At 40.3% G+C, this 52,624-nt stretch overlaps 3 protein-coding genes across 3 annotated transcripts; all 3 read left to right on the forward strand.

Annotated features, from left to right (window-relative positions):
* The first annotated feature begins 848 nt into the window (after window positions 1–848).
* On the forward strand, window positions 849–1,444 carry LOC133995886 (1-phosphatidylinositol phosphodiesterase-like). Its single transcript, XM_062435399.1, has 3 exons — window positions 849–1,047; window positions 1,177–1,364; window positions 1,418–1,444. Exons 1-3 carry the CDS (start codon window positions 849–851, stop codon window positions 1,442–1,444), a joined length of 414 nt encoding a protein of 137 aa, XP_062291383.1.
* A 22,368-nt stretch (window positions 1,445–23,812) lies between these two features.
* On the forward strand, window positions 23,813–31,711 carry zc3h12ab (zinc finger CCCH-type containing 12Ab). Its single transcript, XM_062435400.1, has 5 exons — window positions 23,813–24,180; window positions 28,574–28,713; window positions 29,482–29,716; window positions 29,879–29,979; window positions 30,771–31,711. Exons 1-5 carry the CDS (start codon window positions 23,813–23,815, stop codon window positions 31,709–31,711), a joined length of 1,785 nt encoding a protein of 594 aa, XP_062291384.1.
* Window positions 31,712–41,482: 9,771 nt separating this feature from the next.
* smim13 (small integral membrane protein 13) lies at window positions 41,483–45,820 on the forward strand. Its single transcript, XM_062435903.1, has 2 exons — window positions 41,483–41,943; window positions 44,265–45,820. Exons 1-2 carry the CDS (start codon window positions 41,868–41,870, stop codon window positions 44,453–44,455), a joined length of 267 nt encoding a protein of 88 aa, XP_062291887.1. The 5' UTR covers window positions 41,483–41,867; the 3' UTR covers window positions 44,456–45,820.
* The last annotated feature ends 6,804 nt before the right edge of the window (window positions 45,821–52,624 follow it).

Raw genomic sequence — 52,624 nt, forward strand, 5'->3', positions numbered from 1 at the left:
TGCGATATTTTGATGTGCATGCTGGGTTTAAGTTACCCACCGATAAAGATGTTATTATCCGTGACGGTAACTGGAAGCCTTGGAAAAGAATTACAATTGATGATGTCCTCAAAACAATTGTCAAATTCCTAAACGACAATAAAAGTGAGACTGTTCTTTTAAAACTGACACTAAGTGGGTTTTACATGTCTACAGCTGAACAACATGTAAAGGAATTAATTCAGAGTTACAAAAGTAAAATGTGGACTGAGTTGTCTGTACCAAATATGAAACAGGTGAGGGGCAAGATTGTTTTTCTTCAGAGTGACACCTTCCGTGCAGGACCAAAAACTCTTGAATCTACTTTTTTTGAAGGTGGCTCACTGAATAATATTGAAGACAAAGTAAAGAATAAGAAGTCACACTTCTGTAATAATCACATTGTGCTGACTGACAGTGCAGCTTCAACTATGGAGAGTCCTAAAACTTTGGCTCAAACAATTAACAAGAAGTTTAATAACTTTTTGGCACAATATAAGAGAGATCAAGTGAACAAGGGCTGCTTAGGTGTGCTGAGCTTGAATTTCCCTAGTACTGAAATTGTAAAAAACATCATTCAGCTGAATCCGTGCAGCTGTGGTCCTGAATCACCGACATCCGGACCAGAATCACCAACATCTGAAACAGAATCACCGACATCAGAATCAGAATCATCAACATCTGAAACAGAATCACTGACTCCTGAACCAGTTTCACCAACATCTGAAACAGAATCACCTCAGTCTGAACCACATTCACCAGAACTAGGTGCAGGGTCAGGTTTTAATGATCTCTCAGCCGTAGATGTAAGATTTCATAACCTAGACTGGATGAAGTCTATACCTGATGACACCCCTATCTCAGCTATCTCCATCCCTGGAACACACAAGAGCCTATCATTATATGGAGGAGTATTAATTCAATGTCAAGTTTGGACTTTGGATCAGCAACTTAAAGTGGGACTGCGATATTTTGATGTGCATGCTGGGTTTAAGTTACCCACCGATAAAGATGTTATTATCCGTGACGGTAACTGGAAGCCTTGGAAAAGAATTACAATTGATGATGTCCTCAAAACAATTGTCAAATTCCTAAACGACAATAAAAGTGAGACTGTTCTTTTAAAACTGACACTAAGTGGGTTTTACATGTCTACAGCTGAACAACATGTAAAGGAATTAATTCAGAGTTACAAAAGTAAAATGTGGACTGAGTTGTCTGTACCAAATATGAAACAGGTGAGGGGCAAGATTGTTTTTCTTCAGAGTGACACCTTCCGTGCAGGACCAAAAACTCTTGGATCTTCTTTTTTTGAAGGTGGCTCACTGAATAATATTGAAGACAAAGTAAAGAATAAGAAGTCACACTTCTGTAATAATCACATTGTGCTGACTGACAGTGCAGCTTCAACTATGGAGAGTCCTAAATCTTTGGCTCAAACAATTAACAAGAAGTTTAATAACTTTTTGGCACAATATAAGAGAGATCAAGTGAACAAGGGCTGCTTAGGTGTGCTGAGCTTGAATTTCCCTAGTACTGAAATTGTAAAAAACATCATTCAGCTGAATCCGTGCAGCTGTGGTCCTGAATCACCGACATCCGGACCAGAATCACCAACATCTGAATCAGAATCATCAAGATATGGACCAGAATCACCAACATCTGAAACAGAATCACCAAAATCCGGAGCAGAATCACCAACATCTGACTCAGAATCACTGACATCTGAATCAAAATCACCAACATCTGACACAGAATTACCAACATCTGGACCAGAATCACCAACAACTCAGTCACAGTCACCAACATCTGAGTCAGAATCACCCACTCCTGAACCGGAATTGCCAACTTCTGAAACAGAACCACCGACATCCGGACCAGAATCACCAACATCTGAAACAGAACCACCGACATCCGAACCAGAATCACCTACATCTGGACCAGAATCACCGACATCTGGACAAGAATCACCGACATCTGGACCAGAATCACCAACATCTGAAACAGAATCACCGACATCCGGACCAGAATCACCAACATCGGGAACCGAATCACCCACATCTGAATCAGAATCACCAACATCTGACTCAGAATCACCAACAACTGAGTCAGAATCACCCACTCCTGAACCGGAATTACCAACATCTGAAACAGAATCTCCAACATCCGGATCAGAATCACCAACATCTGAAACAGAATCACCGACATCCGAACCAGAATCACCCACATCTGAATCAGAATCACTGACATCTGAATCAGAATCACCAACATCCGGACCAGAATCACCTACATCTGAAACAGAATCACCGACATCCGAACCAGAATCACCAACATCTGAATCAGAATCACTGACATCCGGACCAGAATCAGCAACTTCTGAAACTGAACCACCAACATCCGGGCCGGAATCATCAACATCTGACACAGAATCACAGACTTCTGGACCAGATTCAGCAACATCTGAAACAGAATCACCGACATCCGGACCAGAATCACCAACATCTGAGTCAGAATCACCAACATCCGGACCAGAATCACCAACATCTGAAACAGAATCACCAACATCCGGACCAGAATCACCAACATCTGAAACAGAATCACTGACATCCGGACCAGAATCACCAACATCAGAGTCAGAATCTCCAACATCCGGATCAGAATCACCAACATCTGAGTCAGAATCACTGACTCCTGAACCGGAAATACCAACATCTGAAAAAGAACCACCGACATCCGGACCAGAATCACCAACAACTGAGTCAGAATCACCCACTCCTGAACCGGAAATACCAACATCTGAAACAGAACCACCAACATCCGGACCAGAATCACCTACATCTGAAACAGAATCAGCGACATCCGGACCAAAATCAGCAACTTCTGAAACTGAACCACCAACATCCGGGCCGGAATCCTCAACATCTGACACAGAATCACAGACTTCTGAACCAGAATCACCAATATCTGAAACAGAATCACTGACATCCGGATCAGAATCACTAACATCAGAGTCAGAATCTCCAACATCCGGATCAGAATCACCAACATCCGGATCAGAATCACCAACATCTGAGTCAGAATCACTGACTCCTGAACCGGAAATACCAACATCTGAAACAGAACCACCGACATCCGGACCAGAATTACCAACATCTGAAACAGAATCACTGACATCCGGACCAGAATCACCAACATCAGAGTCAGAATCTCCAACATCCGGATCAGAATCACCAACATCTGAGTCAGAATCACTGACTCCTGAACCGGAAAAACCAACATCTGAAACAGAACCACCAACATCCGGACCAGAATCACCAACATCGGGAACCGAATCACCCACATCTGAATCAGAATCACCAACATCTGACTCAGAATCACCAACAACTGAGTCAGAATCACCCAGTCCTGAACCGGAATTACCAACATCTGAGACAGAATCTCCAACATCCGGACCAGAATCACCAATATCAGAGTCAGAATCTCCAACATCCGGATCAGAATCACCAACATCCGGATCAGAATCACCAACATCTGAGTCAGAATCACTGACTCCTGAACCGGAAATACCAACATCTGAAACAGAACCACCAACATCCGGACCAGAATTACCAACATCTGAAACAGAATCACCAACATCCGGACCAGAATCACCAACATCAGAGTCAGAATCTCCAACATCCGGATCAGAATCACCAACATCTGAGTCAGAATCATCTACATCTGAAACAGTATCACAGACATCCGGACCAGAATCACCAACATCAGAGTCAGAATCTCCAACATCCGGATCAGAATCACCAACATCTGAGTCAGAATCACTGACTCCTGAACCGGAAATACCAACATCTGAAACAGATCCACCAACATCCGGACCAGAATCACCTACATCTAAAAAAGATTCACCGACATCTGAATCAGAATCACCAACATCCGGACCAGAATCACCAACATCTGAAACAGAATCACCGACATCCGGACCAGAATCACCAATATCTGAAACAGAATCACTGACATCCGGACCAGAATCAGCAACTTCTGAAACTGAACAACCAAAATCCAGACCAGAATCACCAACATCTGAATCAGAATCACTGACATCGGAATCAGAATCACCAACATCTGACACAGAACCACCAACATCTGGACCAGAATCACCAACAACTCAGTCACAGTCACCAACATCTGAGTCAGAATCACCCACTCCTGAACCGGAATTGCCAACATCTGAAACAGAACCACCGACATCCGGACCAGAATCACCAACATCTGAAACAGAACCACCGACATCCGAACCAGAATCACAAACATCTGGACCAGAATCACCGACATCTGGACCAGAATCACCAACATCTGAAACAGAATCACCAACATCTGACTCAGAATCACCAACAACTGAGTCAGAATCACCCACTCCTGAACCGGAATTGCCAACATCTGAAACAGAATCACCGACATCTGGACCAGAATCACCAACATCTGAAACAGAATCTCCAACATCCGGATCAGAATCACCAACATCTGAGTCAGAATCACTGACTCCTGAATCGGAAATACCAACATCTGAAACAGAACCACCAACATCCAGACCAGAATCACCTACATCTGAAACAGAATCACCGACATCCGGACCAGAATCACCAACATCTGAATCAGAATCACTGACATCTGAATCAGAATCACCAACATCCGGACCAGAATCAACAACATCTGAAACAGAATCACTGACATCCGGACCAGAATCACCAATATCTGAAACAAAATCACTGACATCCGGACCAGAATCAGCAACTTCTGAAACTGAACCACCAACATCCGGGCCGGAATCATCAACATCTGACACAGAATCACAGACTTCTGGACCAGATTCAGCAACATCTGAATCAGAATCACTGACATCTGAATCAGAATCACCAACATCCGGACCAGAATCACCAACCTCTGAAACAGAATCACCGACATCCGGACCAGAATCACCTACATCTGAAACAGAATCACTGACATCCGGACCAGAATCAGCAACTTCTGAAACTGAACCACCAACATCCGGGCCGGAATCCTCAACATCTGACACAGAATCACAGACTTCTGAACCAGAATCACCAATATCTGAAACAGAATCACTGACATCCGGACCAGAATCACCAACATCAGAGTCAGAATCTCCAACATCCGGATCAGAATCACCAACATCCGGATCACAATCACCAACATCTGAGTCAGAATCACTGACTCCTGAACCGGAAATACCAACATCTGAAACAGAACCACCGACATCCGGACCAGAATTACCAACATCTGAAACAGAATCACCGACATCCGGACCAGAATCACCAACATCAGAGTCAGAATCTCCAACATCCGGATCAGAATCACCAACATCTGAGTCAGAATCACTGACTCCTGAACCGGAAATACCAACATCTGAAACAGAACCACCAACATCCGGACCAGAATCACCAACATCGGGAACCGAATCACCCACATCTGAATCAGAATCACCAACATTTGACTCAGAATCACCAATAACTGAGTCAGAATCACCCACTCCTGAACCGGAATTACCAACATCTGAAAAAGAATCTCCAACATCCGGACCAGAATCACCAATATCAGAGTCAGAATCTCCAACATCCGGATCAGAATCACCAACATCCGGATCAGAATCACCAACATCTGAGTCAGAATCACTGACTCCTGAACCGGAAATACCAACATCTGAAACAGAACCACCAACATCTGAATCAGAATCACTGACATCTGAATCAGAATCACCAACATCCGGACCAGAATCAACAACATCTGAAACAGAATCACTGACATCCGGACCAGAATCCCCAATATCTGAAACAGAATCACTGACATCCGGAACAGAATCAGCAACTTCTGAAACTGAACCACCAACATCCGGGCCGGAATCATTAACATCTGACACAGAATCACAGACTTCTGGACCAGATTCAGCAACATCTGAAACAGAATCACCGACATCCGGACCAGAATCACCAACATCAGAGTCAGAATCTCCAACATCCGGATCAGAATCACCAACATCTGAGTCAGAATCACTGACTCCTGAACCGGAAATACCAACATCTGAAACAGAACCACCGACATCCGGACCAGAATCACCAACATCTGAAACAGAATCACAGACATCCGGACCAGAATCACCAACATCAGAGTCAGAATCTCCAACATCCGGATCAGAATCACCAACATCTGAGACAGAATCACTGACTCCTGAACCGGAAATACCAACATCTGAAACAAAACCACCAACATCCGGACCAGAATCACCTACATCTGAAACAGAATCACTGACATCCGGACCAGAATCAGCAACTTCTGAAACTGAACCACCAACATCCGAGCCGGAATCATCAACATCTGACACAGAATCACCGACTTCTGGACCAGATTCAGCAACATCTGAAACAGAATCACCGACATCCGGACCAGAATCACCAACATCTGAGTCAGAATCACCAACATCCGGACCAGAATCACCAACATCTGAAACAGAATCACCGACATCCAGACCAGAATCACCGACATCAGAGTCAGAATCTCCAACATCCGGATCAGAATCACCAACATCTGAGTCAGAATCACTGAATCCTGAACCGGAAATACCAACATCTGAAACAGAACCCCCGACATCTGGACCAGAATCACCAACAACTGAGTCAGAATCACCCACTCCTGAACCGGAATTACCAACATCTGAAACAGAATCTCCAACATCCGGATCAGAATCACCAACATCTGAGTCAGAATCACTGACTCCTGAACCGGAAATACCAACATCTGAAACAGAATCACCGACATCCGGACCAGAATCACCAACATCTGAGTCAGAATCACCAACATCCGGACCAGAATCACCAACATCTGAAACAGAATCACCGACATCCGGACCAGAATCACCAACATCAGAGTCAGAATCTCCAACATCCGGATCAGAATCACAAACATCTGAATCAGAATCACTGACTCCTGAACCGGAAATACCAACATCTGAAACAGAACCACCGACATCCGGACCAGAATCACCAACATCTGAAACAGAATCACAGACATCCGGACCACAATCACCAACATCTGAGTCAGAATCTCCAACATCCGGATCAGAATCACCAACATCTGAGTCAGAATCACTGACTCCTGAACCGGAAATACCAACATCTGAAAAAAACCCACCAACATCCGGACCAGAATCACCTACATCTGAAACAGAATCACTGACATCCGGACCAGAATCATCAACATCTGACACAGAATCACTGACTTCTGGACCAGATTCAGCAACATCTGAAACAGAATCACCGACATCCGGACCAGAATCACCAACATCTGAGTCAGAATCACCAACATCCGGACCAGAATCACCAACATCTGAAACAGAATCACCGACATCCAGACCAGAATCACCGACATCAGAGTCAGAATCTCCAACATCCGGATCAGAATCACCAACAGCTGAGTCAGAATCACTGAATCCTGAACCGGAAATACCAACATCTGAAACAGAACCCCCGACATCTGGACCAGAATCACCAACAACTGAGTCAGAATCACCCACTCCTGAACCGGAATTACCAACATCTGAAACAGAATCTCCAACATCCGGATCAGAATCACCAACATCTGAGTCAGAATCACTGACTCCTGAACCGGAAATACCAACATCTGAAACAGAATCACCGACATCCGGACCAGAATCACCAACATCTGAGTCAGAATCACCAACATCCGGACCAGAATCACCAACATCTGAAACAGAATCACCGACATCCGGACCAGAATCACCAACATCAGAGTCAGAATCTCCAACATCCGGATCAGAATCACAAACATCTGAATCAGAATCACTGACTCCTGAACCGGAAATACCAACATCTGAAACAGAACCACCGACATCCGGACCAGAATCACCAACATCTGAAACAGAATCACAGACATCCGGACCACAATCACCAACATCTGAGTCAGAATCTCCAACATCCGGATCAGAATCACCAACATCTGAGTCAGAATCACTGACTCCTGAACCGGAAATACCAACATCTGAAAAAAACCCACCAACATCCGGACCAGAATCACCTACATCTGAAACAGAATCACTGACATCCGGACCAGAATCAGCAACTTCTGAAACTGAACCACCAACATCCGAGCCGGAATCATCAACATCTGACACAGAATCACCGACTTCTGGACCAGATTCAGCAACATCTGAAACAGAATCACCAACATCCGGACCAGAATCACCAACATCTGAGTCAGATTCACCAACATCCGGACCAGAATCACCAACATCTGAAACAGAATCACCGACATCCGGACCAGAATCACCAACATCTGTGTCAGAATCACTGACTCCTGAACCGGAAATACCAACATCTGAATCAGAACCACCAACATCCGTACCAGAATCACCTACATCTGAAACAGAATCACTGACATCCGGAACAGAATCAGCAACTTCTGAAACTGAACCACCAACATCCGAGCCGGAATCATCAACATCTGACACAGAATCACCGACTTCTGGACCAGATTCAGCAACATCTGAAACAGAATCACCGACATCTGAACCAGAATCACCAACATCTGAGGTAGAATCACCAACATCCGGACCAGAATCACCAACATCTGAAACAGAATCACCGACATCCGGACCAGAATCACCAACATCAGAGTCAGAATCTCCAACATCCGGATCAGAATCACCAACATCTGAGTCAGAATCACTGACTCCTGAATCGGAAATACCAACATCTGAAACAGAACCACCGACATCCGGACCAGAATCACCAACATCAGAAACAGAATCACAGACATCCGGACCAGAATCACCAACATCAGAGTCAGAATCTCCAACATCCGGATCAGAATCACCAACATCTGAGTCAGAATCACTGACTCCTGAACCGGAAATACCAACATCTGAAACAGAACCACCAACATCCGGACCAGAATCACCTACATCTGAAACAGAATCACTGACATCCGGACCAGAATCAGCAACTTCTGAAACTGAACCACCAACATCCGAGCCGGAATCATCAACATCTGACACAGAATCACAGACTTCTGGACAAGATTCAGCAACATCTGAAACAGAATCACCGACATCCGGACCAGAATCACCAACATCTGAGTCAGAATCACCAACATCCGGACCAGAATCACCAACATCTGACACAGAATCACCGACTTCTGGACCAGATTCAGCAACATCTGAAACAGAATCACCGACATCCGGACCAGAATCATCAACATCTGAGTCAGAATCACCAACATCCGGACCAGAATCACCAACATCTGAAACAGAATCACCGACATCCGGACCAGAATCACCAATATCAGAGTCAGAATCACCAACATCCGGATCAGAATCACCGACATCCGGACCAGAATCACCAACATCTGAGTCAGAATCACTGACTCCTGAACCGGAAATACCAACATCTGAAACAGAACCACCGACATCCGGACCAGAATCACCAACATCAGAGTCAGAATCTCCAACATCCGGATCAGAATCACCAACATCTGAGTCAGAATCACTGACTCCTGAACCGGAAATACCAACATCTGAAACAGAACCACCAACATCCGGACCAGAATCAACTACATCTGAAACAGAATCACCGACATCCGGACCAGAATCACCAATATCTGAAACAGAATCACTGACATCCGGACCAGAATCAGCAACTTCTGAAACTGAACCACCAACATCCGGGCCGGAATCATCAACATCTGACACAGAATCACAGACTTCTGGACCAGATTCACCAACATCTGAAACAGAATCACCAACATCCGGACCAGAGTCACCAACATCTGAGTCAGAATCACCAACATCCGGACCAGAATCACCAACATCTGAAACAGAATCACCAACATCTGAAACAGAATCACCGACATCCGGACCAGAATCACCAACATCAGAGTCAGAATCTCCAACATCCGTATCAGAATCACCAACATCTGAATCAGAATCACTGACTCCTGAACCGGAAATACCAACATCTGAAACAGAACCACCGACATCCGGACCAGAATCACCAACATCTGAAACAGAATCACAGACATCCGGACCAGAATCACCAACATCAGAGTCAGAATCTCCAACATCCGGATCAGAATCACCAACATCTGAGTCAGAATCACTGACTCCTGAACCGGAAATACCAACATCTGAAACAGAACCACCAACATCTGGACCAGAATCACCTACATCTGAAACAGAATCACCGACATCCAGACCAGAATCACCAACATCTGAATCAGAATCACCAACATCCGGACCAGAATCACCAACATCTGAAACAGAATCACCGACATCCGGACCAGAATCACCAATATCTGAAACAGAATCACTGACATCCGGACCAGAATCAGAAACTTCTGAAACTGAACCACCAACATCCGGGCCGGAATCATCAACATCTGACACAGAATCACAGACTTCTGTACCAGATTCACCAACATCTGAAACAGAATCACCAACATCCGGACCAGAGTCACCAACATCTGAGTCAGAATCACCAACATCCGGACCAGAATCACCAACATCTGAAACAGAATCACCGACATCCGGACCAGAATCACCAACATCAGAGTCAGAATCTCCAACATCCGGATCAGAATCACCAACATCTGAATCAGAATCACTGACTCCTGAACCGGAAATACCAACATCTGAAACAGAACCACCGACATCCGGACCAGAATCACCAACATCTGAAACAGAATCACAGACATCCGGACCAGAATCACCAACATCAGAGTCAGAATCTCCAACATCCGGATCAGAATCACCAACATCTGAGTCAGAATCACTGACTCCTGAACCGGAAATACCAACATCTGAAACAGAACCACCAACATCCGGACCAGAATCACCTACATCTGAAACAGAATCACCGACATCCGGACAAGAATCACCAACATCTGAATCAGAATCACTGACATCTGAATCAGAATCACCAACATCCGGACCAGAATCACCAACATCTGAAACAGAATCACCGACATCCGGACAAGAATCACCAACATCTGAAACAGAATCACCAACATCTCAAACTCAATCACCGACTTCTCAATCAGAATCACTGACATCTGAATCAGAATCACCTACATCCGGACCAGAATCAGCAACTTCTGAAACTCAACCACCAACATCTGGACCAGAATCATCAACATCTGACACAGAATCACAGACTTCTGGACCAGATTCACCAACATCTGAAACAGAATCACCGACATCCGGACCAGAATCACCAACATCTGGAACAGAATCACCGACATCCGGTCCAGAATCACCAACATCAGAGTCAGAATCTCCAACATCCGGATCAGAATCACCAACATCTGAGTCAGAATCAATTACTCCTGAACCGGAAATACCAACATCTGAAACAGAACCACCAACATCCGGACCAGAATCACCTACATCTGAAACAGAATCACCGACATCCGGACCAGAATCACCAATATCTGAAACAGAATCACTGACATCCGGACCAGAATCACCAACTTCTGAAACTGAACTACCAACATCCGGGCCGGAATCATCAACATCTGACACAGAATCACAGACTTCTGGACCAGATTCACCAACATCTGAAACAGAATCACCGACATCCGGACCAGAATCACCAACATCTGAAACTGAATCACTGACATCCGGACCAGAATCACCAACATCAGAGTCAGAATTTCCAACATCCGGATCAGAATCACCAACATCTGAGTCAGAATCACTGACTCCTGAACCGGAAATACCAACATCTGAAACAAAATCACCAACATCCGGACAAGAATCACCAACATCTGAAACTGAATCACTGACATCCGGATCCGAATCACTGACATCTCAAACAGAATCACCGACATCCAGACCAGAATCACTGACATCTCAAACAGAATCACCACTTCATCCTGGACCAGAAAGTCCCGAATCTGATATTGTAGCCAAAATAAAGAAACTTCTCTGTAATAATCTCAAAGTGCTGCCTGGTAGCACAGCGTCACTTATGGTCACTATTAAAACTTTGGCTCTGCGTATTAAAAACTCTGTGGGACAAGATAACCCTTTAAACCATGGTTGTTTTGGTGTCCTGAGTTTGAAGTTCTCGGTTGCTGGAATGATTAAGAATATCAATGAGTTTAAACAGTGCATCTGTGGATCTGGACCTGCAATTAAAACAGAATTACCACTTCATGAACTGGAATATGGGCCACATCCACCTTTTCTCCCTCAGATCCCTGGCAAAATAGAGCTTAAGCCAGGACTGACGTGGAGTGGGCGTCGATGTCACAGAGGTTAAATCCAGTGACCTTTTTTTCTTACAAAACTTCAAATGTCTTACGGTGAAGTTAAAATGTAGTCGCGTTTTTTTTGCCTGAAAACTTAAATAAATATATTCATATAAAATAGAAGATGCACTAAACAAAGAAGTGTGTCTCACTTGTCCATTGTAGTAGTACAATTCTATATTGATTTGTACTCATTTTGTTACATGACATGGATGATATTGAAGAAAAGGTTCACACAACATGGAAGTTGTTTAAAAAAAAAAAAAGTATAACTTTTGGGGGTTATTTATCCACCTTTCCAAGCTTGCATGTCATGGTTGATGTTGAGGTCATGGTCCATTGAGTCATCTAATTGTGTAGTTTCATATGATAGCATCTTCACTTATTTTAAATAATAAATAATCACATTTACTTATTGATTAATTAATTAATCCAATCAATAAGTTTGTTTTAACATATTTAAATGTGCTATTGAAAGGTGGTTTGATCACAGCAAATCATATGAATTCCACTAGAGGCAAAAGCTGAGATGGCACTCATAAACATTACCTTAAGCAGTTTAGCTGGATTTCTTTTCATCCTGACTGGATTTAGACAGTAGGCCTAACTCATTCTCCAGATATAGAAAGAGATAGAAAATACTTTATTGTCATGTCCTGCATGAAAATTGTCTTTGTCTCACTGGTTAGAATAGTATATAAAACACATAGAGTACATAAAATAAACACATTCATTCCATTACACATAGACATATGTCCGTGAGATGGACACACTACATTACATGTACCCCCTCCCTCCCACTACAATTCTAAAATATAATTGTAGTTTTAAGATTAGAATTGAGCCCAAACAAAGAAAACATCTTCAAAATATGTGGAAAAGGGGTGTCAACACATTTTTTGACATATTGAGTAGCTGCCTCCACTGACCTCGCTGACAGTGATATTACTAAAATGTTAATGACAGCCTTTAACAATCTCACATTATAATTTAATTCAGAAAATGTATGCACTGGACATGCAGTATTTGAAAATAACGACCGCCTTTCTCTCCATGACTGTCCCTGAAGCCATATTTTACTAACTAAACTGTCACGATATGATCTGTTCTCCACTTCTACAATGCCTACGCTTCTTTGTCTCTTATGCCTCTCTAGAAATGAAAGATTAGAGAGTAGAAACATGCAAATTAAAGTCAAATCATTATGCACACTGTTAGAGCAGTTCACTCCAAAGGAGACGATTGCCTGTTTTCCACCGTCATGTTCACAGTTAAAGCTTCTTGAGGATAGCCAAACATTTTACAAACTGACACCTGAGAACAAAAATACATCACATCTGGAAAAGACAGCTGCACAGATGCTGATTGAGTTCACTGGACCATAGATCAGCCATCAAACCAAATATGGAAATCCATTACTACCTGTGGCTTCTCTCTATGTAAGTTTAAACTAATATTGATAATTGTGCTTTTTAAAAAATCACTATATCTGCCTGTGTTTATAGAGTTCATATCCTTTCCTTAAGTAAACCAGTACAATAATGTATAATGCTCCATTGCAAACAAAAGTCCTGCAGGAAGAATCCTACATAATCCTGCATAAGCATTAGCAACAAAATGTAGTTCAATAATTGTTGTAAAAGCCCAAAAGGTTGGAAACCACTGGTTTCATCTTTAACAATGTGTTGCATTTTGAAAGCTTGTTATCTTATCAATTATGTGAAACCTTTATCTGAAAAATAACTAAAGCCATTGAATAAATGTAGTGCAGTAAATAATGCAATATTTCCCTCTGAGATATACAGCACTTGAATAAATACTTACTACTTACTTTCCACCACTGGCCTATGCTACCTAATATTAATTAACAGCAAGGATTCCTGATTATATATTTGCTATTGTTTTTGTTTTGTTCTTAATTAAATCTTTATTACTACTATTATTATTTATATCATTATTATTATTATTATTATTATTAGTTTTTGTTGTTGTTGTTGTAATTTCTCAAGAAATATTAAAACAACGATCACGTCTCCCTCCTCCTAGAATAACCACCTGTTCAGGTGCAGGGAAAGGTTTCAATGATGTCTCAGCCCTACATCCAACATCTTATAACCTAGACTGGATGAAGACTATACCTGATGAGACTCCTATCTCAGCTATCTCCATCCCTGGAACACACAAGAGCTTATCATTACATTTACAAGATATATGTCAAGTTTGGACCTTGGATAAGCAACTTAAAGTGGGACTGCGATATTTTGATGTGCATGCCGGGTTTAAGATACTCACCGACAAAGATGTTATTATCCGTGACGGTAACTGGAAGGTTTTGGCAAGAATTAAAATTGATGATGTCCTCAAAACAATTTTCAACTTCTTAGAAAAGACTAAAAGTGAGACTATACTTTTAAAACTCACTCTAGATGGGGTTCACATACCTAAAGCTGAAGAATATGTTAAGGAATTAATTCGGAAGTACCAAAGTAAAATGTGGACTGAGTTGTCTGTACCAAATATGAAACAGGCGAGGGGCAAGATTGTTTTTCTCGAGAGTGACACCTTCCGTGCAGGACCAAAAACTTGTGAATCTTCTTTTTTTGAAGGTGACAAGCTGAATAATATTGAAGCCAAAATAAAGAATATGAAGTCAAACCTCTGTAATAATCACATTATGCTGACTGACAGTGTAGCATTAAATAAGCAGAGTCCTAAATCTTTGGCTAAAACACTTAACTGGAAGTTTAATAACTTTGTGGAAGAATATAAGAAAAACCCAGTGAACAAGGGCTGCTTAGGTGTCCTGAGCTTTAACTTCCCGAGTGCTGAGATGATTAAGAACATCATTCAGCTGAATCCGTGCAGCTGTGGGCCTGGATCACCAAAATCTGAACCAAAATCACCAACGTCCGACCCGGGACCAACGACATCTGAATCAGAATCACCAACATCTAAACCAGAATCACCAACATCTGAACCACATTCACCAACTTCTGAACCGGGACCAGCGACATCTGAACCAGAATCACCAACTTCTGAACCGGGACCAACGACATCTGAACCAGAATCACCAACGTCTGAACCGGGGCCGAAAACATCTGAACCAGAATCACCAATGTCTGAACCGGGACCAACAACGTCTGAACCAGAATCACCAACGTCTGAACCGGGGCCGAAAACATCTGAACCAGAATCACCAATGTCTGAACCGGGACCAACGACGTATGAACCAGAATCACCAACGTCTGAACCGGGACCAACAACGTCTGAACCAGAATCACCAACGTCTGAACCGGGGAAAACAACATCTGAACCAGAATCACCAACGTCTGAACCTGGACCAACGGTGTCTGAACCAGAATCACCAACATCTGAACCGGGACCAACGACGTCTGAACCAGAATCACCAAAGTCTGAATCGGGGCCAACGACGTCTGAACCACAATCACCAACGTCTGAACCGGGGCCAACGACATCTGAACCGGGACCAACGACGTCTGAACCGGGACCAACGACGTCTGAACCACAATCACTGGCGTCTGAACCGCGGCCAACGACGTCTGAACCAGAATCACCAACGTCTGAACCGGGGCCAACAACATCTGAACCAGAATCACCAACGTCTGAACTGGGGCCAACGACATCTGAACCAGAGTCACTAACGTCTGAACCGGGTCCAACGACATCTGAACCAGAATCACCAACGTCTGAACCGGGACCAACGACATCTGAACCAGAATCACCAACGTCTGAACCGGGGCCAAAGACATCTGAACCAGAATCACCAACGTCTGAACCGGTACCAACGACGTCTGAACCAGAATCACCAACGTCTGAACCGGGACCAACGACGTCTGCACCAGAATCACCAACGTCTGAACCGGGGAAAACAACATCTGAACCAGAATCACCAACGTCTGAACCGGGACCAACGTTGTCTGAACCAGAGTCACCAACATCTGAACCGGGACCAACGACGTCTGAACCAGAATCACCAACGTCTGAACAGGGGCCAACGACGTCTGAACCAGAATCACCAACATCTGAACCGGGGCCAACGACGTCTGAACCAGAATCACCAACGTCTGAACCGGGGCCAACGATGTCTGAACCAGAATCACCAACGTCTGAACAGGGGCCAACAACATCTGAACCAGAATCACCAACATCTGAGCCGGGGCCAACGACATCTGAACCAGAATCACCAACGTCTGAATCGGGGCCAACGACATCTGAACCAGAAACACCAACGTCTGAACCGGGGCCAACGACATCTGAACCAGAATCACTAACATCTGAACCGGGACCAACGACGTCTGAACCGGGACCAACGACATCTCAACCAGAAACACCACCGTCTGAACCGGGGCCAACGACATCTGAACCAGAATCACTAACATCTGAACCGGGACCAACGACGTCTGAACCGGGACCAACGACGTCTGAACCAGAATCACCAACGTCTGAACCGGGGAAAACAACATCTGAACCAGAATCACCAACGTCTGAACCGGGACCAACGTCGTCTGAACCAGAGTCACCAACATCTGAACCGGGACCAACGACGTCTGAACCAGAATCACCAACGTCTGAACCGGGGCCAACGACGTATGAACCAGAATCACCAACATCTGAACCGGGGCCAACGACGTCTGAACCAGAATCACCAACGTCTGAACCGGGGCCAACGATGTCTGAACCAGAATCACCAACGTCTGAACAGGGGCCAACGACATCTGAACCAGAATCACCAACGTCTGAATCTGGGCCAACGACATCTGAACCAGAAACACCAACGTCTGAACCGGGGCCAACGACATCTGAACCAGAATCACTAACATCTGAACCGGGACCAACGACGTCTGAACCGGGACCAACGACATCTGAACCAGAAACACCACCGTCTGAACCGGGGCCAACGACATCTGAACCAGAATCACTAACATCTGAACCGGGACCAACGACGTCTGAACCGGGGCCAACAACGTCTGAACCGGGGCCAACGACATCTGAACCAGAATCACCAACGTCTGAACCGGGGAAAACAACATCTGAACCAGAATCACCAACGTCTGGACCGGGACCAACGTCGTCTGAACCAGAATCACCAACATCTGAACCGGGGCCAACGACGTCTGAACCAGAATCACCAACGTCTGAACCGGGGCCAACGACATCTGAACCAGAATCACCAACGTCCGAATCTGGGCCAACGACATCTGAACCAGAATCACCAACGTCTGAATCTGGGCCAACGACATCTGAACCAGAAACACCAACGTCTGAACCGGGGCCAACGACATCTGAACCAGAATCACTAACATCTGAACCGGGACCAACGACGTCTGAACCGGGACCAACGACATCTGAACCAGAAACACCACCGTCTGAACCGGGGCCAACGACATCTGAACCAGAATCACTAACATCTGAACCGGGACCAACGACGTCTGAACCGGGACCAACGACGTCTGAACCGGGGCCAACAACGTCTGAACCGGGGCCAACGACATCTGAACCAGAATCACCAACGTCTAAATCGGGGCCAACGACATCTGAACCAGAAACACCAACGTCTGAACCAGGGCCAACGACATCTGAACCAGAATCACCAACGTCTGAACCGGGACCGACGACGTCTGAACCAGAATCACTGACGTCTGAACCGGGACCAACGACATCTGAACCAGAATCACCAACGTCTGAACCGGGGCCAACGACGTCTGAACCAGAATCACCAACGTCTGAACCGGGACCAACGTCGTCTGAACCAGAATCACCAATGTCTGAACCGGGACCAACGACATCTGAACCAGAATCACCAACATCTGAACCGGGACCAACGACGTCTGATCCAGAATCACCAACGTCTGAACCGGGACCAACGTCGTTTGAACCAGAATCACCAACGTCTGAACCGGGGCCAACGACGTATCATCCAGAATCACCATCGTCTGAACCAGAATCATCAACGTCTGAACCGGGACCAACGACATCTGAACCAGAATCATCAACGTCTGAACTGGGACCAACGACATCTGAACCAGAATCACCAATGTCTGAACCGGGGCCAACGACGTCTGAACCAGAATCACCAACGTCTGAACCGGGACCAACGTCGTCTGAACCAGAATCACCAACGTCTGAACCGGGACCGACGTCGTCTGAACCAGAATCACCAACGTCTGAACCGGGACCGACGTCGTCTGAACCAGAATCACCAACGTCTGAACCGGGACCGACGACGTCTGAACCAGAATCACCAACGTCTGAACCGGGACCGACGTCGTCTGAACCAGAATCACCAACGTCTGAACCGGGACCGACAACGTCTGAACCAGAATCACCAACGTCTGAACCGGGACCGAGGTCGTCTGAACCAGAATCACCAACGTCTGAACCGGGACCGACGAAGTCTGAACCAGAATCACCAACGTCTGAACTGGGACCGACGTCGTCTGAACCAGAATCACCAACGTCTGAACCGGGACCGACGACGTCTGAACCAGAATCACCAACGTCTGAACCGGGACCGACGTCGTCTGAACCAGAATCACCAACGTCTGAACCGGGACCGACGACGTCTGAACCAGAATCACCAACGTCTGAACCGGGACCGACGTCGTCTGAACCAGAATCACCAACGTCTGAACCGGGACCGACGTCGTCTGAACCAGAATCACCAACGTCTGAACCGGGACCGACGTCGTCTGAACCAGAATCACCAACGTCTGAACCGGGACCGACGTCGTCTGAACCAGAATCACCAACGTCTGAACCGGGACCGACGTCGTCTGAACCAGAATCACCAACGTCTGAACCGGGACCGACGTCGTCTGAATCAGAATCACCAACGTCTGAACCGGGACCGACGTCGTCTGAACCAGAATCACCAACGTCTGAACCGGGACCGACGTCGTCTGAACCAGAATCACCAACGTCTGAACCGGGGCCGACGACGTCTGAACCAGAATCACCAACGTCTGAACCGGGGCCGACGACGTCTGAACCAGAATCACCAACGTCTGAACCGGGGCCGACGACGTCTGAACCAGAATCACCAACGTCTGAACCGGGACCGACGTCGTCTGAACCAGAATCACCAACGTCTGAACCGGGGCCGACGACGTCTGAACCAGAATCACCAACGTCTGAACCGGGGCCGACGACGTCTGAACCAGAATCACCAACGTCTGAACCGGGGCCGACGACGTCTGAACCAGAATCACCAACGTCTGAACCGTGGCCGACGACGTCTGAACCAGAATCACCAACGTCTGAACCGGGACCGACGACGTCTGAACCAGAATCACCAACGTCTGAACCGGGACCGACGACGTCTGAACCAGAATCACTAACATCTGAACCAAGACCAGCACCTAAGCCAGAATTACCAACGACTGAACCGGGACCAGCACCTAAACCAGAATTACCAACGTCTGAACCGGGACCAGCACTTAAACCAGAATTACCACTTCCTAAACCCGAATTTGGGCCACATCCACCTTTTCTCCCTCAGATCAATGACAAAATAAATCGCAAGCCAGGACTGCAGTGGAGAGCGCGTCGATGTCACAGAGGTTAAATCAAAGTGACCCTTTTTCAAGTGTTTTACTGTGAAGTTAAAATGTAGACACTGTCGTCTTGTTTTTCCTGAAAGTCTAAATAAATGAAATCAGAGCTTTAATTTATCATCTTTTCCTTCAATGTCCACATGAATCATTGGCAAACATGAATGTATTGGCTAGTTGGCATGACATAGTTTAACCAATGATTCCTTAGGTTATGTAGTTTCATATGATATCATTATTTTCAATCTGCCTGCAGGTCCCTGATGGTCTCTGAGGGTTTTATTTAACATAAAATAGAAGAACCACTACAAAGAAGTGTGTTTCACTTGTCCAATGTAGTAGTACAATTCAATATTGATTTGTAGTCATTTTGTCACATGACATAGACAGTATTGAAGAAAAGGTTCACACGACATGGAAGCTGTTGAAAAAAAATTAGTATAACTTTGGGAAGTTATTTATCTCCCTTACCAAGCTAGCATGACATGGTTGATGTCAATGGATTCCTGATCGTAAAGTTATCTAGTATTTTAAACATAAATAATCTCATGTATGTTTAATTTATTTATTCCCAGCAAGGGAAAAGGCCAGATTAATCCCAGATTGGTAACGTTAAATCTCGCTAATGTCTCATTAAACAACTGTAATTTTAGAATTTATTCAGAAAATATTTTGAATTCTGAAAGAAAAGGCTCATTTTGAGAATAAAGTTCAAGTTAAGCAAAGTCAGAATTCAAATGTAAAAGGTCAAGGAAGAAAGTCAAGAACTGCTGAATCCTCACTTTACTTTCCCCCCCAAATTTTGAAGTGTATTATATTTGGAGAATTTTAACTTTAATCAGAATTTACATGAATGTTATGTAAAAATATTAACCTTATTGTCAGAATTATGATTTAAAGCTAAAGAACTGCATATTTTAACTCAGAATCATGAATCTTTCTTTTTTTTTCTTGTTGTTACGAACTGAGGAAGTTGTTAACCGCTTGCCCAAAAGCTCCAGGCATTTAGTTTGTGGTCATTAAATTAAGTGGAAATGTGTTTGTTAGCACTGTATGTGCCACTGAATGACTTAATAAAGTGAAAAAGATGAACCCCTTAAGGAGATGACTACATTATTACCTGATCTCGATCTTGATGAGGGTTACTGCCTTAAAAAGCCATTATTATTTCAGTACATTTTGTGCCTTAGAGCTTGTATTTTTGTGCCTAGTCAAGGCACCACAGACTTACTCGTGCATACACTGTCTATGTTGAACTTGGATGGAAAACCTTTCCCTACAGTTAAAATGCAGATAAAACTGAAGTCTTGATTGTTGCTCCTGATAACCTTCAATCAGTGATCAGGCAGAACGTCAATGTCATATTAGGTTAAGACATATGGGGTTAACACATATATACCTCCTTCTACTAGGAGTATTTTTTAATTTTTGAGGTGACATTTAGCCCTTTGAAATCTGACAGAGTTGAACTCATTAAAGTAAATGTTCCTTATTTTATTGAGTGTTTTACATCTTATATTCTTTGTCTAGTCTACGTTTTCTGGGCGTGATTTTTGACCAGCATGTGAGTTTTGATGCTTTCTTTCATTTAACAAACAAAGCTAAACTCAGGGCATATATCTAGAGTTTAAATGGAGATACTAATACATGCTAGACTACAGTAATTTTATTTTTACCTGCCTTAATATATCTTACAAACCATCCAAAATACTGCTGTGAGGCTTTTTAACAAATTCGACAAATGGTTACACATTACATTTATTTTAGCCAAGCCGAGCATTCCAGTCAGCAGTACCTAAGCTTTGGAATAGTCTCCCAATAAGTACTGGTAAGCTTTTAAAAAGCAGTTAAAAACCAATCAGATAGCATTAAGGTAGCATGTGTTTTTTTAAGTTTTAATTTATGTCTGTTTCTCCTCATGTGTTTTATCGGTTGTTTATCTCTTTTATTTATTGGACTGGGAGGCATTTTGTTACTGGTGCCTGTGAAAGGTGCCATTTAAATAAACTTTACTTACTTACACAGGAGTGGCAGAAATATGGATCCCAAAGACGCTTTTTGCCCTGCGGCCCCCTAGTGGATTAATCCAGCTCTGACGGAAAACATGAAATAAATATAATATGGTTATATTAGTGCAAATCATGTGTTTTCTCTTGACATAGGTTGATGGAATGAATGTTATACATTAATTTAGAGAACTTCAGGACATTTTTGATGATGCAGAAATTGCAATATTGAACTGGCCACTAAAAGCTGTACAGACTTTAATTGAGCCTATTTTTTTTATTTTAAATGATTTCATATGAGTTTACAACTAAAGTAAGAAACTAAAAATACAATTTGGTTGAAAATAGGCAAGGTTTTAAATTATTGTATTTAATTCTGTTAGTATTTTTTCGTGGGTTAATTCTTACCAAGAAGCTCAATTTTTACACGTATTAAATTTCTCAGTGCTCGTATTTATTTGTGCGTAATTGACAGCAGATAAATGGGGCTAGTGGCCGTTTGTATTGTACTAATCAGACTTTCCAGGGATCCCAGCATGTGACTGCCTCACCTCCACCCTGCTGCTTACCGGTTGTTTGCTGATGTCAAGAAAAAGAAAAAACCCAACTTCCTCGTACCGACTCATACGCGTAAAGGAAGCCTCGCGTCGCCACAAGCGCAAACTGTCACCGACCCTTCACGAGGAAAACCTGAGCGAAAAGGCACATTTGTGTTTTTAAAAGACTCATATAACGAGCAGGTAAGTTTATCTTTCTTGTTTTGTTGAAGCTGGCGTTGAGGAGGAAACAGTAGGGGCAAGTTTGTTTGGACTCAGTGGCACAAGCAGCCAAAATTAAAGCGTTATCCTGTGAAGATGACTTGGCAAAACTTCTGTCTTCTTTCTGTTCTTATGTGTTTCTGCTGTTTTATTCTAAACTACAATAAAGCCAAGGTCTCCTTAACTATAGCTAGTATGTGTATGACATCTATACAGATTCAGCATGTTGGTGTCATGTTTGACATGGAATACGTACTCGTAGTAGACAGTCACCACTCAAATTCAGCAGCAGTAAATCTCTTAAATGTTATGGATGATCGGGTTACAGAGAAGCAAAAACTGTGGTCAGGATTTACAGTAGTAGATCTATTAATTAAATAAGTCAGTCAGCAGAGTATTAATCTGCAGTTATTTTTGATGACTGGTTAATTATTTCAGTCATTTACCAAACATTAACTGGTTCCAGTGTATCAAATGTGAGGAATTATTGATTTGTTTATTCATACAAATAGTCCAAAAGTCTTGGACCACTTTGCCATTCAAGTGATTAGGTGAGCGAGTTATTTTTTATTACTAAGTATCCTGCTGGTTATTTTCCCAATCATTCAATGAATCACCAGGTCAGATTTAAAAAAAAAAAAAGTCAGATAATAGTGTTGAATGTTCACCACAGTTTCCGTGAGTCCAGGGTGTCTTCAAATTGCCTCAACCAACAGTCCAAAACAGAAAAATATTTAGTTTATTGTCACAGAAGGGTAAGAAAATGAGCACATATTCACATTTGGAAGCAGAACAGAAGCCAAAGCCAGTGAATCAAAATTATTGAATGACTAATCGATCCACCAACTACTCGTTTTATCTTTTATAGGAAAATATTTTCACTTTTTTCAATATTTTCATTACAAGGAAAAAGTAAATGTTCAGCACATGTTCAGCACAATGGATTCATTGAACCCATAGTGACGTTTATTTTCAAACAGGTGGAACATGAACGGGCTGCACTGAGGAGGAAGAGATGAATGCTGATGTCACTTTCTTCCCAGCTGTACACCCATGGACTAAAATCCCCAGCACGAGCTCTCCATACCTCACAGTTCAAAACTCATTCTGTTCTACTAGTGAGAGAATGGAGCCCGGCGGGCATCGTGTTGCCCCAGATGAGCCCGACCCATTCCTCCATCAGCTGGACTCCCAGCTGGACTTCTTCCACAAGCTCGGGTACAGCACAGCACAGGTCCAGGCGGTTCAGAAGAAGTACGGCCCTACCATGGACACAGATAAGGTTCTAGGTGAGCTGGTAAGGATCGGGGCCGGCACAGAGGTGGCCAAACAGGGGCCTGTGACAATGTCAGTGCTGGTGCCCAGAGGAGACATCCGGACTCCGAGTCCCACCCTGCTGATGCCTGTCACGTCTCCCCAAAGCAGAGAGGAAATCAGTGAGGACAAAGATGCCCTGAGACCCATCGTTATAGATGGGAGCAATGTGGCCATGAGGTAAGAAACAAAAAAAAAAAATTACATTTTAAAAAAAAAGAAGTAATTTTTCAAGCATAAATGTAAAAAATTACCGGTTCTAGCTTCCAAAATATGAGGATTTGCTGCTTTTCTTTGTTTCAAATCATTACAAAACTGAATATCTCTGGGTTTTGAACTGTGGAAATTGTGATATGTGACATTTTCAACTATTTTCTGAAGTTTCTTATACCAAATAACCTTATCCATAATGAAAATAATGGTTTATTGGAAGGCTTTATTGAAATCTCTTTTCTTTAACCTTTCCTGTACCTGTTTATGGCTTCAGGGCAGGTAGAGTTGTAACATGCAAAGCACTTGTTCTGCTTCGTTTGCTTAAGGAAACTTGAACATTCTTTGTTTTTACTCATTTGCATGTTACAGTTAATGTAATTATCGTGATCTGTTACTTAAAACACAGTTTATTTAACGTTACATGTGATGTGGAGGGACTTCACAGTACAGATTTGCCAAAAGTCACAATTACACACTTGTAGAAATGAAAGTGAAAAGTAACACCATGTTCTGATATTTAATCTCACCTGAAGTCACCTGATAATTCACCCTCAGTTTCCTTTGGAAACAATGTTCCTAATTGATGCCATATTGCTCAAAGCAGATTTGCCTGATCTGCAACTAGAGGAGCCTCCACCTTGACTAACTACTGTATGTAACTTGTATTTTGCTTATATTGTGTCAAAATATAGATTTGGATTTTGTGATTAGTGTTTTATAAACTGAGATATTAATGATCTCTCTATGAACAAACAGAGGGCACCAACACAAATTAAACCTAAATATAAGTAACACATTTAACTTTTTCAACATTTCATTTCTTAAATTAACTAAATAGATTTGATTTTATTAAGAGTGTAACTTGGTCATCAGTTATTAGCAATATGTACTACTACTACTACTAATCAAACATGACTAGGATACTACAGTTACTCTAGCAGCTCTGCACTTGTGCCTCATTCATCTCATATTAGAGTAGGGCTGGGTACTGAACTTCAATACTTTTATGGCACTAACCTTCGATACTTTGATAACGAGCCGCAAAAAAATCTTCTTATTCAGTACCATATTTCGATACCTAGCAAAAGCAGAGCTGTCAGTAACATCTATCTGTAGCTGTAGGTAGTTAAACCCAAGACAACATGAATGTCTGCAAAATGTTGAGACAGTCTACCAAAAACCACAAATATCAATCAATATTTTGACACTAGCGGAAAAGTCAGGAGATCACCAAAGATATCAGGGTTCATCCTCTGGGTACCATGAATGTCTCTACAAAATGTTTTACCAATCCATCCAATAGATATAAGATAAGATAAAATAGATTTTATTTATCATTCAGATTATACACTATACAGTGCACATCCAAAAGAAACTTTGTAGCAATGGCTCAAAATAGTACAGAATATGAAAAAGGTGCTGATATCAAAAATTACAGGGGGAAATAAAAAAAAATAAAAACTGTGTGTGTATATATATGTATGTATGTATATGTGTGTATATATATATATACATTTTTTTTATTTATTTATTTTTTTTTGAGTGTGTGTGTGTGCATGTTTGTGCGTAGGTGGGGTGATTACTAGGAGTTCAACAATCTGATAGCTAGGGGGAAGAACATGTTGCAGAATCTGGCTGTTCTGCTACGGTGGTTATGCTACGAATGCTGCAAAACCTCTTCCCAGAGACCAGCAGGGAGAACAGTCCAACTCATCTAGTGGGCACTATGAATGGGTGTCCCAAATTACAATCCAATACTTGATCAGATATTTCAGTCTGCACCTTTAGTGATGTACTAACTGACCCAACAGACCAACCATTAATAATAATGAGAAGTCTGATCATACTTTCAGAGGTCTCCGCTTCTAAACCTAAATGATGCATTTTTATGACTGGAAATTGTCTGGGATTGTACCGCTCTGTATTTGAATTTCACAACCTTGCACAATGCCTGAGGTGCTGTTTGCTATGAATGGCTGCCATTTTACTCAACGGGACGATACACCATATTTGCAAACACCATTGCAAATTCCCCCAACTGTTGACTTTAATATGGTTGGCAGAAAATATACATTTTCAATACCGCGATTCCCGGGACAGTTTGCCTATTGCCCCTAAAAAAAAAAAACGAAAAAAAAATTTGGCTTCTTCTTATCTAGAAAAGAAGTTTGTCATAAAGTTTAAAGATAAGAAAAAACTGTTATTTCGTGCTCAGCTTTTCACAACTGCTTAGAGTGATATATTACCATGATCTTATTATGATTTAGGGAACTCTGCCTTTGGGCACACTCAACCTTTTCCTCATTTATCTTCTCGTACCTAGAAATGTACACACAGTATGATGAATAGAGGAACAAAAATGGGACAGACAATACTTTTTACTGGCAAACTAGCTGACAGTAATAAGCGTAGAAGACGAGAATTCTTTCGTTTCACCTGGTTCATTGTTTCCACCACGGCCTCTTTGCCATGCTGTCCTCTGTGTGTGCGCGTCTGTCTTAGGACACTTTTGCCCATCCTCATAACTTCAAACAACAATTTGAGGGTTAAGACTTGGTTTCAAGGTTAAGGTTAGAGTGAGGTTTAGGTTCAATGTAGGGTAAAGGTTGGGTTTAGGCATTTAGTTGTGATGCAAGTGTCCTCACAAGGATATAAAGACAAGTATTTGTGTGTGTGTGTGTGCGTACGTGTGCCGGGTATCCACACCTCTCTGTCCTTCTGCCGTTCCCAGCCAGGCATGCCCGTACAGACACATTGTAGACTGGCTGCTCAAGTATGCAAATCAGAGCATTTGAATGTCTTCTTGTTTCCTTTAAAGTCAGCACTGCTTACAAAGAAAGATCTCATTTCAACAGGAACCGGCATGACGGCATTTCACTCCCCGTCCTTTGAGTTATCTTTCCTTGTTCTCTCACTTGCCTCAGTCTTAATTGTGACGTGTCCAAATAAACCCTAAAGGCTCCAAACACACATATTTTGCTCAGTGTCATATTTTAACAGTAGCTGCTGCAGTTAGTGTGCAGCAGCAGGGTATCATGTTCTTACATTTGTAAATGTTCTCAGCTTAGATGCTCTGATATTATTGTTTAAACACTGATACAGCTTTCCAGGTAGGCTATTAAGTGGAATCAAAACAGTTACTTGATGGAGGTGAAAAAAACTTGATCTGATTTTAGTCTAATGGGAAATGTATTGTTGCAGATCCTCTATTATAGCCTGGATGGTATGTCTTCTGATCTTTTTTGTTTTCCGTCATTTAAACCTTTAATGGCAAGAGACCTGAAAGATTAAAAAGACAAAAAAAACATTATAACTAACTAACTAACTAACTAACTAACTAACTAACTAACTAACTAACTAACTAACTAACTAACTAACTAACTAACTAACTAACTAACTAACTAACTAACTATCCAGTCCTGTTGTTAAATTTATTTGCAGCTCCATTCTATTTCTCCCAAATTTTTCCAGTTGTGTTTCTTTAAATCTCTAGATATGTGTCAGTTTTTTCATCAACATTTATTCAACCATTACAAGCCATCGGTACCGTGCCAGGGCTGCTACCTTTCCCCAGGCCCTTGAAACCCCTTTTTTTTTAGCTTGCTGTGAATAGTGATGTTGGCAAATAACTCACGCTTACTTCAGAGAATTGGCAGAGAAGAGACAATGTTCTTGGTAGCTCATGGGGACAGATAATGGTGAGAAAGAGAGCTTCATACTGTTGCTTTTGTGTTACAATAAGTATTATTGTATTTGTTGCAGCACTTTATATGCCATTTACCAACAACAATTTTCAACAAATATGAGTGATCTACATCAAATGATCCACTCAGACATCTATTTATCTGCTTAGTCTACATATGAAGCTCTCTTTCCTGTTTCTCTTTTATATAATTAGTTAAGTACTTATCATTAATGTTCAATCATTGATGAAGTGTTAATTATTTTTGGGGGCAAAAATACCTGAAAATAACCAGTTCCTGCTTTTCAAATGTGAATATATGCTTGTTTTAATTTTTCTATGACTGTAAATTAAATACGTTACAATTTTGAACTATTAAGTAATTTGTCACTTTGAGCTTTAAGAACTTGTGATTGACATCAGGTATACTTTCAGTGACTAAACCCATCAAACAAGTAGCGTTGTTCTTTTGTATTCCTCATATTTACATGGCATGTTATGATGTGGTGTACTGATAAGTACTGTGATGTAGTATTAACATCAAATTTGTGTTTCTGTCATTGTTCCAAACTGACTCAGGGCAGCTGTCAGCCGCAGACAGGACACTGGTTAATTGTTCAAGTGTGAATGTTTCCTACTTTCTCATTCATGTTTCCTGCTTTCCATTTATCCATTTAGCCATGGGAACAAGGAAGTTTTCTCTTGTCTGGGAATCCAGTTGGCTGTGAACTTCTTCCTGGATAGAGGTCACACCCAAGTCACTGTGTTTGTTCCCTCGTGGAGAAAGGAGCAGCCGAGGCCAGATGTTCCCATTACAGGTACAAAGATGGGGATTTACATTATTTTAATGTCGCCTACTTCCTTCTTTACTTGGTGCTTTAGATCACATAACATTGGCCTCAATGTTAATTGCGGTGAGGTCTGATTATACTTATACATTAAAATAGGCCAACTTGTGTTCTGGGAAGTTTTATTTTATAGTAATAAAAACGAGGGTGGTAATGGGCTGATCATTTAAAGACAAAGCAATTAATGAAGAAACTTATAGGCAGAATAATCAATAACAAAGATAATTGTTAGTTAGCAGCCCTAATACTGGTTTTCAGTTTTCACATAGCCAAAATTTAAAAACTGTTTGCTATAATGCAACTGCTGATTCTCAGCCTGAGCTGTGCTACTCAAAATGGGAAATACCCAAGGTAGTTTTTTTCCCAAATGGTAAGTAAATGAGCTTCATCTTTGATCTATGTAGCTGTATTTCAAAAGATACAAATGCAGGGTTTTTCCAGTGGTTTGTGATATAGAAAGATAACAAAGATAACTATTTGAATTGCCACTGCACTCTGCACAGCCCTAACCAGAACATGAAGACGAACAGATTGTTCATGCTGATAAATTGTTTTGTTGCAGGGTGTACTGTTTAGGGCCCTTGTTTAATATTTAACTAGGTTAAATCTGCCTGCTGGGAAAGACCCAAATTAAAATGCTACTGTAGCTTTCGTTTGGTAAGTAAAGTAAAATAAGAAAAGGAATGGTGTGTGTGATTTACTTAACAAAGACTTCATGTGACTTTTTGTGGTTTACAGATCAGCACATCCTGCGAGATCTGGAAAAGAGGAAGATTCTGGTGTTCACACCGTCGCGACGTGTCGCAGGCAGACGGGTTGTTTGTAATGATGACTGCTTCATCGTCCAGCTGGGCTACGAGTCTGATGGCATCATCGTGTCCAACGACATGTACCGTGACCTTCAGGGAGAGAAGCCGGAGTGGAAGCGCTTCATCGAGGAGAGGCTGCTGATGTACTCCTTCGTCAATGACAAGTGAGTCAACTAATGTCTTGATTTGGGGCTTCCCTCTCTGCTTTCGTCCTGGAATGTAACACAGATAAATCATAAATGAGTCAAAATGGAAGGCAAAGACTGAAGCTGTAAAGGAAAAAGTCAGTTTCACTTTTAGACTAATTGAACTTCACCCTAATGCAGGTTTATGCCTCCTGACGATCCCCTGGGCCGACATGGACCGACACTGGAGAACTTCCTGCGTAAAATTCCAAAGACTCAGAAAAAACAGCCATGCCCTTATGGTAAGAGAGCACATTACTGGTCCTGCCTGGTATTTTTTCTAAATAGTATAAGACACAAATGACAAATGTTTTATGCTTATTTTTCCTTAACAAGACTAAGGATCTACAACTTTATTAGTGGCTCTCTAAACTGTAGCAACGATTGTCTTGGTGATTATATTGCCATGATGATGAAGGTTATCTAACTTTTAAGGAGGTGACTAAAGTAACTTTATCATTTAAATTATCATTTTAACCCAAACCTTGTGGTTTTTGTGTCTAAACTTACCAGTCCTTAACCATTGTTAAACATTGTTCTGACTGACAGGATAAAAAAGTAAGCAAAGATACTTTCTTAACTCTACTTTCGATTGAAATATATTCGTTTGAAATGCATGGTGAGTGTCAAAAAGAAAAAAAGAGAGAATCCATGTAAACAAATCTATAGTATACATTTTGTGACTGTTTTACAAACTGCTGTGAGACTGTGTTGAAAAGTCTGTTGATCACTAAAGTTAATACAGTTCACCCTGAGGGAGACATAAATATCTGTATCAAATTTCATTGCAATGCATCCAAAACCTGTTGATACATTTCACTTCAAATTAAAAAATGTGAGCCTCATGGTAGCAAAATTCATCCTCTTGGCGCCAGGAATGTGTACAAATTTGTATGGCAATCCATCCAGTAGTTATTTAGTCTGGACCAAAGCAGTGAAAGAACTGATTTCCATAAAGCCAGTTATGCGCTTCACTAGTGTGGCTGAAAAAATCTCAGCACTTCTAAATTCTTATTTTTTCCTCTTTATTTAGGAAAGAAATGCACCTATGGGATCAAGTGCAAATTCCACCATCCCGAACGAGCCAAACAGTCCAATCGCTTGCTTGCTGATGCACTTCGTGAGAGGCACCCCTCCACTGCTCAGAAACAGCCTTCAGCTCGCTCCAGTCCTGTGCTGGGCCAGAGCCTCTTGTTAGTGGAGGATATGGCAAAGAAACTGACTTTGGGAACCGAGAGTGGCTCCTTGAAGAAAGATCATAAAAATGAAAATGTAGCTCAGGTGAGAGTGAGTCACCGCTCCAGCAAGAGGACCCCATCTAGAAAGGAGAAGAGCAGCCTACACTGTCCATCTGACCAGGGATCCGTGCAGCATGGTGGCTCTCAGGAGCAGCTAGATTCAGGGTTAGGCTCCATAGAAAGCCAGCCAATGGAGGCTCCCTGGAACCAGACAACCCACAGGCAACAGTACAGCCTTCCTAGAAGCGCACCGTGCAGCTGCTGCTCACATGGACCTCCTTCTCTGGGGACCACACAAGCTTTCCAGCATCACAACCAGCATCACAGCATCGGGCCGGTCAGCAGCTACAGCTCTGATATGATACCCTATGGTCGGCCTCATTATGCCAGCTATGGTGCATACCCAGTCAACGTGACTGCTTACAGCCAGCCAACAAATTTCCAGCACAGCGGAGTCTACAGCTGCCAGCAGCAGCCATACTGGTCTGATCCAGCCGTACTGGTCCATCCTCCAGCAGTTCACAGCCTGCCGGGGGAGCGCTCACCGTGGGAGCCTCCACAGGGGACACAATCAAATCCCAGCAGGGAAGAGAGACAAGTTGTCCGGAAAAAGCTTCTGGCTATCTTCAGTGCCCAGTTGGTGGACATGGCCATGGACAGGTTTCCTCAGCTGTTGGACCCACAAGTGTTGGCTGCTGAGATCCTCATGCTGCAGAGTCAGAACAGGATGAGATGAGTCCAGCGCCAGTCTAAACCCACGTCTTTCAAGGGAAAGACTGCATGAAACATAAGTTTGTGTATTTTTGTATTGTGGTATCCACCTTGCTATAAACTGTATTTAATACTTTGGAACTATGTTATATTATAAGTTGTCTCAGTGGACCGGATAAGAGGCATTATGTTGTTGATACAAATTGTATCTTTATTTAAAATTGTAACAGGAAAAAGTGGATTTCAGTGACATTTAATGGGATTAAAGGGGTAGCACCCATAAAATGTAATTCGTGTCATATTGGCACTGCGTACATTTACGCTGTCACAGCCAACTATTGCAAAGGGTTGGGCAATAATTCACAGGTATGAGCCCTGCAGTTATACCATGATGATATATGATTCATATAACTATGAATAGACATATATGCAAAACCTTGTTCTACCATCTCTAAAACATCTCTGAACTCCACCCCTCTCTAAGCCTGTTAGATGTAGAGAAACTTGTCTTTATCTCCTCAAGACTGGACTAGTGCGGTGCGCTCTTCACTGGGATCCCTGGCAGGAGCATTTAGGAGCTCCAGTACATGCCGAACAGCACTGCCAGGATCCTGATGAGAGTGCGAAAACGCAAACTCACAACACCAAAGTCATGCTTGTTGCCTCTTTCTTCAGCCTTCCTCACAATCTGAGGGCAACACAGACCCCAAAGTCTCTTAAAAAAAGGCCTAAAAACCTTTCTATCCAGGAAGGCTTTTTCATTTGAACCTGTTATTTATATTGTGTTTATGTTATGTATTTTATGTTTTTAAAGCTGTAGCACTGTAAATAAAAAGTGCAATACAAACTAAATGTATTACTATTATTTATGTTAGGTTATTGTGATGCACAATTAATAAAGGTAGTTATTATTATTATTATTATTATTATTTATAATATTGACTTTGTCCATATTGCCCAGACCTGTCAGTACACTTACTTGTATTATGTTACTCTATATCTACAGTAACAATTATTACTGTAGATGTTTCACTGTTATAAGTCCAGACATCATTTTTTTATGACATAAATTATGAGAAATTAGATGTAACTATTCAGCTTTTTGGCATCAAACCCAAAATTATCAGTTGAAGACAATTGTTGAAGACAGCTTCATAATAAATGTGTCAGTGTTGAATTTACAGCTAGATTTATATTGTTAACAAGAGCAACTGATTGATGATTGATGGAGCATAACAATACTGGATTGTTTTTATTTCAGTGTTGAGCAACAGTTATGAATGTAACTGTTATTGAATAAAATAAACATTTGCAATTTTTCTGTCATGGAGAGTTATAACACATGATTGACTCTGTTAGTTCAGGATCCACTCTCTACTATTTCAAACTGTGTGTGTGTGTGTGTGTGTGTGTGTGTGTGTGTGTGTGTGTGTGTGTGTGTGTGTGTGTGTGTGTGTGTGTGTGTGTGTGTGTGTGTGTGTGTGTGTGTGTGTGTGTGTGTGTGTGTGTGTGTGTGTGTGAGTGAGAGAGAGAGAGAAAGTAAGAGAAAGCGTGTCAGAGCCATGTGACCTGTGCAGTCCCTGACTTGGGGGTCAACCTGAGTCTTGTCTGCACAAGTAAATCCTGCAGTTTCCTTTAACAACTTCAGCTTCCCAACAGTGCAGTTTAGAAACACACACCCTTACAGTAAGTTTCCATGCTAGAGGCTTTTTCTCCGTCTAGGGCAGTGACTACGTTTTTTTCATTATCAATTGATCTGCCAGGTGTTTTTTCCATGAATAGGTTAACTATGTGGGCTATAAAATGTCAGATAATAGTGAAACATGCACATCATGATTCCCTGAAGCCTGAGATTTGTAAAAATTCAAAAATGTTCAATTTACAATGATATAAAACAGAAAAAGGCAGAAAATCATCCAGAATAAAAAAAACTGGTACCAGGGAATATTTGGCATTGTTTGAATCAATTATTAAAACTTAATTATTAACACATTTTATTGTCAATTGACTAATCAGCTGAGCTATTGAGCTATTAACTGCAGCTCGATTTGTATGATTAAAAAGATTATTTACAATTATCTTAAAGCCCATACTAATGTAGCCATAATGATGCAGATATTTGGTAATTTAAGTGTTTTGTTTACAAAGTGCAGAATGTAGTAGATGTATTTATAACTTTAAAATGATTTATTGTCCACACTGTGGGAAATGTTATTGTCTTTACCATGCAGCATGAAAAAAACAACACGAAATAGGACAAATGACAAAAACAGGACATTGTATCAATGAATGACATTATTTAAATGCAAATACTGGACAGTAAAATAAAATGTAGGCTACTATATACAAAACTGGAGGAAGTATTCATTACTGCAATATGAAAATACTGTTCTTTTTAATTCAATATTCTGTTGGGTATTAACATCTGCAACAGTGGCTCTTATTTCATAAGGTCATCATATGTTTTGTATGTAAAGTTTAAAACTGTAGCTAGTAACTAGGTGTCAGATAAATATAGTGGAGAAAAAAGTTCAGTTTTTGCCATTGAAGTGTAGTTTGGAGTCGAAGTATAAAGTAGAAGAAAATTCAAGTAAAATACAAGCTTCTATATGCAAACCAGCTGGAGTGTATGCATATGTACGCAGTACATGCAAATATGTTGGTTTGCTCTCAAACATCCCTTCTATGCAGTCTGAAAACATTAAGTGTCAATAGTTGTGCAGGTTAAACAAACATTTTGAGCCGTCAAAACCATACAACACTAAATCACATTAATGCTACAAACCGCAGCTAACCCACAAAAAAAGAAAATGCTCAAGGAAACCAGAACAGGCCAAGTTTTTATCATTAAATGATGTCTGTTTGTTGTAAGAGGATTAGACAGATCATATCTGAAGATATCAGATGATCTGAGTTGGTTACTCACTGACTGCTTTTTTTGGCTCTTAAATGGTTGTAAACATTAAATAAACACTGTTTAACTCAGCAACTGCTATCTCATACTGTGTTTGCATGTATCACATGTGTAAATGAGCAGTGTGGTCAGTGATTGCTTTGTCTGCTGTGTTGTCGCACAGTGGATTCATTAAGCACACAGGCAACAAGCTGCTGGGAAACAGAGAACAAACAAAAAAAACCTCTCATAGTGGGTCCAAAGATTTATGACTCATTCACAGAAACGGTTTTCCATTGATGTGCTGGTACTGTACTTTCCCTGCTTATGGTGTGATTAGGTGTAAACACATGCACACACAAACACACATATGCACGCACACACAGGGTTTCTACCTGAGTGAAATTGTGGAACAAGGAAGTGTTATGATACAATAAAACATTACTAGTCATCAAGCGACAAGAAGTCTAAAAGAAATGACTGAAAATACAGTCAAATGGTAAAAATTCTCATTTAACATGATTAATGAAAACATATTAATGTAATGATGCAACATTAAAGTGTGTAAAATGTTTTAAAAAGCGTTCAATCTTCTGTAGTTAAGAAATTTCAGATGTTTAGAAATGAGTGATGAGTGGCAGTTTACTAGTCTGTGGTCTAAAATGTTTCCACAAATGAAATTAAAATGCCAATCTGCAGATAACACAGGCCATCAAAGCACATATGAACACTTAAAAGTTGCCCCTCTTCCTTCCTCTTCCTGGAGCTGTGACTCACCTTCACATGAACTACATTTTTATGATCTTGTCTCAAGAAGCCACTCTTTGTTCGCCCTCTGTATCCTCCACAATAAAAATGGGCCTGTGTTCACATTCACTGTTAAATAATCAACCAGTGAGGAAATGAGGTGTGTTTGTGACTTGCTTTACTCTGAGTATAAACATGATTGTGTGAAATACAACTAAGACACATATATGACATATACACTGTGTCCCAAATCCATTGTAACTGTATTGTAAGTATGTGTAAATGGGGGAAATGACAAAATGAAATGATGATAAAACTAAAAACACTTGACAGCCTTTTAGAAAGATTTTTGGGTGGGCTGGTGGACATTTTTCATTGCAGGTACCAGTGAAATTTACAGTCGACCGTAAAATCTTACTGTTCATTTTTGTCCTCCCAGAGCTCTGAGGTGATCTGATGAGCTGCTTTTTTCCATTGCAAACAGCTGTTTGAGATGGAAAGGTTACTGTGTTTTTTCCGTAGCTGGGCTTTCACTGTTGAATAACTTCCCTCTCCATTTTCGATCAGCTACCACCATCAAATGTTTTAAATCAAGACTAAAGACTTATTTTCTTTGGCTTTCTTGGTGTGTTTAAATGTGTTTTTGGTCATTGTCTGTGTGTCATTTGTAACTGCTCTGTAAATTTTACTTTTCTTTATGTAAAACACTTTGGTCGACTGCTTGTTGTTTTTAAACTGTGTTATAAAAAAACCCACTAACTTCATTTGACTATTCACCCTCACAAGAAATGAAATCCTGAATGAAATCCTACAGGATTACATATTGCTGGTATGTATAAATACATACACTCACCGAGCACTTTATTAGGAACACCTATACAATCTAATGCAATCCAACAGCTCTGCCATAAATATGACTTATTACTACTTATCCTGAAATGATATTGTTCTCCCTTTAAGTTCAGACCCTACCTCCTTCATTTAATGTATTACTGAACAAACTATTTGTTGTTCTGCTCCTCAAATCGTCACTCATGAGATTGCCACTTAGGAAAATGAATGATTCCCTTTTTAAGAGCTGAAGTGAAAAACTAATTGAGCTGAACAACAGCCTGTTGCAGTGTGAAGGTTGTATGTCATCACTCTCTGTGCTGAAACACAATATTGAGATTATAAAAAAATTATTAAAAAAATCATATTTCACATGTAGTTTTTTAACCATCCTACGTAAACCACATATTTCTTATCTGACATTTAAGCAGTATTTTGATGCATCAGATAAAAATCTTTACCACCTTTTTTTTTTTTTTTTACAATCAGTTGTGACTGTTCTCATAGTTTGGAGCGAATAATCCAAAACCTGAGAATAATAATCTGCAGTGTGTCACAATCAAAAGCTTTGGCAAAGGCCCTTCAGTTATAGCTGTACTCACATACTTTGGCGAAAACACACTGTTCTTTTTACGCACATGTTTGACGTGCCTCATGTGACTCATGCTCTGTCTACTCCTTAGCGTAATATGCAAATAAAGAGGTGTGCGTGAAAGTAGGACACTCTTAACTGCAAGTATGCACAAGTGAAGACATGACGGGTTGGCCTCAGGTTTCAGACAGGTTGAGAAGCATGAGACAGGCGGAGATTAAACTGTATTTATGACAGTCATGATACCTGCCTCAGAAAAAAAAGAATAGAGGACACAGGGGCAAATTAGTCATCACCAGCTTATTTTCTACTTTACCACTGGCACATGTGTATCTCAATCTGTGGCGTCGTTAAACGGCCCTAAAAATACCTGGTCCTGGTGTTTTAATGTAGGCTAACAGAACAGACCTCAGAGGGACCTTAGTTTTCAGTTTATCTGTTTAAATGATTAACAGTTTTTTAAAAGTATGTCTTAAAACAACAGTCAGGAGCCCAAATGAACACTGAAACACTGAAACATGTTTTTATTGCTTCATTGTAATTAGTCCTCCTGTTCATACTGGCCATTAGAAAATCCTTCATGATGACCTTACAATGTAAGTGATGGGGGACAAAATCCACAGTCATCATTCTCTGAAACAATTTATTTCAAAGTTTATCTGAAGCTAATATGAAGTGTCAGTCATCCGAATGAGTCAAATCAAGTAGATATATTTCATTGTTACAGTCTTTTTAGTGCTAAAGTCCCTCTTTTTGTTACTACACTTCCACTGCAGCTCAACAGGGAAACAACAGGGAATTTGATGCTAAAAGACCACTCGATACGACTAACTTCAAGCTTCAGATCAACTTTTAAATGACTGTATGGACACACTGTGGATTTTGGCCCCCATCACTTACATTAAAATCACACCTGAAGGGGATCTTTTAATTGCCTGTATGAACAGGAGGAATGATTTCAGCAAGAAAAAAAACTCTTTCACTTTTCATTTTGACACCTGACTGTGGTTTTAAGACAGATTTGAAAAAACTGTTCACGTATTTTTTAATGCAATATCTCACAATATTTGCTGCAGTGACATCACTGTGTACATCAAAGCCTCAAATGGTTAAATAAATAACTTTTTATTGTACTATAAGTCTGAATAGTTGTTGCCTGACTGGACAGATCAGACAGGATGTGTTGTTATTGTGCTTTGTTTTGTCGGTTCTTAGCAGAGGTTCCTTGTTCCTCAGATACACCTAGGCCTCTTTCCAACGGGTCTATTTAAAGGGCCAGTTCACCCAAAAATTCCTCTCTACATGATGTCGTATTTCTTCATGTAGTCATGAACTTGTGACTTCCCATTTGTGTGAATGCAAGAAGGTGAAGATATATACTGTATATTTTTGGCTACAATACAGAAATACAGAATAGAAAAAGGACAAAGTTTGTCTGTCGAGGTTTGGATTACCAACATTAATCCGAGAATTAATATTAATACCCCTGTTCTCAAGATAAAATACCCCTTTTACGGCTTCACAGCCTCATTTTAGTGCAGAGGGGTGTAGAGGTGTCGTTAAATATTTGAGATTGGATAGTTTTAGAAATGGTTGAATTATATTTTCACATCAAGTGTTTTTAATTAACCTTAATTATATAGTATGGAAAGCATGAGAAGCTTTTCTGTATATTTTTATGTGTATTATCTCGTGAATTGGTGCAAATTGCAGTTGTGTTAACCACAGTGTGAGGTATAAATAACAAATGTCAGCTCAGACCATAAATAGTACGAATTAAATGAGCTAAATAGTGTCAGTAAAAACAGTAGCAACATTTTTGTAAGCTTTCTTTACTTAATGTTAAATAATCGACAGTTTAAAGCCTTTTTAACTAAGATTTTCTTGTTTAATATAGCTATTAAATGCAATACAGTGTTCATAAGTTTAATTGAGTAGTTACTGACAGGGGGGCAGTTTGATCATCAACAGATAATTACAGGTAAAAACTTGGTTAGGTGAGGACATCAACATTGTGAAACTGTGGCCCCTCAAAAAAAAGAACTACATGAGTGTGACAAAGGTGGGAGTTTCCTGTGGAATCAGTTCAAAAGGATCTGATGTGCTAACGTTTGCTCGCCCCCAGCAAGAAGCTGACACCTAGCAAGACCAAAGTTTCACCACAAACACAGTTTTGTCCCCTCTGCAGCTGGCCTCAACAACAAAGCCCAGGACTCCCCCTGACACAGACTCTGTCCAACCCACAGACATTACTCATATCTTAATCTCATAACATGGCTTATTACATTAATGCAACTTAAATTACTAGTATTATAAATTGCACATTATATATACTTTACACTATGAAAATTTGCACATTCCTGGTCAATATTTTGTAATTTAATTATCTCTGATTTAGGAGTTATACCTGTAGCAGGTCTGCTTGCTTAGAATGTATATTTGACATATTTTTTTAATTGTAATTAAAACATCAGCCTCACCTACAGACAGATATCCGGCAGAGGAGGTATAATGTCTGAACATTTCACCAGCATGTTTGCAGACCTAAAGAGGTTTGACTCCCTCTGCTGGATGTTGAAGAACACTCCTGCCTCCTTTCATACAGTGTTGATAAGGCTCATACAGTTTGCAGGGCTGCAGTTAAAAATATTCTAAAATATCAATGATTATCTGCTAATTATTTTCATGATGATAGTAGTTGTGGCAACTACAATTTAAATTAGAGTTATAATGACACTACATTGATACATTTAGAGACAATTCTCCTTCGTGCTCATTTTGTTATTGTAAACTAATTAATTTTTCTGAATACCTGGGTTTGTATTTTATATAGTATATTTGTTTTTATCTTTGTTTATCATCACATATTTATTTCCAGAGAAATAACTTTAGTTCTACTTTTTGAGTGTGCATATTTTAACATTTACCTCATTTGATAGGTTAGTAATACGTGACCCCTTTATGTGTCGAATCAAAATGGAAAAGTAGATACGTTTGTTACCATGGTTACACATCTGATCTGGCTGTCAAATAGCAGACAGATGGTATTTTGATACTTAATAGAAGTATTTGCACTGTGTTGAACAACAAACGGAAAGGAGAGTTTTATGATCAGGATAAGAATGAGTCATAACAAAGTTTATATTCACAAACTAAAATTCTTAAGCTAAAAGCTAAACTTTTCAAAACTGATATCGAACAATTCAATTCTTCTACATCTGAATATGTAGATGATATTCATTAACCAATTTATTTTTCTTTTATTACAACCTTTAGTCCCCCTGGTATGTGTGTACACACAAGGTGAATGTGCACAAGGTGCTGGAAACTTGTTGTATACTTTAATCAATTAAACTTTTCAGTGGTAAGGCAGTTTTTAATTGGGTGGCCAGGACAGGACCACTGGTCATTTTGGGGTGGCACAGTAATCACAAGCTTATTACATGTTATATACTATCATTCCTACAGGTAAAGAAGCTTACACTACAGGTACTAAGTACAAAGTGCCCCAAGCAAAATAATAATATTACTGTTTAAAAATAAAAGTTGATTGAATTTTAGTTTTTATGCAATGTAAGTTTATGTAATTATTGTACTTTATATCATTGTATTTATTAGTTGTATGACTAGGTAGTGTAGTCTACAGTGGCAGCATTGTTTGTCTAAAGCTAATTTCCCTCTAGGATAATAAAGTTGTATCTTATCTTACTATTAACACTAGTACTACTCATATAAACAGCATTAATCTTAGAGGCAGAGAAGGCTATGATATGCCAGGACTATAATGCCGTAAAGCTGTAAAAAGTGGTCAAACTAAACATGGTGAAGCAGCATTTGGCAGTTATGCCACACATAACTGGAATAAGCTATCAAGAGAAGTGAAATCAGCCCCAAATGTGAATATTTTTAAATCCAGGTTAAAAATGTTTCTCTTTTCATGTGCTTATGAGCTCAAATTTTAATCTTTCATCTTCAATCTTTAAAATAATTTTAAAGCAAATCATTCACGCTGCACTCTCATATTTTATGCTCTTTTTTAGTCTAGCTTTCTGTTTCCTTTCTCTCTTTCTATTTTTCTGTTCTTCTTTTTTATTATAATTGGATTTTCTTGTTTTTAATTGTATGTTTTAATGTTTTCAATGTTTTACTCTTTAATATTTTTGTTTTTAAGTATAGCCAGGGGAGATTCTAGGATCAGACCCTTTAGGGGAGCTCAGCTTCTAATGAGAATTTGACATACAATGCCCTGCAAGTGTTCAAACCCCCTGCTAAACTGATCATTTCAGTGGATCATGTAAATTACATCAATACATAGTAGAGTGGTCTACTATAATATATAATAATAATGGTTCAGAATAAATCAGATTTCTACAGAGAGGAAGATAGTTAATGAACCCTGAGGGAAAGACAATATTAATGACAGAACTATCCAAAGTACATTAAACCTGTTAAAACAAAACCATTTGAACTTGTAGCATAAGTGTTTGTCCCATCTCTAGCAGACAGGCTCACAAAATAATTAAAGTTGTATAAAATAATTTTTAGGGGTGCTTTGATCAAATTTAGGGGTGCTTGAGCAGTCATAAACAGGGTCTAAAATCGCTACTGAGTATAGCAATTTAGTTTTTATGTAAAGCACTTTGAGTTGCCCCCTCTGTGCATGAAGCTGCCTTTCTTTGCCTACATTACCCAGAAGTCAAGTGTTCTTCGCGCAGCCGCAGTTTGAGTCGGCTTCATGACGCTGATATTGTTGTCTTAACCCAGTTACTGGGCTGTCTAGTGTCTTCTGTGAGAGCTAGCAGATACATGCAGCAGTTATGTAGCTCATATAGAAGGACTTTACCCCCGCGGTGACCGGCTAGCATTGGCATGTTACGGTCCTTTCTTCGGGCTCCTTTAGGACCGACTGTCAACCAGACAGCTAACCCAGCTAGCCACACACGCTAGCTAACAAGCTGCTGTGAGTTTGTTTTTCTGTCCCTCTCGTCTCGGAATAGCTTCTCAACCGAGCTACATATCTATCTCTCCCTCTCTCTGTGTGTGTGTGGTGTTTAACAGACCTTAAATACACCCCTCTAATCACCTCCCGGGGCTGCTGCTGCTGTTTTTGCTGTCAAGATGTGGCAAAGTGTCGGACTCACACTGCTGGTCATTGTGGCCACACTAGTCTGTGCGCTGCTCTTCATGGTCTTCGGTGAGTTTTTACACACAATAACCTTCATGAGTGACTTATAACATGTGTTTCACTATTGTCTTCGGCTTTGCAGGTGCAGTAAAGCCCCTGGGGGCAATTCTTATTAATATAATATTTACTGGCTAATAATAATAAGAGACTGCGACACAGTTAAATTGGCTTAATGACTCTGTATAAACGTGACATTAAAATGAGCAGGTTTTAAAGCTTCCTTAAATGATAGAGTCAGAGTTTGGAGAGTTGAATTAGCTGTTGAATGTCTTTGACCAACAAAGTTTCGATTTCAGTAAAGAGTTTCTATTTTTATCATGTGAGGAGCAGTCAGTCTATAACCATGTCAGCTTCTTCCCCCTCCTCCTCCTCCCCTCTGCAGGCTGTAGCCGATGTGAGCTTTAACTATTGCTCAATCCGAAGTTTTTGTGTGTTTGTTAGACTTTATATGTACATCAAGTTCATTTTGTAGTTTCAGTTCCAGCTGGAGACAGACAAGCCTGCAGGTGGATGTTCACATGGAAATATAATGTTATCAGATTCATCTTCATTAGCCAAGTATGTTTAAGCACACAATAATGATGATGATAACAATAATAATAATAATATACTAATACATTTTATGTGTATAGCGCTTTTAAAAATACTCAAAGATGCTGTACAGATACAATTTAAAAACATCAAACATTAAAAACAAATTTGAAAAGGTGAGTCTTGAGCAGAGATTTGAATGTGATGAGGTCAAGATATTTGGCTCCGGTTTAATGGCTCTCAATGTATTTTACACACAACGCAATACAATAATCTTAAGAAATAATACACAAGAAATTTTTACATATAGGTGAAACAGTTTCTGTGGAATGCAAACAGGATATGAACACAGTAAAGGTGTTAACTAAGAGTGTAAGGAGTGCTGAGATGAATATTAAATGGGGGGAAAAAGTGACGTTACAAGGGTTGGGCAATATAACAAACATATAGACAAAATCAGATATCATGATTTTTTTTACCAAATACCTCGATATCTGTATTGTGACAATATTGTAGGGACTATAATGGGACTGTTGGTGCTTTCACTAAGTATTTACACATTTATATTTTTGATAATAATAATCAGTTATGTTGATATATTCATTATATAGTCCGGTAAGTTCAGAAAATGATGATATTTAGTCTTTTTCCCATACCATGATATGAATATAATGTTGATATATTGCCCAGCCCTACATGTTACTTTATAAACATTTAGTAGGTGGTTATGTACAGTATATACAGTCTGTACAAATGTACTGTAATGATTTAAATGTATTTATTGTAATTATATGTACAGTGAGTATTAGAAACTGTTCCTGTGTCTGGTGGTTTTGGTGAATACTCTTTGGGACAGTTAATGTTGTTGTTTTTTTAGCAGTGGTGCACACTCCTGGTACAAGTTAGCCCCAGCAGCACCATTTTCTCTCCTTTTTACTCTGAACTCACCTGATCCAGCTGATCAGCTGGGAAAATGGAGATTAGACAGTGCTAGGGCCTCGGGCACCTAAACCTCCTAAACCTTGTTTATGTCTCTTATATATTACATTGAATTTATGTCACAGAGCAAAGCAGGTTTTTTTTTTTTTTTTTTCATAAAACTTAACACTGATATCTGAGTTGTAATGCTTCATATCCAGGAAACCCTTTTCACCAAATTTGCAGCATGCGAGCAGCGACTTGCAACATGAGATAATTTCCTCTTGTGTTGATTTTGGCAAGTTCTCGATTAACATGCAACGTGACATTTAAAAAAAAAAACTCACATGCATGAGAATGTAAGAGGACTCACAAATGTATCTAAAAGTTTCAAGCAACAAGGGACGTCTGTTACCTATGTGTAAGCAGTGCTCGTAAATGTGCAACGAGGCCTGGGTATCTTAAAGAGACCTGTTTTAAATGACACAAGAAAGATCCAGAATACGCTTTTGGGTATGAAAATAAAAAGTAACACCAATATAAACAAATATTGCATATAGTATTACTTCCCCATTTTTGTTCAAGTACACATTGAGCAAGGATGTCATATGAGGCTACCGTCTTTGTTTGGGTCAGAAAATACAGTCACAGCTTGGGGAAAGGGGATAAAAATCATTTTTATTGTGCAGCGATTAAATATCTTTGGGGATCGTGGGAATCATTTCAGAACAGCATCAAGTGTTATTAAACGACCTTCTGGGTTTTCAAAGATTTATGTGTATTTATTTTCCATAAAAGCAGATGTTTACCTCTGTGACTTGAATGAAATGGTTGCTTTTTGAATGTCAGTCAGGTGACAGTTTTACTTTTGTACTCCTCAGGTTGGTATGTAGTCTGGCAGCTCTTCTTGTCCAAGTTCAAGTTCCTGCGTGAGCTTGTCGGAGACGCCACCACACCACAAGCTGAAACTCAACCGTCCGAAACCAAGAGTGAGCGTGCAGCAAACGTGCCGACACGGAATCGACCCCGGACTGCACGCCAAAGAGTTGCCTTCCCAGAGAGCACTTCATAGATCATCCAGGCACTTTTTCTCCCACTGACCCTGCTCTCTACACTACACAAGGAGCTTGTGGACACGCGGCAGTCACAGTCAGCCCCTCTCGTCACCAGGACACTTTAATCATAACCAGGCTGACCTCCTGGTTTCAAAGGGAAAAGCCATTTACAGTACTGTCCATTTCTGAATGCCACCTGTTCAGATGTTTAATTATGTACAGTCGTATGTACAGAGCACTGAGTCATGGTCCTCCTGTTATCCTGCAATAGTGACGGCCAGCTTACATGAGCGGCCGAGCTGCTTCCTGCCACCTGTGTGGAGAATGAAGATGCTCCATCACACACACACACACACACACACACACACACACACACACACACACACACACACACACACACACACACACACACACACACACACACACACACACACACACACACACACACACACACACACAGAGAAACAGTATGTTAACTCTCTTATGTACATGTTCTCATCTGTATTTTTAGTAAAATAGGCAGATAACTGTTAAAAAAAAGAGCTTGTCTACATCATTTCAACAAGAACAACTGAAGATAAACGAAACTGAAACAGTGATATGTAACTGACAACTTTATTTTCTTTGAAGCATAACAAAGTGCAATGAAAGGAATGTTAATGCTGTCATTTAGTTGTTTCTTGCACAGTATATGTATTATAGAAACTGTCTCACCCAGTAGATCACACCCAAAGCCTCGTAAAGGAAGGTGATGAATGACAGGGCCTCATTCCAGCTGTGTAAAACGTGACGCTTTTCTTGCAGCTTCTCCTTCACCCTTTTTTTTTATAGATTTATACTTGAAAGAGTCAGGAGAACGTTTCAAGGAAATGACTGTTAGCTCTCTGGTGTTCAGAGGCTGCTATACACATCGTTAGCTGATGTCCCGGAGCAACGAAACGAGGCTCCCCGCTGCAGAACAAACCTGCCCGAGTGGTGTCCGAACCCTCTCCCGTTCCCTGTGCCTCTGTCTGTACGAGTGCCTGTCTAGATGGCATCCACTGTTTGTTACACGGCCTCTTTTTTATAAAGCCGACAGTAGTTTGAATTCCATTGCAAATCAAAGCTGACCAGAGCCTAGTCGATGTTAATGAAATACAGTCTCCCTCCAGGTTAAACTTATGTAACTCTTGCACCTTTTTATCAGCAGTGATTTTTTTTTCTTCAGTGGAGCTGTAGCTTCAAATAAATAATGCCATAAATATGTTGAGCCCTGTCCTGTTTGCCTCAAGTGGAAAAGTTGATGTTATGGGGGGGGGGTAAAGAATGATATAATTGTAAATGTCATTTATTTTTTTTAATATTGGCTATAAATTCCCTGTATAATAAACACAAAAATGCTTCATAAATTGCCTTTTTCTACACATGCAAGGGGGAAAAAAACATTCCTTGGACATTTATTGTTATAATTTGATTTCAGGAAATCATCAGACGGCTGACTTATGTCTATAAATTCTTTGCAGCTGTTGCGTAACATAAAAATAAGCCGTCCTCAGTTCTTTTCTTCTTTAAAAAAAAAACAAACATTTTTATTGGTTTAGTGTGTGTATGAGAACACCTACAAACATACTCGAATGCAGATGTAAAATATTGGATTAATCACATAACAGTGGTGCAATAAACCATTTCGGTACTAGATACGTTTCCCATCCTCCACAAATCAAGCCCACCACCTGCCTCATCAGCTATCCAATAAATATCCAAACGAGACCATCTGAGTTCAGCTATAAAGGATGAAAAGGAGACATCAAAGATGGAAGTACAACACAAATGACGTATAAACATTGTATTGGTAGAAAAAGCATAACCCCAACCCTAACCTTAACCCTAAACTAGAAAGATAGAGGAAAATAGTTAAATAAATCACAAGAAAATAAAGGTATCTTTGTGGTATGTTGGTTCTTATAGTACAAAGGGGATCCAGATCCTCATAACTCTGTTTATTTAATTTTCTCGAATTTCAAGAAATATAGTGTTTCTAATCCATCTTGTGAATCCATTGACCGATTAAAAAAGAATGTTTTAAAAATGTTCCCTCAGGTAAAGGTGAAGGTAAGAGCACACCTAGATGAGCACATAAGATGAGCTATGATGACACATGTTTACTGGGACTGAATCCCCTTGATCCTCCCACTAATGAGATGATTAGGCGTGATGTCCTCACACGCATCAATTATCCAGCTCACGGATGATGTGTAATGTGTCATCCATGTAGAACAAAAGAGCTAAAATCTTTAGAAATGTTTCACCAACCAGATGTAGAACAAAGAACCTGGTGGGTTTTTTTAAGTTGACTACAGACAAATATCCTAAATGGTGTTTTTTGGTCCTTTTTTAGAGTTTGAACACATGGTGGCAGTATTGTGCTTGATGGAAAACAGCACCCAGACAAACTCGGCTACAAGGAAAATGCTTCACAGTGTAGCAGCACAGAATACATGTGTGTGGTTATCACTTAACTGGTTTATTATCTAGATATAAAGTCATAAAATCAACTTCATCTGGTTCATTTTTTATTTGTAAACGTGTTACAAGACTGAAAATGAAAGAAGAGCTGCACGCATACAGGAGGAGGGAGTCTGTGTTAGTGTTTGACCTTTGATGATCTTCATGTTTATAGACAAAAAAAGGGACATTCTTCTAATATATAAACATGATGCTTCAAATGGTTGCATAATGGTTTGGTTTTTGCAGTTTCCATCACAGAGGGGATCGTGAAGTTTCCCTTATACTCTGGAAAAAGCTCTGCAGCTGGTTTGTATTGTTTGTAAGGAATTCTGTGACAAAAACAGATGCTAAAACAATAAAAAAAATACTAAGAATAAACACAGAAACACATGCCCTGAGTCCTCTGCTATCATGTCAGTACTCTTCAGACTCTGATTTCAAATTGCTGCCACTAACAACACAGGTCTCTATGCAGCCTATTGGTCCTCAAGGGTCAATAGCCTATTCCTAAACTGCTCATACTTTATGCAGTGCCAGGGTGCAATGATTGTCATTGCAGCGTTACACTATTTTAATACAGATTAATTTACTGAGTTGGAAAGTTTGAGAAACAGAAATGTTAAACAAGTACTTAAATACCCTACTGACGCTTTTAAAGTTCAAACATATTGAATTTCCCCACCGTGTGTGGTTTTAGACCCTTTTCTGTGTCAGTCAGCGCTTTTTACACTCAAATTAGCATTTCACTCACAGCTGCAGCATAAAAGTATCCTGAATCTGCAGTTATAACTCCGTATTTGAAGTTTGAGAGCCAAAGAGAGCACAATCACAGCTAATTAAATACACAGAAGAAATAGGTCTACAATATTTAAAGTATAGTAATTGATAAATTTCACTGTGGTATGACTCAAATGTTGAGAATCCACTCGTCCAGAATATCCTGCCTCTAATGGAAACAGATGCAGAAAATTAAGTAACCACCCTTACTGTAAATTGACTTTGAGGCTAACCTTCAGTTGTAGTTTTATTCATACTAATGATCCTTCAGATCTGGCAGCGTACATTTCTGCAGGCAGCTGGGGCCTTTTTCAGCAAACGAGGCCCTGCTGAGCTTAGAGAAGCTGTAATTTCATAGCCTGCAAATACTTTACAGGAAATGATTGTGGTAAGCCAAGGAAATGACATAGACTCTCCAGCGCTCTTCTAACTCTGTATATCTTCAACAAGAGCCAAGCGTTGCTATTTGCTCCTGTTGTTGGCTGTAGGTATTGCAGATTACCTCTCTGATGACCTTTCAGTGTTTGTTCACCCGACAGACAGGTGAGTGGCTGACTTTTTGATTGCTGCTGCTCTTGTATATCACTTCAAATTTCCATCTCGGCAACACCTGTTAGCTGTTTCTCGGCTGGACTAGACAGTGTCTCATCGGGGTGCGTGCAGGAGACAAATGCTCCAGGGGATTGGGTAAAATGCAGCTTCAGCTCCCAGTCTCTGCAGCACCTTGCGTGGTTGTGTAATTGTGGTAAACCAGAGACAACCATTTATGAGAGTGTTTGGCACGCTGCCTCTGGTGACAGACGTGCACAGAAGCTACTGCTGCTGTTGAGTCCAGGACTGTGGGTTCTGGCCCGAGTATTAGAGCTGCCAGGACTAAAATAGCTCATTGATTCACCAGGCACTGTCAAGCTCAGTCTGAAGCATTAACATCAGCCAAGCTGTTTCTTTCTCTTGTTTGGAACCACAAGATGTCCTAGGATCCCATTATTACTGATGTATTTAATTCATACGACGGCTGAAAAAAATCTAAATAAAGCTGATTTTGATTATTTATTGTCTTGAGATCCCATTATTACTGCCTCAAGAACACATAAAGATAGCTAAACAAAGAGATATATCAAATGAAAGCTAGCTGTTGACATAGACTGTAAATAATAATAAAAATAAAGCTGATTTTGATTATTTATTGTCCTGAGATCCCATTATTACTGCCCCACAAACACAAAAAGATAACTAATAGAAGAGATATAGCAAATGAAAGCTAACTATTGAGATAGCCACAGCTGGCCTTGCTACATTTATCTGTCTGTAAATCCATTTTGATGACACAATATCTTCATACTTCGGTTAGTTATTGCACATAACATGAGGCAGTTGCTAAATCCAGTAATGACGGGAGAAAAACAAACAGCTAACTCCTGCTAAGCTTTTGACTCTTGTGGAATTCATGCAATGTAGTGTGGGTAACTGGCTACCATTAAGTCACACATTTAATTGCACTAAACTGTAAATTAATTAATCATTTAGATTTTTTATATAGATATTGACAACTGAGCATGCAAAACTGAGATATATTCAATTCCTATGAGGACTATTACAGCCCTACAAAGACATAACAACAACTAAGCAAAGAACTGTACTAATTGATTTTCCCTTTACTGTTGTCTGTACATGAAATGATCTATTTTGATGATGTAACGTGTGCTGATTGAATCAGTTATTCCACATAACATGAGGCAGTAAATCGAATCATGATGGGGAAAAAACAAACAGCTGCTAAGCTTTTGACTCTAGTGGAAATCATGCAATATAGTGTGGTAAATTGGCTGCCATTAAGTCACACATTTAATTGTAATACATTGTAAACAAAAATATAGCTAAACAAAGAGCTATGTCAAATGAAAGCTAGCTGTTGAGATAAGCTAAAACTAAGTGTACTAATTGATTTTTCCCTTGCTATTGTCTGTAATTTAAAAATCTATTTTGATGACGCAGCATGTGCTAATTTAATTAGTTATTCAACATAACATGACGCAGTAAATCCAATTATGATGGAGGGAAAATAAATAAATAGCTAACTCCTGCTAAGGTAACAGAACAGTAAAAGTCATCTCAGCTAATATGCTATATAAATATTGACAGACACCTAGCAAAACAGATATAGCCTACATTTAATTATGAGTTTTGGACTGTAATAATCAAAATAAAGCCTATTTTCTTTTCTTTTGTCAACAAACTAGTTCAAGTAAGACTAAAGGGACACATTTTATCAGTAGGTACTGCATTTCCCCCTGTGAACTACTGTATATTCAAAAGCAGGGAGCACTACATCTTTTAGCTACAGCAGTGAGCCTGTAGAGATGGAAATAGGCCTCAGAGGATAATTTCAGTAATCCCCTGACGTTTTACTTAACGTCTAAGTCAAAGTTTTCACATTAAACGTTAAACAGTGTCAACATTTACTAGAATTGGCACAAAAGTTTGTACAGACATTCATGGTTCTTAGGAGATATTTCGACTTTTCCTCCAGTGCAACCAGCCAGTCGACAAATGTGTTTTTGAATAAAATGTTTTGTCAACTATTGGATGGACAGCTGTGAAATTTGGTGCCTTACACTCTGTCATGTTCCCCTGATGAATTGTAGCTGTGGTAATCCCTCAACTTTTCATCTTCAAGCACCATCATCAGCTCATAATTAACCAAGTAGCTGCAGCTTCAGCTATACTTTGTGCTTTGAGTTAATTAGCACATGATAGCATGTTTGCCAGCCAGCCCGAAAAAACCAATTTTCTCTCAATTTCCCTATTTCTGTCATTACTGCTGTCTTTCTTTGTAGGGCCGATTAGCAGAGAATGAAACAGACTTTTAAGATGGATCTGACATCTCCTGATTTACTGTGTCTGTCTGCAACTTGGGTTAATGCAAACCCTTTTAAGAAGTAATTTCATTGCAAATTCCTTTCTTTCTCATCTCCCCAGAGAGCACAAAGTGGAATGCAGAGGATAATAAAAACAGTTAGATTGCTTTTAAGTGCCAGCCAGTGTGAGCCCGAAAGATTTTTAATGAGATTTTGTGATTGGGAGCTGAAGAAGGGGGAGAGATTGGGTCGTGGGAGGGGGGTTTAACAGTCTCACTTTGGTCATGAGTTTCTCCTCGTCACAAAGTCCCATCTATCTATAGAGCAGCTTCTCCACAGGGACAGACTACATTTCACTCAGATTATAATGAAAGAAAGAAAAAGAGGGGCAGGTGAAGATGAGGAAAGAAGAATAAGTTTAGTTGTATCCTTGAGTCATGTATGTCCACCACACCCAAAACATACAAGTTCTCAAGGGGCTGCTGCAGAAGACACCCCGTCACTCTATACATTTTATCCATTCACTACACTTGAACCAGAGAAAATGTGCTGCAGCTGATAGGGTCACTCTGAAAAACCACGTTTCTCACGGTCCAGAGGACATGTGTAGCAGTGTCTCGTCCTCTACTTGCCCCTCATTATTCTCCATGTGTCATATCTAATGTTCTACACGCAAAGTGAAGAAGTATTTGGCAGAGGCATCTCATCCAGCAGCCCCCTGTTAGTGAGAAATCCTTTCAGTCCCTTCTTTAACGGACTCCTTTTAAAGATTTGAAGGTACAAATAACTCTGATCAGATATGACTTGAAATCAGAAAAAAAATATCCCATAGGAATCCATGAGGATTTGATTGAGTTTGACAAGACATTCAGTCACCATGGTTACATGAAGAAACACGTAACTCTTTAATATATGTTTTAACCGCTGAAACGATGCCATGGGGTTGGTGTAATTGCTACTAAACAGAAAAGATTTATATTTGAGCACATAAGTTGATTCTTGAGCTTGTAAATAGTAGTTTGACACACACAAAAAAAATCTTAACTTAAGGTCCTCCTTTTAGTTTTTTTCTTCTTCCTTGGAGCTCGAGATGACAACTGAGCAAATGCCATCCACTTAAGGAGGACTGTGAAATGTGGTTAACGGCTCCAGAAAGAAAAAAATCCATCTGGACATTAAGAGTTTGATGAAAGAAATCTCAACTGAAGGTCTACTGAATAGCGTTTATGTTCCTTGAGCTTCACATGACCACTGTGCAAACTCTATTGGGTGATGAAAACAGTGAGATGTGGTTGAAAGCTCCGGGAAAAAAAAGATTTATGTGGATTGTTAAAGTTTATTCTCGACCCTGGAAATAGTAGTTTGAAGAAAGGTTTACCTCAAGGTCCACTTTCTAGCTTCTCTTACTGTAGCTTGTAGTGACAACTGAGGAAACTTCCACATCCACTGAAGAAGGGTTTTGAGATGTGGTTTAAAGCATTGGAAACAAAAACAAAACTACAAAACTTATATTTGAGTGTTAGGGTTCATTCCTTTTTGAAAAATTATAGTTTGAATCCACTTAATAGAGCTTTCAACTGCATCTCACAATCTTCATCAGTTTTAATGTGGAGTCCCATAATAGTCTCAAACATGTCACCTTGATATGAATAAATGGCTGATAAGAGATGTTACATTTTTGCATGAAAATGACTGATATTTGCACAAAATAATGTCTATTAAATGTTTTGTTGCAACTTTATTGTCCCCTCACTTTAAGAGTGACTTTTTTGTCTGTGTAGAATGTATAGTTACTCTATAGTATAGTTACTTTGGTGTATAAAATAGCAGTTGTTATTTTATACTTCATTTTGTGTATAGTAGATTTTTTGGGTTCTTTATCTATACTGTATTCTTGAACTTCTGCTCCTGTGACATTTTAAGTTCAGATATCATCTTTTTCTTTTAACCTTTTAAAAAAAATTTAAATAAACTGATCAGTTTAGTTCGAGACCAAATATAATGAAGCATTCACTAGTCCCAATCAATTTTTCCTGTGTTACTCTCGACAGGTGGCGTAAATAA

Source organism: Scomber scombrus, chromosome 16 (genome assembly GCF_963691925.1).
Source record: "Scomber scombrus chromosome 16, fScoSco1.1, whole genome shotgun sequence".
In the NCBI taxonomy this organism is placed as follows: Eukaryota; Metazoa; Chordata; class Actinopteri; order Scombriformes; family Scombridae; genus Scomber; species Scomber scombrus.

Excerpts from the sequence above, each read along its gene's own strand:
- LOC133995886 (XM_062435399.1), top strand. The coding sequence starts at position 849 with ATGAAGTCTATACCTGATGACACCCCTATCTCAGCTATCTCCATCCCT. Across the intron at positions 1,048-1,176 it reads AGATGTTATTATCCGTGACG|CTGAACAACATGTAAAGGAA; the intron begins GTAACTGGAAGC and ends ACATGTCTACAG. Across the intron at positions 1,365-1,417 it reads TGAATAATATTGAAGACAAA|TGCAGCTTCAACTATGGAGA; the intron begins GTAAAGAATAAG and ends GCTGACTGACAG.
- zc3h12ab (XM_062435400.1), top strand. The coding sequence starts at position 23,813 with ATGGAGCCCGGCGGGCATCGTGTTGCCCCAGATGAGCCCGACCCATTC. Across the intron at positions 28,714-29,481 it reads GCCAGATGTTCCCATTACAG|ATCAGCACATCCTGCGAGAT; the intron begins GTACAAAGATGG and ends TGTGGTTTACAG. Across the intron at positions 29,980-30,770 it reads AAAACAGCCATGCCCTTATG|GAAAGAAATGCACCTATGGG; the intron begins GTAAGAGAGCAC and ends CTCTTTATTTAG.
- smim13 (XM_062435903.1), top strand. The coding sequence starts at position 41,868 with ATGTGGCAAAGTGTCGGACTCACACTGCTGGTCATTGTGGCCACACTA. Across the intron at positions 41,944-44,264 it reads GCTGCTCTTCATGGTCTTCG|GTTGGTATGTAGTCTGGCAG; the intron begins GTGAGTTTTTAC and ends TGTACTCCTCAG.